Source organism: Platalea leucorodia (genome assembly GCF_965183815.1).
Source record: "Platalea leucorodia genome assembly, chromosome: 2".
Taxonomy (NCBI): Eukaryota; Metazoa; Chordata; class Aves; order Pelecaniformes; family Threskiornithidae; genus Platalea; species Platalea leucorodia.
Genome location: NC_138824.1, coordinates 1463912 through 1533455, shown reverse-complemented (window position 1 = coordinate 1533455; position 69544 = coordinate 1463912). Strand labels below are relative to the sequence as shown.

The 69544-nt window shown below is 50.1% G+C and overlaps 3 protein-coding genes across 5 annotated transcripts in view; 2 read left to right on the top strand and 1 right to left on the bottom strand.

Annotated features, from left to right (window-relative positions):
- Positions 1 to 95, top strand: part of KCNE3 (potassium voltage-gated channel subfamily E regulatory subunit 3) — a gene marked incomplete at both ends in the record, with an annotated part of 318 nt that extends 223 nt beyond the window's left edge. The window contains one exon of the mRNA XM_082304960.1: positions 1 to 95. This exon is cut by the window's left edge and continues 223 nt beyond it. Within this exon, the coding sequence (XP_082161086.1) occupies positions 1 to 95 (95 nt within the window).
- Positions 96 to 11812: 11717 nt separating this feature from the next.
- Positions 11813 to 54606, top strand: PGM2L1 (phosphoglucomutase 2 like 1). Of its 3 annotated transcripts, none has more exons than XM_082304420.1 (15): positions 11813 to 11919; positions 12017 to 12231; positions 27854 to 28021; positions 34781 to 34887; positions 37067 to 37151; positions 38128 to 38211; positions 39821 to 40014; positions 40966 to 41155; positions 41396 to 41493; positions 42326 to 42506; positions 44143 to 44236; positions 45441 to 45570; positions 46929 to 47118; positions 47664 to 47797; positions 50074 to 54605. In XM_082304420.1, the coding sequence occupies exons 2-15, from the start codon at positions 12121 to 12123 to the stop codon at positions 50174 to 50176; spliced, it is 1869 nt and encodes a 622-aa protein (XP_082160546.1). In that variant the 5' UTR covers positions 11813 to 11919; positions 12017 to 12120; the 3' UTR covers positions 50177 to 54605. The 3 variants fall into 3 exon arrangements, with proteins under 3 accessions (XP_082160546.1, XP_082160548.1, XP_082160547.1); XM_082304421.1 differs by lacking the exon at positions 11813 to 11919 and adding an exon at positions 13655 to 13900 and having other exon boundaries at positions 12149 to 12231; positions 50074 to 54606; XM_082304422.1 differs by lacking the exons at positions 46929 to 47118; positions 47664 to 47797; positions 50074 to 54605 and adding an exon at positions 45944 to 46619.
- Positions 54607 to 62711: 8105 nt separating this feature from the next.
- Positions 62712 to 63785, bottom strand: TPBGL (trophoblast glycoprotein like; the record flags this gene model as incomplete). Its single annotated transcript, XM_082330537.1, has 1 exon — positions 62712 to 63785. One exon carries the CDS (start codon positions 63783 to 63785, stop codon positions 62712 to 62714), a length of 1074 nt encoding a protein of 357 aa, XP_082186663.1.
- Positions 63786 to 69544: the final 5759 nt, after the last annotated feature.

The following is a 69544-nucleotide window of genomic DNA, read 5'->3' as shown; positions in this document are numbered from 1 at the left end:
GGAGCCTCATCCTGGGCTACACCCGCTCCCGCAAAGTGGACAAGCGCAGCGACCCGTACCACGTCTACATCAAGAACAGGGTCTCCATGATCTGAGACCGGTCCCGACGCCTTGTCCCTCGGCAGCCAGTGGGTTTGGGGCCATGTCGCTGCTGCGCATCCTGCTGTGGGTGGGATGGGGCAGCGCTGCCGGCCAGCCCGGCCCCAAAGCTGCTGGGAAACCCCCGCCGGTGCCCCCCTGGAGGTGCTCAGCCCCGGTGTGAGCAGTGCGGGGACGACCTGGCCGGGCTACAGCTCCTGTCTGGCAGGAGCTGGCAGGGTGCGGACCCGCGGGCAGGTCCCAATCCTGCAGACCCACCTCGGCTGAGCCCTGGGGGCACGAGGCTGGCAGGGGCCCTCAAGGAGGAAAACTCACCATTTCCCTGCTCAGACCGGCCAGCATTGACCTCCGTGGGCTCCCAGCAGCTTCATGACACGGGCTAGTGGGCTTTTCTGGTGCTAAAACCTTGTAGTTTTTGAGCCGGGCTGGGCCCCGCTTTTGTGGCGGGGAATTAAAGGAGGTGGCGGTTTCCAGTGGGGTCGCGTTTGCTTCTTCTCTGAGCAAAGTCGGGGTCGGAGGTGATCTGTGGGGCACCCCTCCGTGCTGCCGGAGCCCGGGGGATGCTCTAAGGGCTAAACCTGCTCCCTGTGTGCTGCCGAGGGGGCATCAAGGGCAACCCCTCGGTGGCATCGCAGCCCCCGTCCCAGGAGACGAGATGCTTTCTCCTCGCCGCCACCCGCGGAGCATCACTCGAGCCACGGGCACGCGCTGTGAGCACGGCCCGAGCCTGGCCGGAGGCATCCGGACCCGCGCGTCCCCGAAGGTCTCTCTGGGTTCTGGACGGTGATGCCGAAGTTTTTCCTGCTTCCTTCCTGCTGTCGGCTGTAGCTTTGGCCTTTTGTACCGCAGGTCCCAAAGGTGTTTTCCACGGGGCGAGGGCGCAGCGACGGACGGGAAGGGGATGTTCTCGGGTCCTGCTGGGCTCCTTGGCTCCTCCGCTATCAAGCTGGCTGGGTTTGGGACTGGCCCGTGGAGTGGCCGGTGTCCAGGACACTAAACGTCCCCGTCCTTCAAAACAGGCTGCGGCGACCCAGTCCCTCGCACGTCTTAACCTGTTAATAATGGCATAATTAATGTCTTTAATTGCAGCTAGATTAGCTGATCCATCGGGGCCTTTCCGCCTGCGTTCAACGGTTAAATGCAGCTGCAATGCCTGAGCCCAAACAGTGACGCCAAACCCTAATCCAAAAAATAATACTGGATGTGAGCGTGTTTGGGGTAGGGCTGGAAACCTTGGCACCGGAGACACCGGGATGGCCGCAGCTCAGCGACCAATTCCTGATTTCCCATGCCCTCGGCTTGGGCACAAAACCCAAGGCAGGGTGTTTTGGGGAGCCCTCGGGGGCTGCCCGCTTTGGGGCTGAGCCCGCTGAGTTCGGAGCCGGCCACGGGGTGCTGATGGGGCTTTCTGGGGACGCGGGGGCAAATGCCACCAACGTCCCCCGGCACCTCGCCCAAGAGGGAAGTAGCTCAAGAGGCTTTGCTGTGTTTGCCTTGCGGTTGCAGTGCTGGGAAAGGAAAATAAATCCTTTACCTGCAAATAAATCGGGGGAATCAGGCCAAGTGGGGACAGCAACCCTCCGCCGGGTTGGTTTGTGTAAGCACACACCGCGCTCGGGTTTTCTCCGCCCCCGCGGTGCTTGTGGAGGTGATACCGGCTCTGATACCGGCTCCTCTGGCGGGATGAGCCACGGAGCAGCCGCTCGCGCCAGGGCCAGGATGTGGGTCCCCGTGATGGGACGGGTGCTGAATGGTGAGCGTGGCACCCCAAAACCCCCCGGTTAATGTGGTCTTCTTGCCTCTCCTGATGGCCACCGGCTCTCCCAGGAGAGGGGGAGGCTGGCGTGGATCTAGTGACCCCAGAGTCCCTTCTGCTGCTATGACCAGGGTGGGACAAGTCTGTTACAGGGTGGCATGTCATAAAAAATGTTTAAAATACTGCTTTTCCCTAATCCAGAAGACCCTAAGGGGGAAAACCCCTCCTGCAAGACATAGCTCCTGCGGTGATCGTTATTCACCCGATTTCCGATCCATCGGCAGCTCCCGCCGTCCCTCCCTGCAGTTAAATTCAGAGCAGAGCCTGCAGCAGGGCTGGGGGGATGCCCTGGGTGCCCCCACCCTGGGGCCTCGGGCTGGAGTGACACCAGTGGCCACCAGGCTGGGTGACAAGGTGCCAGTGCCACCTTGTGGCAGTTGCCTCAGGGTTCCTGCGCCACGGGCACCCTGGGATCCCCAGGACCGGAGAAGCTGTGCTTGTCCCCATGGGACCCACGGCTCCGGGCTGGCCGGTGTCCCCTTGGGACCCACGGCTCCAGGATGGTTGGGTGGCCCCACGGGACCCACGGCTCTGGGCTGGTTGGGTGTCCCCACGGGACCCACGGCTCCAGGATGGTTGGGTGGCCCCACGGGACCCACGGCTCTGGGCTGGCAGGTGTCCCCATGGGACCCATGGCTCCAGGATGGTTGGTGGCCCCACGGGACCCACGGCTCCAGGATGGTTGGTGGCCCCATGGGACCCACGGCTCCAGGATGGTTGGGTGGCCCCATGGGACCCACGGCTCTGGGCTGGTTGGTGTCCCCTTGGGACCCACGGCTCCAGGATGGTTGGGTGGCCCCATGGGACCCACGGCTCGAGGCTGGCCAGTGTCCCCTTGGGACCCACGGCTCCGTGTCAGGTTGACGAGCTCATCCTCAGGAGGGCGTTGCGCTGGGCTGCTGAGGACGCTCAGAGGGGTACGGAAACAGGGGGCTACGGGGAGGACGGCTTTGGGAGCCTCCCGAAATGGGTTTGCTTCAGCTGACGGAAGGATTTTGAGACTAATTAGGTGCTCATCCCAGAGCTCAGAGATTCCTCGTCAAAGCCGATGGGGCTCTGGCCTCGCTCCCTGTGCTGCAGCCCCAGGAGCAGACGATTTCTGGGTAATGCTCACGCGGTTTGTTTTAACAGCAAGGAGACGCACTCAGGCACACAGAGAGGAGAGCTGGGGAAGCGCTGGCCTTGGCTGAATCACTAAAGCCAACTGTGCAAATTGTAGCTGACTACATTTGGGTTTTAAGCAATGCAGCTAGAAAAAAAAAATAGGGCTCATGGGAGGCTAATTTATTTAAGATTTCTTTCCTTGGCACGCAGCAATGAATCACAGGTGAGACGATGTCTGTAGCAGTTTGGTATTTGTTTCTGGTACTTGGAAAAGGACATTGAAATGTCGTGTGTACGGGAAGTTCAGGCTGACCTTGGCTTAGAGAAGCAACGGTAGGATTGTCGGAGCGACGGGAATTGCAGAGGCCTGTTCCTGGGACTGCTTTGATGCTGGGCATTTCGATAAGAAATGCGCAAGGTGAAACGGTAGCAGTGCAGGGACTGATAGCGATGGTATCGCCGAGCGATGCCAGCGGGTATCAGGGAATGTTTAGCTAACAGCGTGAGGTGCCTCCGGCAGTTTGTGGTATACTGGTTTTGGCTGGTAGATACATGCGGCACAGCGGCACTGAGGTATGGGAAGGTTTGTTCAAGGGGAGCTGCTTCTCCGAGACAGCGGTCGGCGCTCGGTGGGAATCCTGCGCTGCTGACGGGGCCAGCGTGCAGGAGAAGAGCAGACGGCTGGCATGGGAAGGGCGCACGGCTCTCCTGTCAGGCGTGCCGAGCCAGGCTTACGCGTGCAAATGCTTCTTTGCAGCTGTGGTAGACAGGGGTCACGATGGGGAAAGTTAATCTTGGGAAACATTAAAAAAAAAAGGGGGGGGGGAGGGAAAAGAAAAGCGCTCCCAGTGCACGGCAGGGTAGAGAAGTGCTGGACGAGCATCCCTGCGCTGCAGCGGACAGACGCCAGACAAGTATCTTCCACCTTGCAGCGGGGTGTTCCCCTGTATTTTCCCGGGGTAACCTCCCCAGGCCCCTCTCGCCCTCCCTGTCAGCCGTTCTTGCTGGTTATGCTCATCGTGCTGGCTGCAGCACGATTTGGCGGATAGGTTTGGTGCATAGATACCACTGGGTGATGTTTATTTGCTAATCAAATGACTGTTAGCTACTAAGGAGTCCTAACGAGCTCTATTTGTCCCATGCACAGAGCTACAACTAAACGCTACAAAGCGAGGAGTGGAAAAGCTGGGGAGGGGATTAAGGGCAGTTCGTGCATCAGCGGCAATCGCTGCCCACAAGAAATCAGACACGAAGGTGTAACGGTGTCCTGGCTGCGCAGGTGCAAAGCCGTGGGGCTCAGTGCTGCGGGTGTTGGACGAAAGCCCTGCGGCACGGCTCCCGGCGTCCTACGGAAACACGAGCGGTTTCAAGCAGTGACATCAGTTATTCATTACTGCCTGTCTTCCTCCGGCAGGAGAGCAGAGGTGATGTCCCCCTGCGAGGTAACTCAACCAGCCCTGCTCAGAGATGGGGTTGGCCATTGCCAGTGCTGCCTTAAAAGGATTTTCTGGGAGGTGACGAGGTCATTATTATGGGAACGGGGCTGCTCCTGGACACACAAGCTCTTCCTTCACATCAGAAACCCTCAGTGTCTGAAACATATCCATTTCTTCTAAATATATCAGTTCCTCCCACCAAAGACGCAGCCTGTTCCTACAGCCTGCCTTCCTGACGGTCCTGCGGTGTCACGGCTGGGGCGACACCCTTGTTCAGAGGGATGAGAGAAAGAAAAGGGACTTAAACCAAAGAATCTGACCTGTTTGGAAGCTCTGCAGGAATTGCCACGCAGGGTCGGTCGCTTGAAGTTTTCTATCATCCTGCTGCGTTGGGTGTCCGTCCATCTGTCCGAGTCGCCTCTCTCACACCAGGCTGGTACCTGATGCTTTAGATAAAGATGTGGGAAAACAAATGAATTATGTGCAGGCATGAAAAACATCTATTCTGCCCCTCTCCATTTTCTGCCTGTCCAAGCTAGCCCCCTCCAGCTCCTCTGCGAGGTCGGGTTTGCGTGCTGCTGGCAGCGTGGGATGCATCTCTGCGGCGGCAGAGGGAGCGCCGGCTCCTGACGGCTCTTCTCCAGGGGATGCTCAGCGCAAACCCCACCTCTGACATGTCCCTCTTCCCTAAAAGAACTCCGATGTTTGCTGCTGCAACGGTTTTCACTCACAGCCCTTCACCGAGCAGCGCTGGGTGCAGCTCCCGCTCTTGCCTAACCCAGATAAGTCATTGTACAAAGTTTTTTTTAAAGCACCCAATGGAAAAATGCAGCGTTCAGGAAACTTTGGCTTTCTGAGCCTCTGGGCAGAGCACCACCTCCCTTCCCCGGTGCCTGGTACCGCGGTGGCCTGCACGTGTGATGGCACGGCTGCCTGCACGCGCTCCCAAATTGGCGCTGAGAGCTGCCAGATTAATTAGCGGAGGAGGCCTCGGCAGGCAGAGTCAGGATCTGGGGCTGCATCGGACCCTCTCCCCGCGACATCTTGCACTCCCGGGTGAGACACGGCCCCGGCCCCCTTTGCACCGCGGCTGTTCCAGCAACGCAGGTCTGTCTGGCTTCCCTTTGCTCCTTTTTTTCCTTTTCCTCCCCTGTTCTCAACCAGGTGAGGGAAAAGGGAGCCCTGGGGTCAGTCGGGCTGAAGGATGATATCCACGTGCTTGTGATAAACTATAGCAATGGTATCAGAAATCTGGTCGTAAAAGTAACCGTTGGGGCTGTGCAATCACAGGGCAGTTCAGTTCAGCTTGACTGCCCTACGGGTACCGACAAAACCTGCACCATGTGGTAAGAAAAAGCAGTATTGCTTAGTAAAGATCAAGGCGTCATTTATTTTTACTGACAATTAGGAAATCCCAGACACCTGAGATCTCATGTACTCCCCTTGCAGAAAGTTTTCGGTACAAATTTCCTCAGTTCCACGCAACTTACCCCGTACTTCAGGATTAATTGAGGGGATAAATTGGGGTGGAAAGCCTGCTCCATACTTCTTTCTTCTTCTCTCACCAGAGGCAATCGGCTCATCACATCTCTTTTCTGCAGATGGATGTGGCTGGTGGACAACTGCTCAGCAGAGCACGTGCGTGGGCTATTAACACCTAGAGGGGAGGATTAAAAATAACCAGGTCTGTGTTTGGTTTCTGGTTTGTAAAGGACAGGCGTTGATATAGGAGGGGACCGGTGACCAAAGCCAGGCCCAAGCGAGTGGGAAGCACCAAAATTTCCCCCATGTAGCAGCCCTGGAAGGAGCCCGTGCCCCGAGCAAAGGGAGGACGGGGAGAGCTGGATCAGTGCCTCCCCCAGAGCGGTGCTGGGGATGGGGATGCTCACCGCGGCTTTCCCGCACCTACGCCCGGCACACTAACCCACTGCGCTACTCAGCCTCGGTAAATACCGTCGCCTTAAGCCCTAGATTAAGCGCTTAGTCACCGCAGCCTCTGAAATGGTTTTTATCAGTTAGGACAAAAGATTAGGGTGGGAAGAGGCGATGAGCCCGAGTTCCTCTCTGCTTGCCGGCTCGGGGGTGCTGCCTCCGACACGTGCCCATGGGCAGATTTGGACTTGTGGGGTGTTTTTGGCTCCAAGCCGTCCGTTAGGAAAGATTTTGCTGGCTGCGGTGGGGCCCATGAACCGGAGAGCCGAGACTGCAGCAACGGCGAGGAGAGCTGCTCCCTGCTCTCCCTTTGGGCTGAGAGCGGAGGATTTTCCAGCGGCTCCGAGCTGCACATTATATACTGCATTTAAAGCGCAGGTATTTAGGGTGTCACGCTCCTGAGGAAGCTGAGGAGTGTGCTGTCAGTGGCGGTGGGTGCAGGATCAGGCCTTCCCAGGGCTGACGTCGTGAAGCACCAAGCCAGGGACAGCTGCAGAATTTGAAAGCCATTTCCTAATCTCAGCGGTCCCTGCCGCATCCTTCCCCCCTGCCAGCCCGCTCCCTTTCTTCATGCTCTGCCTGCACAGCCCCCGCGCTTCTTCAGGACAAAGCACTTTGGCTGCTTTGACCCCAGATCAGATTAAAAACGGCATTCAGGCCCAAAAAGGCACCCACCCCTCCCCGTGCAGCACGCTATCAACCGGCAGGGACGTCATTGCCGCCTGCGTTGAGTTGCGCTGCCTTTCTGGCAATACGCTACTCAGAGAGGGAAATGAAAGGATGGGAGTTGCTGTTTTATTACCAGGTAACCCAAGAGGCACAGGAGAACAGGGTGTTCAGGATACATAAATAATAAAACAAAAGATGTGCAGCAGAGCGAGGGCATGCACAGTGCCTGCTGAGAGGCTCGGCAGCGAGCTGGAAGGATGCGCTGGGTTCATCCCGCATGACGCCGGCTCGCTGCAGAAACCGGGGGCAGAAAAACAACCTGGAATATCATGGGAGCCCTGGGCTGTTCGCAGGCAATCTGGAATAAACCGTGTGCGGTAAAATTGCCATGGAAACACTGTACCGGTTGTGTTCAGCCCCGAGGCTCTCCGGCGCAGGGCTGGGCAGAGCTACGCGATCCACAGAGCTAATCCCGTTTGTTGTGGGTGAGGATTTGGTCTGCGGTACCAGATCGCTGAGGATGCTAACGTGACCGTACAGGCGGTTTTTATTTCTGATATTTGGTGACATCGCTGTGTGCTTAGCCATTCTTCTGTGGAAAAAAAACCCCATTAAACACATTGGTAAGAACAAAATATGTGCATCATTGTTCAGGGGTATGATACTGAGATGCTGCAAACCCAACCCTGCCAGGAGGACGGACGCATTTAAGCATATAAAGGAGAATGGATGCGCCATTTTCTTATGGAAACGGCCTCAAGCTGCGCCAGGGCAGGGTTGGGTTGGGTATGGGGAAAAACTTCTTCCCCCAAAGGGCTGTCAGGGCCTGGCCCAGGCTGCCCAGGGCAGGGGCTGAGTCCCCATCCCTGGGGGGATTTAAAAGCCGGGGAGATGTGGGGCTTGGGGCCATGGTTTAGTGGTGGCCTTGGCAGTGCTGGGTTAACGGTTGGACTCGATGATCTGAAGGGTCTTTTCCAACCTAAACGAGTCTGTGATTCTGTGATTCTTTACCCCTGCATTGCATAACTGCAAACCCCGAACAGGAGCTCTGTGCTATTAATGAGTCTCTATTACCTTCCATGATTTTGTTTACATTAGAAGAAAACTCTCATTTTGAGGGCACAGACAGTTATCTGCCATTTCACAGTTGCAATTACGCTACACGTGGGAATGCAGGGTTTCCTAACAGCAGCGCGCAGAGCAGGGCCTTTCTCTGAAAGCAGGAGCAACACGCGCACACGGTCATACACATGCGTATGTGGATGCACACGCTCGTTTGGGCTGGGAAGAAGGCATTCCCCCCAGCTGAGCCCCGCCACGGTCCCCGCTGGCTCTGGCAGCTCCCCGCACACGAGCCGGCGGCTGCCGGCAGCCTGGCAGCCCTTCTCCTGCCAGCCTGGCTCACATTCATCGCTGGCAACGTGGCCTCTCCCGTGGTTTTTAGCCCCCAGACTGTTTGCTGCTGCTCAGTTTGGTCTGAGCATGCTGTGCCTCAATTAGGCGAAACGATACATGAGGATGAAAACTTAGAAATGTTGGCTTTGCTTCACTTGCAGATTAATTTCCTATTTTCTGGCTTTCTTCCACGGCCATACGGACTGGAAGTTTTGTCATTAGTAATAGATGAAAACAGAGATTTCTGCTGGCAACATGCATGGCCAGTGAGTGCGGGGAGGCTCTGCAATCACCCCAAAGCGCCCGGCAGAGCCATGGTGCCGGGCCCCCATGCAGCGCAGTCCAGAGTTGGGCCGGCTTCTTCGCTATTGCTCTCCGTCACAGCACGAAAGCAGATGGGACGCAGTTTAACTTTCCTCTAGCAACATAATCAGCTTTAAAAATTCTTCTGGTGGCTGATTAACCCTGAAATACACTGGACTTAGTTGTCATCTCCCACGAGGTCAGTCTTGTCTCCAGGCAAACACAGCAAATCTCCATAAGCGCGATCTAAGCCATATCACCTATAATCTTTTTATACGATTGCTCTGCTCTGGAGTTGCTCGGGCTGCCTGGCATCTGCTGTACGCACAGCGGTGCCTCGGAGCCAGCTAACCAAAGTCCTCTCCCAGGGAAATATTTGGAAGCCAGATCATCGCTCTCTGACTTCGGATGCATTTGCGAGATCCTGAGAAGTTTCAAACCCTCCACGCTGTGGTTATTCCTGGTAAAGAAATAACAGAGGGAGACTTTTATCTTTTATGAGGCTGTTCTATCTGTTCTTCAGGGAAATAATCATGGAGGAGCATTGACACCTGAGAGAATGATAATTCTCCCATATAGATACCTGAAGGGAAAATCCCGCTTTTAATCATGGCTACATAGCCGAGCGCTGATAACGCAGGGTGTGGGCACGGCTGCCGCTCTCCCGCGTGAAACCACTTCCTGAGGTTCAAGGTTCCATGTGCAGAAAGAGCCTGCCTGCTCTGATGGCAAAAAGTCACCATTCAGAATAATTTAAAGCTTTCATTAAGCACATGGGGAAAAAAAAGGAGGCAAGAATTGAAGCATTTAAGCATGAAGTTTCATTTTAATGACATCTCTTACCGCCTTTCCAAAGAGCTACAGAGTTTTTGTGAGAGAGGCTCCTGTTTGGCAGGCTTTGGAGAGGTATTTAACATGGCCATTGTCCTTTTTTGGGGGGGAAACAAAGGTTTTATGGGCTGAAGCTCCTGTTATGCTGGGCTCTGGCCTTCTTTCCTTAAAGACAAAACACAACGGAGGAGAAAAGAGCAGCAAAGGTATGAAAAGCAGGTGCTGCGCCGCATGCTGACCCTCCGGTGCAAACTCACTGCAGGAGCCGCCCTCATCAGCTATGCTGAGATCTGGAGAAACGTGCCAGCGTCTGGCCGTTTGGGACACGGTTTTAATCAGGCTGCTGGGCTCAGGATGGCACCAGCGCTGCTACAGATGCCACCTCTTTATGTGGAGATGCGGGAGAAAGAGAAAAAAATCACAACGGGAGAGGAAACAACATGGGGGGTGGGCGGCATCGGGGACAGAAGCCACGGGGTGAAGCCAGAGCTGGGGGGAAGCGTGGAGCTGCGTAGTCCTGCTCTCGGGTTGGGCTGGCAGGGTCACCTCTGGTCCTGCAAAGCCCAGGACATGGCAGCTCAGGTCGTAGGGCCCCTTCCTACTGCCTCGCAGGCCCGCTCCTTCTCCGAGCATCAGTACCAAAGGATGGATCCCCCAAATCCGTCCGGAGAGAGAGTATCCCACTCACTTACTGTTTGATTCATCTATTATGTCCGATTTCCTCACTCAAACTTTATCAGTGTCCAGACCCTTCTTCTCCTAGACGAGAAACAACCTTAGGAGAGTCCTTTAGTGATAACAGAAGACTTATGTCGACTTACTTCCTTCTTCTTATCTTTATCTTCTGTTGACTTCTATCAGTAATTTACTGTAATAGACCAATTTAAAGTTCATCTCCCCACACTGAGTCAGACCTCTGGACCGGAGGATTTGTTTGTGTCTGCAGCCAAGAAAAGAGGTCCCTTCAGGACACTGACTCGAGAGCTTTGAAGGGGAGGGATGTTAAACAGATTTCCGTGCTTTCATACAACGGACCATTCCCTTCTATATTTACAGTTTTCAGCAACATCCTTTGCTGTGCTGCTTGGGTATCCCAAACTGCCTGCCCATGTCTTTGTCATCCCCCATTGCATCTTCCTCTCCCTTCAGTCCCTCTTTCCACCTCACCCAGGAGCCTGTGCCGCTCACAAGCCTGGCGTTTCATACCCCCCTTCACGTCCCGCATCCCCTGGGCAGCAGTCCCACCGCCCTCCGCCCGTCTTCCCGAAGCCTGGCATCCCTCTGCAGTGGCTGCTGTCACTATGGCAACCTCCGCGAGGATGCTCTGCGGGATGAGGATGCTCTGCGGGATGAGGATGCTCTGCGGGATGAGGATGCTGCTCTGCGGGATGTGGTCACCGCCGCAGCCTTTTGCTTAGGGACAGGCAACTCAGAACTGAAGCGGCCTGGGAAGGGGAGATGGGGGTTAAAATTTTCCTCCTAATGGGAATTTAATTGCTGCTGAAGCCCATCTGGAAATGCATCTGAACAATGGGCTCATCCCCCGGGGTAGCGCCGTTCAGAGGGAACAGATAACATGCTCAGCAGCGTGAAGGCTGCCTGGGAGGCTGAAGGAGGGGCACAACCAGGCAGGTTTTTAGCTTTTCCTCCTATGTATCACGCAGGAGGCAGAGAGCACCTGTTTAGTGAGGCGGTAAAAGATATACTGTACATTTTTGTTTACCTCAAGCAAAAGGAGGGAGCCTCCACCCAGCCCTCCCTGCCTCCACCCTGACTCTGCTCAGGCCTCCGGAGGGCCAAGCGCCGTGGGACAACTGAGCGCCCACGGGGCCGGTACCACCACCCCGGGGAGCCCGGAGCGGGAGCAGGACAGAGCCGGGGCTCCCGAGGGAGAGACGCGGCTGCCGGAGACGGTATGCGGCGGGAAAGGCAGAGCCCCCCGCAGCTGGGCCGCCTGAGGGACGGCAAAGCGCCCGCAGCCCCGGCCGCTTCCCCTCACCCTGAGGCCAAGTGGGAGCGCCGCGAGGGCTGCCGGGAGTTGTAGTTTCTCCCCGCCCGCCAGCCCCGCCCCTCCGCAGCCGGCGACGGGAGCGCGGACTACATTTCCCATCACGCATCGCGACGCTCCCCCGCCCCTCCGGTGGGAGAGGGCGAGGCGGGATTGGCTGGGACCGCGGCGGGGGGGCGGGGCTTCGGTTTGTTGTCGAGCCGCGGCGGCGGGCGGTGCTTGGGCGCGCGCGGGGAGGGGCGGTTGGCGGGGGCGGGCGCGCGCCCCGACCGTTGCCGGCTGAGGCGGCGATCGCCGTTACGCGCCGTTACGAGCGTTGAGCTGAGGTAAATAGCGGCCGCCGCGGGTTGTCCCGGGCTCCCCCCGCCTCTCCCGTCCGTCGGGGCACCGTCCCGCCTCCTCTCGCTCTTCCCCCTCCCTCAGGCGATGCGCGGTGCCGCGGCGGGCGTCGCGAAGTGAAGAAGCGAAGCCGCCGCTGTCGTCGTCCCCCCCCGCGCCTTCCACCCGCGACCCCCGCAGGCGGCGACATGGGCGAGTGCGGAGCCCCCGGGGACGTCAACTCCAACGTGCTGGTCGCCCGCAGCACCGGCGACGCGCAGCTCGACAAGGCGGTGTGGCAGTGGCTGAGCTGGGACAAGGTGGGTGCGTGGCGGGGGGCGGCGGCGGCAACACGCACCCACCCCCCGCCGGGGGCTTCTCCCCCCTCCCGGGGTTGTTCTGTCATCGGTCCCATCGCGTATTCCGTCTCCTTCCCATCCTGCCCAGTGTCCTCCTCCTTCCCCGGGGTCCTCAGCCTTCCCTCGGCAGGGCCCTTTCACCCGGGATCGATGCCCTTTGAAAAATATCTATCTGGATCCAGCCAAATCCCAAAAGGCTGCCACGACTGAGAAATTCTTAACCTGTGAGAGGGGAAAGGTGAGGTATGCGGCCATCCGGGGGCTGTACCTGACGAAGGGATGGTATGATGTCATCCTACCGGCACATGGAGTACGGCACCTGCTTCGTGTTGCTACCGCTTCTTCATTAAGACAGAAACATGCGTCTTGTGAAATAGGGCTGAAGGAAGGATTGTTTAATGGCTTAAAATGCAGTTAGAGTCGGATGGCATCATTTTGTGAGCTTCTGGGATTTAACACCCTCCCCAGGAAAGAAACAGGCTCCAGAGGTCTAAGGTCTGGCATGCTCCTTTCCTTTTCGGCTCCAGCAGGGTGTCAAGAGGAGTGCAGGCTTGGTTAGTTCTGATTAAACCATCCAAAGCAAATTTGGGGCCATAATAATAATAATATGGTATTGGAGGTTATTTTGCTTAACTCGTTGTTGGAAGGGTTGCTTTTTTTTTTTCAGCTGGTTTGTCCAAACGTCATGGCCTGTGCTTTAAAAAATATCTTGGAGATGGCGGAGGGTAAACTACCAGTGCACCAGTGGTTTAGGTTCCTGTCTGTGGCTTCTTTTTTCATTCTTCTTTTTTTTTTTTTTTTTTTTTTCTTCCTTTTAATGAGAGTGATTATCAATGTGTTTATACTGTTTCCTCTTTAGTTTCATCCTGTCAGGATCAAAGCAGAAGGGCTACAAGTAAAATCTACGTGACAGCCCTTAAATGAGCTTTCTGCTACTTGGAAATATGCTCTCTTCTTTCATTTTTGCAGGAATTAACACTTGCCATCTGCACATTCTGCGCTCAGAGCTGCTGTTGTGAAAGTGTCTGGGAATCGTGGCATGGGGGGGAGGGAAGGAGTGGAAAAGGGAAATAGCATTCCTGATAATACACTTGATAACCCAGATTGAACTCTAGTAAATTTTTTTTTATATAACTTCTGGTTAGTGTATTGAAAGGTGTTTTGTTTTTTTTTAGAGGGATTAATGTATGTTTATCCTAAAAATGTATGAAGCAGGAGAACTTACACTTTTTAATGTTAAGGTTACTGGGGAAAAATATTTCAATTAAAACCAGCAATAGTGAAATATTACTGTTTCCATAGCTCCTTCTGAGGCCAAAATTAGCCAATAAAATAAAAACTGAAGAGTCAGTTTGATTGTACCTGTTTACCCTTGCTTCTCTAGGTGATAATCATGACCATTCCTACAAGGCTGCTTGAACTTATTACTTGGAGAGATTTCAAAGAGAGTTCCTGTGGATTTTGAAAATTCAAAATCGCCTGGAGAAGGAGGCCTGAGTGCTCCTGCAGGAGTGGGGGCTGCAGGGCTGGGGGCACGGGTGGTCCAGAGGCACTTGCAGTTGCTCCGTAGAGGATGTAAACAAAAGAGGTGAAGGTGTTGTGGGACAGGAAGGCGAGGAGAAACCAGCAGGTACGGCACGAGGAGGGATTATTCGTCCAACGCCCTCGTATTTCACCACAAACCTAGGAAATGAGCTCTCTGTAGGTTTGCTGCTTATCAAACGACAAGGAGCTGCCTGTCTCACCCCTTCCCCACCCCCAGTTTCCTTGGCCGTAGGGACTTTTGCTGCTTCTGATTAAGGAAAAAATCTATGCACTACATTCGCAGCTGTATTTAGCTGTGGGGAGCTTTTGTCCTCTAACTTAATTGAAAATTATTTGCTGTAATTAATTCTTAGAGCTGTGCTCTTCATCCTTTTTGATTCGGGTATACGTGCTAACCTTTTCTAAAACTGGAGCTGATTACGGGCTGGAGCGTGGGTGGGTGGAGGAAACCTGACCATATGATGATGTTTCTGCTTTCCTCCTTTCTCTCACCAGTATCGTGCATCTTCACTAATGCTTCTAGCAACTGGCTTAAAGGAAGCTCAGTAACGAAATCTCCCTCCTTTCCCATTCTCTCTCCTTAATTGCTGTGTGTTTGCTTTTGTCTTTGAGACAGGCTTGGAGGCACAAGGTACCCGCCTTTTGTTCAGTCCTCATTGGTAAATTATGTCAACAATTAGTCATTGTTCTATATTTTCTCCCTCTTCATCCACTCTCTTACTTTCCTATTGTACTTCCACATCTGCCTTGAGTCTCCGAAAGGAGTCTGGCTCGTCTAGAAAGCTGTGTCAGAGCAGTTGTCTTCAAGAAAACCACTTCTCTTTAGAGCAGACGTTAGAATTTTGGACCTTAGTTGTGGTAATTTTATGTGCTTGTAGTGTTTTATGTGCTTGTCTTAGGTGGCTTTATAGCATAAAGCTGCACACGGAGTGGCACGAAATGAGCTGAGCGCTTGTTGTACGTGGTGGCAGAGGAGGTTTCAGTGTAAGCCTGAGGGTGAGATACCGGCTCAGCAGCTGGTGGGAGAGAACACTATAATTAAGATCCTGATCTACTTAATCAAAAACCTGGTCCTATAGAAAGATTCACAGCTTTACCTACCAGTCAGAGTAGATAACGGGTGCCCTCTTGCTTTCCCCCAGTAAGTCCTCACACTGTAAAAATGACGCTTAAGCGCAAGCTGTTTGCTGGTGGTTTATTAATGAGCCCTGTAGGATCGCTGACGAGAATCCTGTTCCTCGGGCATGCTCAGTGCTTTGCCCATCTTCAGGAGAGGTAGGGAGGAGTGTTTGTACACAAACTGTTCCGGGCTGTGGTTGTGGAGTGCACCTGGGAGAAGGGGGTGGTTTGTGCTTATTACAAAGGCACTGTTCGAACATCGCATGGGGGAAAAACTGCAATTAATTCTCCAGCAGCTGCTTCTGCAGGCCCCTTTCACTGTCCTCTCGTTCTAGTGTACTAATTCATGGGCTCCTTGTCAGTGCGCAGACATGGCATGGGTAGCTTCCTCCTTGCTAACAAGGTGGCTTGGCTGGTTTGGGGGTTGTTTGGGGTTTTGGGGTGTGGGGTTTTTTGTTTTGTTTTTAATTTTTGTGACTTTTAAGACGCGTTTCAAGAGGAAACGGACTTGGTAGTTAGAGACCAATAACCTGCTTCTGCCATTCAACTTGCAATATTTTTTCTTATTAAGACTTTTAAGTGAATTTTTAAGAATAAAAATGGGAAAATAAAGTCTAGGAATTGGCCACAAACAGGAAGAGCAATTCTTCAAAATTACATGTATGCGTTGCAAGCTCTAGCATTAAAACATAGGAGATAAAATTGTGAATTATTCAAGTAGTTGGTTCTGGGTGGGCTGGGGCACAAACCCCATCCTGGCACAACCGAGACTACTGAGAGCCTGTAAACAACTCGGTGAAATGGGGGAAGCTCTGAAATAGCTCTGTTCTAAGACATTCAACTCTGTCAAGTCCATCAGGATAGTCCTGAAGCTTATACTTCATGGCATTACTGTCTGTATTGATAAATAAGCTATATTGCTGTCCGTGTTGTCGACACGGAGGTGGGAAAGGGTATTGCCGTTCTGTGCTTACAGACTCTAACTTTCAGATATCGGAAATAAGATTTGAGCATTAAGACTTGCTTTGTAGAATTTGGAACTTCCCTGCGTTCGGTACCTCTGAGTTCATAAATGTAAGTGTTCTGTGTGATGTAGGATCTTTTGTGGTTTTTTTTTTAACTGGTAGTCTACACGTATTTGGGCGGTCTAATGATTTTAAAATGTTCTGAGAAACGGATGGGTTTTATTCTGCGTTGGATGATAATGAGAGGATTGCAGAAAGGAGGTAGTCTCGCCCTTCCTCGTGGCTGTACTTCCCCTCCCTACCTGCCTGCGCTGGCACGATATCCATGCAGTTGGTCAGGGAATGGTTCCAGGGGGGCGGGGGGAAGGGAGGGGGTTTGTTATTGATCAGCCTCACTGCAGCTGCCTCAATGTCTTCCCTGACACAAGAGAGGGGCCGGCACGTTACTGGGAGCAGTCTGGGAAGGCGAGAACTGCCTCCTTCGGCAGCAGCGGGCTGTAAAGCATTACTACCATAAGTCTCAGTCCAGTTTATTTAAAAAGACATGCGGAAATGCCTGTAAAAAAGCAGTTATGTAAGGGGTTTTGTTGCTTGTTTTGTATTGGGCCAATATAAAAGAGGTGGCTTGTCTGCTGGCCTGTGCAGCTGGCTCCTGGGGTACACTTTATATGTATATTTATATATGTGTGCATATCTCATATCTATATGCACACATATATATGCATGTTTAAAGATGCAAAAATATAGGGAACAAGGACAGCAAGGAACAACCCCAAAAGGTTACCAAAAAAACACAAACTGGAAGAACCAGCCAATGGGTTCATGAATCAGATGCTTTATTTTGAGGAACTTTATGGTGGGTGGTGGGGAGGTTGCTCTGTTCGTGGCTGGGGGGATTCTCTAGCTGCCGGTACGGCGAAGGGGGGCGGTGGGGAGGTTACTGTTGTCCATGGCTGTGGGGAGCTTCCAGCTGCCTGTAGGCGCATGGTGGGGTATGGAGATGATGAATAGTGTGGAGATGCCTTTTTCCTTAGCTGTGGGGAGCTTCCAGCTGCCTGTAGGTCCGTGATGGGGTGTGGAGGTGGTGGGTGGTGACATATGGAGATGGTTGGTGGTGTGGTGCTCCCTTTTTGTCCAAGACTGATGGGCTTCCGGCTGCCTGTAGGACCATAATGGGGCGTGGAGATGGAGGGTGGTACAGAAATCCTTTTGCCCTTAGCTGTGGGGAGCTTCTAGTTGCCTGTAGGCCCATGATGGTGAGTGGTGTGGAAATACCTTTGTCTTTGCCTGTGGGGAGCTTCCAGCTGCCTGTAGGCATATGATGGGGTACGGAGAAGGCGAGTGGTGCAGAGATACCTTTGTCCATGGCTGAGGGGTGCTTCCAGCTGCCTGTAGAGCCATGACAGGGTTCAGAGATGGTGGGTGGTGCAGAGATCCCGTTGCCCTCAGCTGTGGAGAGCTTCCAGCTGCCTGTCGGTCCATGCTGCAGTACAGACTGGGGCTGCGTGTGTTTCCTTATCCTTAGGCCAATGTCCTTGTAGAAGGGTGTAGCGCGCTCTGGCTGAGTAGCAGAGGCTCTGGTCTGGTTATGTCTGGCTGCAGCTGTCAAAGAGGGGAGAGTCAACAACCAGAGCAGTTGCCTTCCATCACCTCAGACCTCCCTTCCCTCCCCGCCTCCTGCCAAGGCTGTCCATCCCATGTCTCCCTGATGGCCAGGAGACACCCCTCCTAGGCCAACTGTGCCACCCACCCCCCAGTGACATGAGCTGCCACCACTGTTCTGGCCACTGCATCACTAGTGATGGTGCCAGAAGCTCATGTGGGGCCCAGCCCACAGCTCTCCAGGGCAAAAGAATGGGGAGCTCCCTCTCCCCATGGCTGTGAGGAGCTTCCAGCTCCCTGCATGACTGTGATGGGATACAGGTGGGACACTTATCTCTGGAGGGAGAGGACAGGAGCGTGCTGTGTCTGGTCCCATCCCTCTCTGGGTGTCCGGCTGTGGTGCATAGGAGAAGCAACGAAGGAGAACAGCCACCCTGCTCCCCCCTGCCTGGCACTGCCCTCGGTGTGCCCCTCTGGGGCTGGCTGTGTCACCAGCTCCCCTGTGACATGGGCCACCACCAGTGTTCTGCCTGCTGTGACATCACCAGGGCTGGTGCATCACTGTGGCATGGACCATTCAAACAAGAAGAAACAAATATTAATAAAATAATAATAACAACTGATAATGCTGGGGAGGGAAACTAAGTAGCAATTTAAAGAACAGTAGCTCAGCAAAGGTTAAAATAGAATTAAAAGCAGCAGGTCCTATCTACTGCCCAGTTTTAAAGACTTGTGCTGCTGGGATTTGTGGGTTTGAAGGCTAAATTCTGGAAGGAAAAAACTTGTTAAGTTGACTGGAGGTAATATTTCACATGTTTGAGATTAAAGACTTGTCCAGTGCCAAACGCTGCATCCACGAGTTGCTGACGGCACTGAGGACATCTCAGTGCGAACCGCAGGACTCGCATCTTTCTCTCCCTGACATGAACCAGAGATTTTGCCAGGGACTGTCCTGTGCTACGCACTTCAGTTAGACACTGGAACAAAATACATAAATTAGCTTCTGTCTCCTTGGTTCACGGCAAAATTATTACAGCGCCTTTAACTGACAGGACCAGAAGAAACGGGCACAAACTGAAACGCGGGAGGCACCCTCTGAACACCAGGAAACACTTTTGTACTGTGAGGGTGACTGAGCGCTGGCACAGGGTGCCCAGGGAGGTGGTGGAGTCTCTGTCCTCGGAGACACTCCGTAGCTGTCTAGACAGGGTCCTGGGCAACTGGCTCTCAGTGTCCCTGCTGGAGCAGGAGGGTTGGAAAAGCTGACCTCTGAAGGGCCTGTGCTGTGAAACAAAAGTCTACTTGAACGTGTTTGTATAAACTGTACAAAATCTTCCACAAAAACAGAACTAGTGAGATGAATGCCAACAGAAAGATGTTCTCTTGTTTACTGGATGCAATCTTAGCACGACCCTCAGGAAGAGCAGAGAACCAGAGAAATCTGTGTGCTATGAACTCTTTCCAGTTGTTGAACAACGCAGTGAAGTGGCCTGCTTTGCCTGTGACTTCTTCCTGTTTTGTACGCTGAGTCACAGAATTAAATTAAAGGACTTCAAGCTGTACTTGTGTTTGCCGCTCCTCTTGCCGTTAGCGTTTGGTCTTGTGTTTGTCTGTTTTTCTGAAACGCAGCTGTGGGCCTCTAATCAGAGAATTGCTAGTTCAGAGCATTTTGCAATACTTCCTTGCAGATACAGGTTTCCAGGTTTTAGTGTTCCTGAAAAGAGAGCACGATGTCCCCGTCCCTCTCGGAGGGGCGTAGCGTGTCAGCGGTGCGGTCTGCGCATGCTTTCCGCAGTACGGTGTGGCTGTAGTCACGCTGTTTGTGGCTTTGTAACCTCCAGGGTATTAATGCTACACTATTAATGCTACACGCTGCTTGGCTGCGGCCCATCTTGTACAGTCCGTGCAGCCTCCCTGCCTCAGGATCTCATCGCTCTTGTCAGTTCAGGGTGCTGCTGGGGTGGCGGTTTTGGTAGCGTGAAGACTTGAGTCCGGCGTACACGGGTTGTGTGACGTACGGGGGAGATATAGGGCCTTTGGAAACAGTATTGGAGGGCTGGTTTTGGTGCATGGAGCAAAACTGTTCCACGGTTCACTCCAGCCGGGCAGAATGGATGTAGACTGTACCTAAAATACCCTCTCAACTTGGCTTCCCCCGCTCTTATGGGCTCCCTACCAGAAGCAGCCGACTGTTAGTTGTGGCTCATTGAGGGACCAGGATTTGGGAACAAAACAGAACAAGCCGAACACACAATGTAAATGTAGCCCCAGTGGGTTGGCAGAGACAAGGGAGGATCCGTAGGGAACCTCCTGCCTCTCAAGTACAGCACCTACAGCCGTACGTAGAGGCTGTGATTTGCTCTGCCACCACCTTTCCCTCCCGCTGCAGTAACTAGCCTGAGTAACTGCTTGCCTGCGGTTACCCAACTGATTTTCACATAAAAATGTTGGTGCAGTTGCTGACTAGAAAACAAATATTTCTTGCTTAACAAGAGGAAATGAGAACCTCCAATTTCTAAGAGAAATTGTAAATGAGAACTTGATGCAAGTGCCAGTGCTGGCCTTTAGTTGTGTGTATAAGGTGAGTAGCTATGCCACAGCCAGTGCTCCGTTTCTCTTCGTTAGGAGTTCCTACAAATAGATACTCTGGTGTTTGGATCTTAGGGACTGACCCTAATTTTATTTGAAAAAAAGCTTAAAACAATTGCTAATTAAAAACCAAAGGCTGGCTGGCAAAGCTTGATGCACTTAATTTGTGGCTGTCAAATTTGCTGAATTCTAAGCAAATTTGAGACCTTTTTTTCCTGTTCTTCCAGGCTACAGATGCAAAGAGTGTCTGCAAAACAAAAATTGATTGCTATGAGAGTTGTAAACTGCCACTTATTTTGACAGGGTATTAGCTTTGAAACCTAACTCTGGCAGTAAGCACACATGATTAGCATGATTGGGAGTGAAAGAACCAGTAAGAAATACTCAGCTAACGCCCTTGTACTTTAATTCTCCAATTGTTTCAGATTATGTATCCTGATGAGCTACAAAAAAAGTGTAATTCTGTCTCAGTAGGCAACTGTGCAGTACATGGAAGACTGAAGATGAGAAGCTAACACTGAATTCAGCAGAGAATATACTTGTTTTGTTTAATAAAACCTCAAGCCTTTCTTAAACGTGTTGATGTTGCAGAGTCTCAGCTGCTACAGGATATGACCCCACCGTTCTGCCCCACATCTGATTCTGGCAGTAAATTTTTATAAGTAGTTGTTTGAAGTATATCTCGCGTCCCCAGCAGGCTCATCCCCTTCCCTCTTCTTAAAGGCCATTATAACCACTTTAAAATTTAAATCCGCAGGACCACTAATATAGGTTATATAAAGTACCTGTGTTGTTTCTGACTTTAGTTCTCAGTCAGAAACTTGCAAAAAACCCCCCCATTTTATGGCAAAGTAGTACTAGCTTTCTAGAGATAGCATGTGTATATATATTAGTGTAATAACTTTATAGGGAAAAAATAATGCAGAACTTTTTTTTTTCTGGTGCTCATGTGAGTGCAGAACTATGTTCAGCCTCTTACCCATGCAGCAGCCTGTCTGTCTCTGTCCCAAATATTTCTTGTTTCCATTTCTTTGTGACAGCGAATCCGAAGTGCTGAAGGGGAGGTTCTGATAGTCTCATTCTCTCTCCTCCCGGCTTGTTAGTAATGCAAAACCCCGCTCTCCCTGAGAATGTGAGGACTCCCTGAAGGTGCTTGGTAGAGTCTCCTTGAAATGGGATAGGAAAACATTGCCTGACCTCTGGTTGCTCTTTGCTTCCCACGTATCAAATGGCAAGCCTCAAAGCTATTTAAAAATTTAAGAATGCTTCACAAATTTACGTCTTAAAATGGTAGATTAACATCTCTGAGGGCCCTCGCATCCCATTCGCAGGTGCTGCCAGGTTGGGAAGTAGACAGTTGAGGGCAGAGCTGCTATTCGGGGGAATGGACCGGCGAGGACATTAAGTTAAATTCAATGAGGACAGGCTGTGCTTGAGAAAAAGGAACCCCCTGCGGCAGTGCAAACTGGGGCTCCGCTCTGCTGAAAAGGCCCTGGGAGGCTCTGCAGGCAGCATGCTGAGCAGGAGCCAGCGGCCTCCCCGACAGCAGAGGAGGTCGACAGCATCCTGGGCCGTTGTGGGGAAGGAATTATATCTCTTTACTCAGCACTTGTTAGCCTGCATCTAGATACTGTGTCTGGTTTTGGGGCCCCCTGGTACAAGATGGGTATTGACAAACTGGTGCAAGTTCAGCAGAGGGGCTCCGAGATGGTTGGAGGCTGGAGCACTCGCCCTGTGAGCTGAGACTGAGGGAGCTGGTGCTGTTTCTCCTACTTATCCTTTCCCTGCTGGACCCCACTTTAGCCCCGTCACCAGCCAGAGGCACCTCTTTCCTTCCCTGTCCCTTTTCTGGCCCCAGTGCTGTACGTTCAGGTCGCATGGGCCTCTTCTTCCAGGGCCCATCCTCGCTGCTGTCACCTTATCTGCCGCCTCCTTGCACGCTGCTGGCGGTGGCCAGGACCCCTTCCTCACCCAGAGCAGGAAGAACAGCATCTGTTGCTTCTCGATTGCTGCCTTGTCCTGCCTCCGGACCTAGATATATTTTTATATATATATGTGTGTGTGTGTGTGTGTGCAGCTGCAAGGGGTGGGGCCTTACGGTGCGGTGGCTGCTTGTCAGCTGCATGAAAGCTGTTTTGGTGGCAGCAGAGGTCCCCCCATCCCTCTGTGCTCAGAGGATGTGGGTCTGCGGGTGGGTCTCACCTCCAACCCCAATGCTGCCCTCTTCCCTGCCCTCTTCCCTGCCCTCTTTGCCTTTGGGAGGTTGGTCCCTGTGGGCTTGAAGGACCCTGCTCTCTGCCAGATGCTTCTTGCACCACTAAATAATCCTCTGAAAGCCAGTAGCAACGTGGGGCGGCCTTGAAGGGTCCGTCACTCCCTTCTTTGGGGAGAGTCAGTGCTGCTTCTGCCAGGCATCCTGCCCGGTGCTGAGCTCAGGCCCATGCACATGTGTTCCTACCGCAGCAGGCAGACCCCACCAACGCCATGGTGCTGAAATGGACTCAGCCTCTTCTTTTCCCCCCTTCCCTAGCCGCTTCCTCATGTGGGATACCAACCTCAGCCTGGTTACTGGGATATTCCCCGCTCAGCATCACAGGGCAATGAGGGAGAAACCAGTACCTACCAGTCAGACCCGAACCCCTTGGGGTATCCCTGCCAGACGAGTCACCAGCACTTCTGGAGCGGCTGGGGGACCCTAGGAAAGGCCAGGAGTTGTGTTGGTGGGGTAAGGCTGCAGGCGCTGAGCTTACCACGGCACCTTTGCCCTCGTCTCCCGCCCTCTGTGCCTCCAGCAGGGATACTGCGCTTGCCGGGGGTCCCTGCCCCGGCCTGCGTTCCCTCAGCCGCTCCGCTGTCCCTGCGTGCTGCAGCTGCTCTTCCAGAAAGCCTTGTTGGCCAGCGGCGCAGAGATTTGGCACGCTTGGTGGATACTGAAAGCAGTGCTGTTTTCGTATCATTGACATGCTTGACTTTAGAAGAAGCGCTAAATTCTGTGGGCTCTTCAAATCATTAAATCCATGAGAAGAATTTGAATTGCTTTGTTAGAGCCATTGGGGACGCAAGGATATCTTACAGCATTGCTTTTATTAAGGAATGACTGTTTTTGTATGAAACAGCCTAGTTTATTTCTGCTTAAGACAGGAAGCTTTAGGCAGTCTTGGGTTGTGTGGATTTTTTTTTAAGGATACTAAAAATAATGTCCAAACACTGTAGTTAATAATCTCTAAGGAACTTCTCTTTTGCTTACGCTAGGCTTCTGCGTTGTGATTAACGGAGCTTACTGACATACTAATCCAGGCAACGGTTAAGAGCGGGCACTTCAGTTGCCCGACTTTGTGTTTCTAAGCTAATTGAGTTTGGTGCTGACTTCGTGCTGCTGCCTTGCTTGGCTTCAGAAGCTTGAGAAATTCTTTTCTAAGCAGTCATCTGTGATAGTTATTTAGGAATACATCAATGAACTACTTAAAGCTGCTAGTGAGCCTCTCATATCAGCATCGCGTAATTGCCTCCATAGGTGGGATTGATGATATTTCCTTGGAATTTAGAAATATGACGGGATGCTGCATGGCTTGACTAAGCGGATAAACCCTCCTAGTGCCTCTTGCTTCGCATGACAGGAAGGTTCGTGTTGACGGAGAGAGTGACTGTGCAGTGATTCTAAGGGCTTCAGAAAATATGCTTTGCATGAAGGCATGCTAGGCTTTTTCTTAATCCCAGTCTCTAATACGAACATCTGTTGTGTGTTTTAACATTACAGCTATTCCGCTTTGGAAAATGAACCTTCATAAGGGCTACTGAGAAACTTTCAGATGCGTTACTTTATTTCATAACTATAAAGCAAAACAGCAAAAAACCTGTTTTTTGAGAGTTTGCGGTAGGGCTACACGTCAACAGTGGAAGCTGTCATTATCTTTTAGCCCCACCCGACTGCAGTGCCTTTTGAAATTCTCAGTTTGGTATGGTAAATGGTGTTCCTACCCAAGCAGTGTGGTGCCAGAAGCTAAACTGGTCCTTAGGCTTTGGAGCTCCAACTGGGAGTAAAACTGGAAAGCAGGAAACAATGAAAATTGGTGAGGATTGTGCTGCGGGTGGCTGTGATAACAGCTGTCTCGAGATCAGTCTTCTAACGCTACTGCATGCGTAACCCAGAGGGTGAGACAGATCATTACCACATCTGAATTTATACCAAGTCTCGTAAAATTCCTTCTTTCTGTTGCCCCAGGAGTTTCAGGTCATCTGTGGAAAGCTTTGAGATTTTCTTCTTTAGCTCGTAACTTTTTTTTTTTCTCCTTTCTTCTTTTCTGATTGCAGGAAATTTTAGCTAACTGAGTGTGACCTGAGCAAATTAAAATGTTATTTGGATGCTATTTTGGCTGACTCATTTTTGTTCCCTTGGAAAATAAATAAGGTAGCTTCAATCGAAAATGCATGTTAATCTATTTGTAAAATAAATGTTTACGCTATTGCTTCAGGAAAATCTTGCCTCAGTTTTGCAGAATTCCTGACCACAAACTGTGTAATGTACTACACATCATTCTTTTCTTGCAGGCAAGCAATACAGCGTATCCTAAACAGCTATTAAAGGTGCTGTGTAATTTAATAACCTTATTTTAAAGCAAAAATGTATTGAATTATGATAGTGTGAAATGAGGTTTTCATATACTCTTGCCTCAGACTCTTTTCAGATTAGTCATTTGTTTTCTGGTTGACAGCCTATGAACAGCTCAAAGAGAAGCTTTCACTTCTGGGATTTAATATTTGTTGTGCCCCATTGTTTTTGCTTTATTTTTTAGGCCTGTTTTTAGCTGGGTGGTGAGTAACGGCTCGCTTTGGTTGCAGAGCCATCTGAAAGCCTGAACAATAATGGCTTGCCTTTTTATTTTAAGGCACAAAGAAATTAAAATTTATTTTGAATTCCCACATCTCATCCTGCTAGTGTTCAAGATCTTTTGTCAAGCAGTGGAAATAGTTTCAGCTTTTGAACAAGTTTTATTGAATATTTTTTGAATGAAATATTGAACGGAGGTTCGTGCAGCTCGTATCATGGTGCTTTTCCCAGCAGTTTTCAAATCCTGAAGAGCCGCCCTCTGTGCGGGGCCCGTGCCCCCGGGCTGCAGCGGCTGCCTTGTGGCAGCGCGGGAGCTGAAGCTGGCTGACCTCTGTTTTAAATGTCAGGGGTGCTTCACCCTTGCCTTTCAGATTCCATTTGCCTTTTTTAACCCTTCCTTACGACCCTGCTTGAAGCAACACTTTGAGAGAAGCACTCGCGCAGCCTGAGCTGAACTATTATACAGCTGGAGTCATTGTTTCTTACAGCTGTGTCTCAGTTGCCTTCTACACCCTCTGCGGCGTTGGCAAGCCTGGCTGGGCTGCGCTGTGTTTATTATAGCTGTCCAAACTGGCTGTCAGTAGGCAGGCTGCGTTTCTTCATGACCAAACGAATTTATAAAGCCTTCAAAATCCCTGTGTTATAAAATATGAGTGTTTAGACATCCGCTTCTTTCAAAACGGCATCCTAGGGGTGAATCGCTCCCTGTTAGTACATGTTGTAAAAGGACAGACATCGATATTCTTCTGTCATTGTTTTTCTTTGTCAAACTGGACTCGCCTTCTCTCGCTTCCCCCTGGGTCTCCCCAGGCATGCTCAGGATAGTGTGGTTGGTATTGCCATGACTATCTAATTCTAATCATCATAGGTAATTAATATTAAATTTTCCCTATTTTGTCGCATTGTTTTCTAGCCTCAATATTAGTTGAGGGTGCAGAATAACTACGAAGAACAAATTGTGTGTACGTGCGTTTTGTGCACTTGGAAGTTCACAGCTTTGACAGTAATGCAGGTTTGGGAAAATACTGAACGAACAGAGGGAGACTTCAATATCAGTGTCTTTTACCCGTCGTGCTACGTAACATACTGTGCGCTGCATAGGATTGACTTTAAAACGTTCATAGGATTGTAGCATTTCCTGCCTTAAGGTAAATGCTCGAATTAAGCCTTTCAGAGATGTGTATAATCACTCCCTCAGCTGAACAAGGAATGGTAGTAAATGTATCGTCTATACATGGAAATGACAAACACACACATTCTTTTGTAAATGCAATGACTGTTTAAAATGGAGTGGCTTTCCCATCAGAAGGATTGCTCCCTACTGTTCTGTTTAGCCAAACTTTGTCCTTGTCAGGTGGCCATTCGTTTTAGTCATGGGTTTTAGATGATAAAGGCACAGGATGACAACATTTTTAAAAACGTTCTGTCCTGACTTGTCTGGTGTTTGTATCCCTTTTGTTGGCACAAGGAGCCCTCCTGTGCAGGTGAGGAACTCCCTACGTGGAAAATACGGAGATCGCCCTTGCACCTTTGTCCAGATTCCTGCCGTGATTGCGCTGTCCTTGTGCCGCCTTCTGGGCATCTGCTGACAGTTGCTGTCAGGGTGCTGGACTCGCCCTTGGTCTGGCCTGGTACGGCCTCTTCCAGGTCACGGCAGAGCAGCCGACGAGCCAGTCTCCGCCGCGATACGCGCCGTACAAACATCGGCACGTAACCGCAGGGAGCTTTCAGTCGCGATAAGCTGTGCAAGTGGAGGTGAAGCGGTGTAACCATCAGCTAACAGTGATACCAGAAGGGGAGAATGGCTCTGGCTCTTCCATATGAACCAGAAGACTCTTAATATATTGATATACATCAAATTAACTGACTGACGTAATATTTTGCTTTTCAGTGTTTCCTCTGAGTAGGTTAGTGGGTGTATATTTTGCTGGTTTGGGGAGCAAATCATAAAGCAACTGTTATCTTTGTGTTCTCTAACACCCGCAATAAAGTTGTGTTTCACTGACATGGGGACTGCTTTTGGGAGCAGAGGTTTTTTCCTTCAGAAAGATGCGAACTCTTAAAGATACATCCGGTGACTTCTGTGGAGAATTCTTTGTTCAGTATCACATACTGCGTGTAAAATGCATTCTTTCTGAACTTTTAAGTAATTGTGGAAATTTGTTTTGAATTCTCTGGGTTTTACTGACAAGATTCTTGAGACCCTCCTCTAAGTACAGTTAAAAATTGAAGTTTGGAGAGCAGTAAAAGTGTCTGTTAAAACGATGCACGTGATACCTTCAGGAGTAGGAGCTGGTTTTTTTCAACCCATTCATACCAAGTGCAGATACTGAGCAGGGAAAGTGTCAAAAATGGCTGGGATTCTCTGACAGAGAGAAATACCCATCTTTATGTGAGAGTGTGTGGTAAATAGGGGCTTTCACTCTCTTGTACCCACCTCGCTAACGATTAACGTAACTCGAAAAGACAAGCTTTATTTTTGGTTTTACAATGTCAGCTTTATTTTACTGTGCCTGCTTACAGACCTTTCCTGCGGGTGGGGAGGAAGGAAGCACTGCTTTGAAGTTCGGATTTTTGTCTGTCTTCCAGCAGCACAGCTCGAGAATTAACTTGTGTTACCTGCCTTGGGAAAACCTCTTTTGAAGTCTGTGTTCCTCGCTTACAGGCTTCATGTAGCTGGAAAGTGTGTTAATGACTAGGCAAACACATCAGCGTGTCAATGGCAGCAAGAGCTCTTGAATCTTTTATAAATAAGGATGATAGAGAAAAGAATATGATAGAAATGAGAGTTACAATGAAGTTTGTGCAGACAGGCATTTTATAGGATAGGAAGAACTTGTTGCACTGCAGAACTAGGAATTCTTTAAAAACAGTAAGTATATAGTTCAGATCCTGATTTCAAGAACTAAATGAAGACCTTAATCTTCTTTTGCAGAACCAAAAAACAAAAGAACAGATTGAAAGCTTGTTACAGAATGGAAAGCATGAAGAGTTACGGGATCGTCTCTGCTGCAGGCTGACCTTTGGGACCGCCGGGCTGCGCTCGGCTATGGGAGCAGGCTTTTGCTACATTAACGATCTGACGGTGATCCAGTCAACACAGGTAAGCTGCATAGTCGCAGGGGAGACAACTGAAGGGTTTCACAGTAAACGCTTGGGTCTTTAGTGTACTGCTGAAATACAAGTTGAGGGTGAAACACAGCAGGCATTCAACAGTTGAGTGATAGCACGCAACGTTTAGTGCTGGAAGAAAATAAAGAACAGGTTTAATTGGACATCCTAGGAGGCAGAATATAATCACTGCCCCTGGAATTTGGCCAGTAGTTAAAGTCTACTATACTGCTCTGAAGTTGGAAAGCGTTAGCTGTCATAAGAACTTCCAGTATTTGTCAAAAACTATACAAAACCCAAGAAAACTCAAAAAGCAAAGCCACCCCCAAACAAGCCTTTACTTTCACTTTTAGCCAAAGTTGTGAAGAACTATACAAAAATAGCAGGTTTTACTGAGAAAATGAACAGGAAGGCAGATGAAGAAGCAAATGTAGACTGACTGTGAAGAACATCTGTATTGTAAATTAACTTCTGGGGAATCCTTCCAGTAACACTCGTGTTACCAACAACTGGATTGGATAGTTGTAGAAAATATTGTGGTTAAGCTGGCATTACTGGAGCTCCGTAGCTCTTGGCACTCTTTAAAGTAGAGATACAAGAAAGTAGTTTGAGATACGAACTTAAACTCTCAAACTGCAAATCTTTCGTTACATACTGTATCAGAGAGGTCGATGATTCATGGTTTATCTGTGATTTAATATTTGTGTGTTTGGGTTAGAGATATCATTCTAGAAGTATTTACTAAGAAAACATTGTAAACAGATGTGGATCTTTTCTAGGACTAGTTCTTTGAAGTTTGGAGTAGAGTATTTTGGGGTGGACTTCTTGATTTGGATACAGACAGGGAGATCTTGGAACTTAGACGTAGCTCTTGACTGCCATTTTGACAGTTGTATATTAGCATTACTGGAAGGGGTCTGGTGGGAGGCGTGTGCACGTGGGGTAGGGTTTTGGCCAGGGAGGCTTTAGTCCTAACTGCCTGCTCCTCTGCCAGAGACGAGGCTCTGCTTGGTGGCGGCGCTGGATGTAGCTTTAGGAGGGCACAAAAGCTGGTACGTGGAGTTGAGGCGCTGGGTAGAGGCTGCCACAGAGTCGTGAATGATACCAGTGCTGTGGTGGGGAAGACTCATGGCAGAGACTCCTCACTGCTGATGCATCTTTTCCTTGAACTGTGTTTTAGGTTCTTTTGACTAGCTGTTTAAGTTGATTAACAACCAGAAACACAACTTTCTGGACTTGTTTCTTCAATATCTTTTACCCTCCTTTTTTCCTCTGTTGATTTTGCTCTTGCATGCCAGAAGAGGGATGGAAAATGATCAGACTCTTCTCTGTTTCCCTCCAAGCAATGTTAATGAGTTGTATGTGTGTTGATTGTTCAAATAAATCAACCTGTTCATTAATATAAGGCTTAATCATCTTTGCTTTTCTTTGAAGCGCTGTTTTGTTCAAGGGCAGATGATGTATTCTTTCTCAAAGAACTTGGTCCCCTGTTGTCTCGTTTCTTTCCCCACCTTTTTGACAAACACCTTGGGAAGGAACAGTTGGTGTCGATTTAGTTTTTGATCAAAAGTGCTCCATGCTCCTTTTCTATATTGCTGTCTCATAGTGGATTTGCTCTTAAATTTGCTTATTGTACAGTACCAGGGTGCTTTTCAGCTGGTGTGTTCCTCTGTCAATTTTTACCCCAAACAAGTAGATTAAATAACTAATCTTCACAACTGAACTTCATACGAAATTAATTCAGAGTACATAGCAAATTGATCTGATATTATCCAGAATTTCAGCACCTGAAAGAAGAGTCTGAATTTGAACATTGATTTATCTAGGTTGTAGTCCTGTCAAACTATCATTCCCGACTTCAGTAGTCGTTCTTGCACGTACTTTGGATTCTTAATCTGCAAAATATAGCTTTCACCCCAGTGAAGGTAGTGGGAGGCAAGGAAAGAGAAGTGTTGAATCCTTTTGAAATTGAATAGCATGAGTCAGAAAATGGATGTTCCGTATTTCCTTTCCTTATGAACATATACAAATGGGTTTGGACTGCGCATATTAAATATACTTAAACATCTTATCTGCTCCACCTTTAGTCTTGACTATGGAAAAATATAATTGAACTGGTTTATTTGTAGCCATTCTACTTGGAACATCAATAAAAAGTTTTTGTTATGACAGACCTACTGAATCTTATCTACTTTGTCAAGTGCTCTTTTATAAATGGAGCTTCAGCCATATGATAAAAGGTGTTTTGTTAGATGATTTACGAAGGGTTGATAAAAATCGCTCATTTAATACCGTGTAGGTAAACATTTTAAAATAGTCGTCTCTTTGCAGGTTGATGCTCTGATACAAGTCCCTCAGTAGACGAGACTGAAATAATTTGTTTTCTGTTGGCTCAGGGTGAAGTGGTGTGCTTAAAACTTGGAGGAGCTGGGTATTCAGCTGTTTGACATACTGCTAATGCCTGGCTGGTACAACTGGAGCCCAAACTTTTGTGGTGCAACCAAATTCCGATGGCTGTTTATACAGGCTTTGAAAAGAACAGAAGTAACATGTTGGAGCTCATGGGCAGCGTTTGAAACCCAGCCTTATATCTGACCATTTTTTCTCTTCAGTTTCGTCTTGCGTCCAACAGAAAGTTTTCTGTGGGTTTCTAACCTCTAAACTGGACACACCTTAGAATGATGCTTCCTTTAATTCTAGCCTTACTGGTCTGAGTACGCCAAACTCATCTGCTACAAATACTGTCGCGGTACGAACAAAACTTACTGATGTGGTAGAGGTGGTCTGCGCTGATCCGGTGGGAACGAGCTGAAGCGATTAAGAAAAAAAAAAACACAGTTTAAAAACTAGTAGCTTGTTGCCAGTGATGGGATTGCTAAGAGTAGCGAAGTTGCCTTAAACAAGTCCGCTTTTCTTTGAAGCAGAGTAAACATCTTGATAATGCAGAGGAAGTTAATAATAGTCGCTCTCCTTTTTGGCCTTCGGAGTTGCTCACGCTCCCGGCGCCTGAACGTTGCATGCTGCCTTTGTGTTTCCAGTCTCGTGAAAGCGTGACTGTGCTTGGATCGGCTGACTGATACGCATTCTTGGCAGAAAGTGAAAAGTTTCATTTTGGTCAGCAGGGAATGTGTTTGCAAGTTCAGTTCCACGGGCATTACCGGTTTCTGAAAGTAACAAACTGGGTTGTATTCATTCCTCCCTCTGTAGAGCTTCTATTTTTAGTTGTTTATTAAAGCCACGTATCAAGTTAGAAAAAGCAATCCCTGGGAAGCAGATTAAAACTTGTTTCTGAAGTAAACTGCATTAGATTTAATCTCTTTGAGTACGCTTGTTTTGGAAGTTAAGGACATTAACAGTTTTGCTGAACCTAATCTGAAAATGGGCAACCCTGTCTCTCTCTTTGTCCTTACCTGCTACAGCAATAAATGGCCATTCAAAAAAAGTAGACTTCAGTGTAATTAAAATATTTCCTTCAATTAAAATAAACCTTAGTTAACTCGCGTGCTTAAGCGCATGCTGTGTCCTTCATTTGCGTGATTATATTGAGATCATGAAAAGTCGGATCCAGACAGGTACGGAATATCCAGACGTTGCCTTTGACTCGTCTGAAGACCGTAGGTCCGTAAGCTATGCGTAAAGCCTAGATTTTCCTGCTCTGTCCTGCTGAAGCGAGTGCTTTTACTGAGGGGTGAGTGACCCATCACTGGCCTCCGCCATGACAAAACCGGTCCTCTTTGCATCATTGCTGCGAGTTTCCTGTTGCTATATAAGCAAAGCTAAAGATAATAGTTGAAAGATTTAAATACTGGACTTCATAAAGCTGTTACTATCTCTCTTGATTTCATCAACCAAAAATCTTTCCACCCCGTTCTGGGTACCATCACGTGCAAGAGGATTATTTAAAACATGGCTGTAGAAGTAGACTAGATCTGCCCGTGAATTTTATATAGGGAAATCACCCGAGCTGTGCAGAGGTATAAATATTTGTAACGCTTCAGTGCACCTAAAGAGAATTTTGTTTTAGATCCACTGAGGCGGTTACACATTTGTACGCTGACACTTGCTAATAAGTTATTAATTATCGCCAAGTATGTAGTGGCAAGATATTGACGTGGATATCTTCAATTAGCTTTAATAAAGGTATTTGGATGGTAAACAAGTCCAGTAGGGCTGGACTCATTTCAGCTGTTGGATCTTTGGCTAAGCTTCAAGTATTTTGTTCTTGTATAGCGTATCGCATTGTGTCTTAATTTTAATCAAAACTTCTCCATGGCAGAACGTAAAGACAGAAAGTAAAGACATTGCTATTTTCACTCATATGAAATCTTTGATCCTTGTCGAACAGTGAAGCTGGTTCAAGAGTGTGTCCTAGGAAAAATCTCACCTCACCCTTGAGGAGAGCGTTGTTTAGATTGTAGTGGCACCCCACCCATAGCTGCCAAAATGCTCAGGCAGAAATAGCTGGCGTGAGGTGCAGGGGAGAAAGTACGGCAGATCCAGTCTACTAAAAAGATCAGTGTAGGCCCTTGCTTTGCAACAAAAATCAATCAGTTCTCCTGCGTTTGCGGAATGAGGGAATGCAAAGCTGGGAGATGTACAAGGGAGCAGGCATTAGAGCCAAAAAGGCAAAGCAGCGTGGTGGTTGTCGTTGGGAAGTAAGGGGCGAGGGGGAAATTTGATGTGCAGAATCCTGGAGGTGCCAGGAGGTTCGAGCGATGCCTCCGCTGTCGAGGGAGAGCTGCTGGGGGGTAGGTGTGAAGCAGAAATCGTATGTAACAGCTTTACATCTGTAAAGAGTGGTTTGTAATGTAATGACTTTGTGTGGACAGGAGTATTAGTTGTTCTGTCTGAACTTACCTTGATTCATGCTGCTTCTGAGAAAGTTTATATGCCCGTTTGTTTTCTGCATCTAACTAGTACCAGTTTGTCTGATATGGTCCTGCCTCTTCTGTAAATTTTGCCTTTTGTGCAGTTTGTTGATGTTTGAGGAACTAGTTCAGATAAAACTCTGCAGTGTGCTCTGACCTCAAGATACCGCTAGCCTAGACAAGGGATCTGTTGATAAGAAATCTGCTGTTCATCTCTTTAAATGTTATTCAATCTGTTCTAGTCAAACTTGAACAAGTTTTCCCCATTCCTCTCTCTTTTATCTCTTTACAACTGTGAATGAAAGTTCTTGATAAGTTGTCAGGGCGGTGTGAACATGTTTGCGTATCCACACAGTTCAGTTCGGTGTGAAGGTGACTTCAGCTGGCGATCGTGCCGTGGCACAGCTTCCAGTCCCGTCAGTGCTCCAAGCTTTTTATTTATTTTAAACTTTTTCTCTCTCTGCAAATCCCCCTATAGACACACTACATCTGCAGCTGAAATAGTTCTCCAAAGAGATGCCAGTATCCGCTTGTCCGTGCTTTGAAGCACATTCTTTGGTGGAAAGGGCAGGAACCGTTAAAAAAATTGAGCTCAACTGAATTTCATGAATAGGAGTCAAGCCAGCTTTCCAGCTGAGAGACTGCTTGTTGGCGATAGTGAGTCAGATCCAGATAAGACCATTGCAAACAATTGCAGTTAATACTGGGGGAAAAGCCTGTGTAACTCTAGTACAACACATCCCCCCCTCCTGTCAAGAGGAAACTTGGACCCTCATAAGAGGTAGCCTTTTTAGGGTCACCACTTGGCTGTGGTAAGCTCACGGTGCTGCGCTTGTGTTGGGGAAGGCTGCTTTCTGATTGCAGTGAACAGTGGCCTCTGGAAACTTCCATTAACAATAGTGCTTCCATCTTTTTGTCTAAAACCGCTGATCCATCCTGGGTTGTTTCTGTGATGGATCTCCAGAGAGATTCTAACCGGGAAATGAATGGATGTGAAGGCCCCAGGGAAGGCGAAGCTGGAACACCATGTAATGCACTATTTCCAAGAGCACCTATCCCCTGTTTTGAAAAGAAGGGGTGGCTGACTGAGGGGCTGCTTGTTGTTCTCCTGTGTATGCCTCAGCGCATGTTTCTCCTCACCCCCAAAGCGTTTTAAAAATTTACTCCCTTCATCTGCTCCCCTTTCTTCTCCCTGCACGGGGCCTTCTCTGATACCTTGCCATTGGAAATGTTCTGCCTTGATGTATAGAAGACAGCTTGTACCTGTGCTATTGTACCTGCATAGTATATAAATCGAGGACTTTAATCTGTCCACCTGGAGCAAGTCACTAATACTAAACTTCTGTTTGAAAAAGTGGGTACGGATGAAGCATCCTTTTAACACGAATTTAGAACTAACACATTGGAAGCAGTGCTGAAACAGGGTCTGACTTGTACTGTGAACACCAGGACAAAGACCAGCGCTGACTAGCACGAGCCTTACATTGCCTGAGTGCAGGGACTTTCAAAAAAAACGGATTTTTCTCAGTTGGGTCTTTTAAGAAGATGGTTTGAATACATAAAAGCACCGTATGGATTGAAAACAAGTGTTTGCTGCTTGAGGATTTTTCTGGCTCGAGCTTTCTGTTTATGCTGTTTGGTCACTTATTGTTGTAGTGGTTTTATTTCCCACAACATTTCTCGGTTTACTTTCTTTCTGTGAACACTTTGGGGAAAAAGAAATATGCTGCTTTTGTGAATATTATTATTGACTTCTCTGCTGAGCTGTATTTTGCCTACTGACATTATGCATCCTATGTGAGAGATCATTTTTAATGTTTGTGTGTGCTGCACTAGAGCTAATTCTTCCCTACTTTTTTTTTCTTCTTTTTTTTTCTTTCCAGGGGATCTACAAGTATCTTGAGAGGTGTTTTTCAGACTTTAAGCAGAGAGGCTTTGTTGTTGGATATGACACACGAGGTCAGGTGACCAGCAACTGCAGCAGTAAGAAGTATGAGTATTGATTACATTTGCAAGACTAGAAATTAATTTGTGGCTTTAAATGCATTCCGTTCTATCAGAATATTTTTGTCATGAACTGCACACGCTCTTTCCCTTCCCGTAGTCCATGTAAATAGTAATGAAGAGAGGCATGGACTAAAGCCTTTATAATACCAGTTGCCAGCAAATGAGGAATGTAAGTCTAGTCACCAAAGAATTTACGGTCTAAATGCACAAGAACATTAGGCAGACATTAAAAAGTTGGTATGCCCGGAGAGAAATTTGAAGGTAAATTCAGAATACTCACATCTAGCTTGAAAGCACTAAATGTTGATGCAGTATTGTTAACACTGTCGTTCTTTTGTATTATGCATCTGATTTAAGCTTGCTTGGGGGGGAAGAATTCTACCTGCAGCCTACTGTGACCCAGTATTTTGGTACCCTTATACTAGACTGCGATCTCAGTGTAGTTCCACATTGGGAATATTTTACCTGGAATGCTTAGAACGTAAACTTCCAGTGATGCCAAATTGTGCCCTTTGCAAGGAAAGGGAGAGAGGATCTGTCAAAGAACTGCTTTCTGAATCCTGTAAGGAATCCTAATCCCTTGTCATTCAGGGAGCAAAGCGCATGTTGTAATGGCATGCTTTACAAAAACGCCAACCCAGTAGCTAATTATTATTTAGTTAACGAGTAGTTAATTATTGTAGTTAATGTAGTTATTGTAGTTAATTGTAACTAATGTAGGGGTTTTTTCTTTTAATTTTTGTCAACATCTAATAATCTAGGGATGTAAAAGTTCTTGTTATAATAACGCACAGAATCTAGAACTTCAGAAACTTCTAAGAGTTTCTCCGTTCCCCTGAAGTCTGCCTCTCCCCGCCTTCCCTCCTGGTCTTCAGATACGTGTGGCACATGATCCACCACGCTTTTGGCATAAGGGTGTCAACTCATCTGTCGCACTGTATTTGGAAGGCTGTTACCCAAATTGTCTGGGTTACACACAGCTTAAAAATGTGGAAGTGTAAGAAAACCATTCCTTTTCAGCTGCACTGAGCTTGGAATTCAGACTTGATGGCAGCACAGTTGTCTCGTTTCACGTATCAAAGGAGCAAATCAGTTCTCAACTACATGTTTCTTTTGTCCCCTTGGGATGACACACAGTTACAGTAGGGCTAAATCAAGTTGAACCTCCCCAAAAGAGTGCGTTCAGTTGGATGAGCGTGCTTGTCCAGCACCGTGTGAGCAGGATGGCAGACCATCTGGCCGTATCCCGTAATTAAGTTGACGTAAACCATTTTGATACACAAGCAAAATTTCAGTAGCTTCGACTGCAAGCTGAGCCCTCAAACTCTTTTAAGTGGTTTCAGGTTACGTTCGATAGGTGCTATAGTGAAATTCTGAGTAACTGAAACTTAGACTACGGTATGCTCATCGTGGGAGATAAGGAGAAGTATTAATGCTTGTCTGTAAAAACGAGTGAGCAAGGCAAACGTACGCTATTTAATCTCTCATCTGTTTTGACTCCGAGACTTCCCATTAAGTGCTGAGCTGGGTGCCCCTGACTTGAAAAGAACAGTCTCATATCAAACAGTTACCTGAAAGAGAATGAGTTTCCCTGCTGCTTGAAAGGAAAAGCCTGTAAGAAAGGCGAGGTTTGAAAACATGGATGCTGTCACTGTTTCTACACTTTCTGGAAGAAGAGCGTGCTGGTTTGCAGAAGTATATTTTAGGAATAGATCTGCTTGATGGATATTGTCTGAAGCTGCTGAACAAGACTGGCAAACAAGCTTTGCTGTGGGGGATACTGAATCCTTTTCCAAACCTGCTGTTGCAGACATCTGGCACTTTAAACTTTCTGGGAGAGCGGTTCTGTCCTTGAGTGAAGGACAAGTGTCACACCAGTAGGTTCTGTAGCTTTGGGTTTGATATCACTGGTTTATTTACGTGGTTGACTGAAGTGCCTCGTGCTCTTCAAGCATCAAATAAAAGTGCTGTCTCAGATTCTACAGCCTGAAAGCTGTATTACATTGACTGGACAAACTGTCGGCTGCTACTCTTAGTGTAAGCCAAAAAGCAATAGGGGGATTTAAGACACAAGTGAAACGAAGGTTGCAGTAACACCATATGGCTGTTGGATTGTCGTGGGGAGTTGGGTTGACTGACTGTTTTCTTTTTCATGTTGGCAGACTTGCAAAGCTCACTGCAGCAGTCCTACTGGCTAAAGATGTACCTGTGTACTTCTTTTCCACCTATGTCCCTACGCCGTTTGTGGTGAGTCATCTTCTCTTTTATGGTGTTGAACCATGCAGTTAGGGGAGTATTTGAAAGTTTACTAAAAATGTGAACTAGCAATTTTCTTCTCCAATTCCATTATTGAAACAAAAATAGAGGCTGCTTGGTACACTTGGCTCTGAAGGAGGCTGTACCAGAATGTCGCTGAAGTCTTCCGCGTGCAGATAGTCAGGAGAATCACATTTCACCCCAGGCTGCTGTGCGAGGACAGTCAGTATTGCAGTCCAGGCTGTGCTCTGTTAGTTACAGGTGAAGCATTCTGCTGGTTTATTCTGTGCTTAACCACCTGGGTGTCACATGGTCAAAGATGATATTTATGTGTATGTGAATATCTACACATATATAGGGACTGTATGGTTTTGGACATAAGACTTACACTGCTTAGAGTGGAAGGAATGAAGGATTGCCTCTACTTTTAATATCTCAAAAACCAGAGCTTTCTGTTCTAGTCAGAGAGGCTTTTTCTTGCAGGGTTTTAAACCCTTCTTCTCTATTCTGCAAGCTTTTCTGGTGTGCCGTGTGTGCTGTGGATCTTGTTTTGAGGGGAGGACTGAAAGGACTGGATGCTCTTTAGCTGGAAATACCTGTGACTTGTTTTTCAACAAGCCTTTTGGTGAATTCCTTTGTTCTATTTCAACCTGTTTTCTCTTTCTCAAATACTAGAGTAATCCGAGTGTAGACTTTCTTTAGTTGGCTAGTTAACAATTGTGTTCATGTGATTGGTAAACAGAACAATGTTCCTATGCGATGGACTAGAACAAGCTTTCTCTCTATTACTGGCTACAGGAAACAGAATGAAGAGCATTCATGTATACGATTTTCAAATAAACCGGTGAAACATTAGGAGCCGCTTCTTCTGTAGCATCCTATTGCATAACTGTCCTGATAGTATAATGTTATTTGTGCCAGCTGCAGAACTCTTGGGTCAATGGACGTTTCTGGGTTTCCTTTGTAGCCCTATGCTGTTCAAGAGCTCAAAGCGGTGGCTGGTGTGATGATCACAGCGTCCCACAACCGGAAGGAGGACAACGGATACAAGGTAAGGCTTGAACGTGAAGTTCGTAGCATGTCACAGCCAGCCGCTTCCCAGCGTTACCCACGTGCCTTTGGCGTTTGGCTGCTTCTGGAGGGCGCGTGTGCGTACATCAGAGGGAGAAATGGTTCAAGTAATTCATCCTTCTATAACCTGAATTACACGCACTTTCTTCTGCAATTAGAATTTAAGATCACGCTTCTTGTGTATCTTGAGCACAAGTCTGTTGTGACACTCCATAGTCTAATTAGCAGCTGAAGAAATGCTAAAGCAATTTATTACACATTCACTTCTTAGACTTAAAAGTGAATTTCAAACTAAGCTAGAACTTAGGTGAATTAGTCCACGCAGTAGGTAACTGTGCTGAAGCCGGTGACAGTTTAAGAGTTGATTAATAAAACTTGGTAGTAGTGTGGTGTTCCCTGTAAGGTTGTTTTTCTGGGCATCGAGAGAGAGGCGGGTGGCTTCATTTTGAAAGCTTGGAGCAGTGTAACCATCCATAACAGCAAATGCTGCTTAGGCAGTATTGTAACGCGGTATTTCCTTTCTAAACTTTATAAGAACCTGAACTAACTCTAACCTTTAACTAAGCATTCTGGAAGCTTAGTAACAGGTCAGTGAGTAATGGCAAGGACAGGAAAACCAGTCTTCCTCTGCACAGAGATGACTCTGGGAGGTGATTGTACTGCACTTGTCCTCTGTGGAACAAGCTGTAAAGTGCTTCACCAGCCTTTACTTTTGCTTAGCTGTAGCAATGAATAAGAAAATAAGCCGCATCCATTTTCCAGATGCTTCGTTTGTCAAGAAGCTATTATGTTTGTGTCGTCTGATACAAAGCATTTCACTTTTGTCAGGATCTTGTTTTTTCTAGTCTTTCACAAGAATTGTTTTATCTTTCACTATTTCCCCTGTGAATTCAGTAGCTTCTGAAGGTTTTGGACCATTTTAACCAAACTTGACAAACCCATAGTTTTGAAGGTACAGAGTACCTACGGGTTTCATGAAAGCCAGCCGACAAGAAAAGAGAGACAGACTGGTCTGAGTAGAAAGTCTGCACTGTGAACTCAACGATGCTAGTGGAAACAAACTGTGGGAAAACTGGCATCTAAATAATTCTTTAACAAAGACTTTTTATAGTTCAGGGTTTGATAGTGTTTCCAGCTGAAAGATTACAGTTGTTCAGTTATGGAAAAACATGTACCTTGGCACACTGCTTATCTGTTTTGCTTCGATTTCAAAAACAAGTTGTGCTTCTTTTTCAAATGGAATGCCAGGCTATGTAGAAGGTAACATTTTTTTTTTCTGTTGCAGTTTGCACAACGCTCTCAAATGTAAGTGCCCAGTTTCGGTTTCCCACATCCTGACTATTTCAGTCATAATAGTTGAATACCAGCTTTTTTGAAAATGGGCCGTGTTGCTGAGTAGCCATCATTACATGACTGAAATCGTAAACTGTGATTCCCAATGACTTGGAGAATCAAGCCAGTCTGACGCTACCCTTTTCTGTGTGACTTCCATTAGCAGGAATTGTGCAGAATCCTATAGCTAAAAGAATTTATCAAGTTAATAATCTCTGTAAATAAACCGTGTCTTGTTTTCCTTAAACTTATACCAGGTTTATTGGGAAAATGGAGCACAGATCACCTCTCCTCACGATAAGGAAATCATAAAATGTATAGAAGAGTGCGTTGAACCATGGAATGGCTCTTGGAATGAGAATCTAGTAGACACCAGTCCCCTTAGACAGGATCCTCTGAAGAAAATCTGTGACTGTTACATGGAGGATCTGAAAAAGATCTGTTATCACAGGTATTGTATAACCCCAAATGTACTTAAATTACATTTTTAAGTGAGCTCTGGGCTACATGTGGAGACCTGACTGCTGGCAGATAGACTTCAATAATAAAGCGTGCGATGCTGCCATACATAAACATTTTTGGTTTGGGTATAGGGATTGGGCTGTCTTCCAAAATTATAATCGTTTCGGACCTGCCTGTAGTGATTTTTGTCGTCACAAATGAGTGACTTGATTTCTGCCATTACGGTTCACAGAAGCTGGGTGCTCCGCTCTGCCACAGCCCTCACTGGCTGCTCGAGGCCGTTGCTCTGTGCTCTTCATGGTGCGAATAATTTTTGGTCCTCTCCCCATTCTGTCTCACCCCATCCCTTCGCTGATGCGTCATTAAATTAGACGGTCGCCGTCATTAGGACTAAACCATACTTCTTGACAATAAAGCAGCCTGCCTTTGGACACTAGGCTACAGCAAAGCACCCTGATGTGAACCGTTTTATGCAAACGAATATGCTCAGAGTTCTGAATCAAATACAGAAATTCAGAGTAAAGGTGAGGTGTACATGCATAGAACAGAGGTGAGAAGATTAAGTTTAAAGGTTAGGTGGGGCAGAAGACAAGAATAAAAGGAGGATGAGTAAGGTAGGTGGAATAGAGCCAGAGTGAGATCTTCAGGGTGGTAGAAGAGCTCGAGTTTGATGCAGAAATCAACAGTTCGTTCTTGGGAGACTTTCAGCCGATTCAGGAGAAGATAAATATCTCATTTTCCAGGAGAAGCAGCTTTAAACCAGCAATTTCTAGTGAGTGTCCAAATGAGCACTTTTCACTCATTCCTTCTTTGAAATTAATGCAAAAATCAGTAGAATAGTACAAAGTGTAATTGCATTTTCTTTTGCTTTAACTTTCCCACATGAAAGTAGTCTTGTTAAATAACTAAAATCTTACTGAAATTCTTTTTTCCCTCTCAGGGAGCTAAACGTGCAAACAAATTTGAAGTTTGTTCATACCTCTTTTCATGGCGTTGGACACGACTACGTGCAGTTGGCTTTCAAAGCATTTGGCTTTCAGCCCCCCATTCCAGTACCTGAACAAAAAGATCCAGATCCAGACTTCTCTACTGTCAAATGCCCAAATCCTGAAGAAGGAGAATCCGTGCTGGTATTTTTGTTTCTACTTCATTAGATTTCTTAGAGCTTTCCTCTCTTTGGATATGGTACTGTGTTGAAAAACAAATCAAGGGAAGGGAACAGGGAGTCCCTGCCTTTCAGCTGTGTTGGTACAGTGGGCAATCCATAGGAGATTGTCTTTCACTGCGTGTTATATGTAAGTAGGAAGACTGTGGATTTATTTGCTCTTGTGATTTTATTTTCTTTTCCCCCTTCCCTCTTCTCCCACCAGGAGTTGTCACTGAGGCTTGCAGAGAAAGAAAACGCTAAAGTAGTAGTGGCCACTGATCCAGACGCAGATAGACTAGCAGTGGCAGAGCAGCAGGAAAAGTAAGTGATGGGACCTTTTATTGTATCTCTTTCTGCAGATGAGGTACCGAAAATTGTGAAATGTCCCCAAATGGTTGACAGGCACGCACCTTCAACCCACTCTTTCCTGTTGTGGCTTAGCTGTTTGGATATTTTTCTTGCTAGCTGCTTCTTTTGGTATAGCTCCACCTGAAGTAATGTCTTTTAAATAAAATCAGTTAATAACTCAGAAAAGATCACATTAAATACTTACCAGTGTTACAGTTAATGGCCAAATAAAACTTAGCCGAAAACTTGAGTGGTTACTAGAGACAGTAAAATCTTGTTGGCACTGTTTTTTCACTTCTGTTAGACAAACAAATTCTGCCTTGGGACAGTTAGCTGTTGTGGGCTTTTTCGGTGTTGGGTTTGGTTTGGTTTTTGGGGTTTTTTTTATTATTTGTTTGCTTTTCCCTGGCTTCTTCATATTGAATAGAAATTATTTTTCTTCCACTAACAGGCCAAAATTCTGATCATTGTGTAAGTAACTGTCTATAACGTGCAGGTACACAGGCATTGCCTGACTGCAACGTATAGACTTCTGTTTGATTAAAACAACTTCAGTCTTTTTAATTTAAGCTGACAGTAAGGATACCTAATTGGTATCTTTGCTTGCTAACAGAGTGCACTGGGCTTGTAAGTCATTGAAACGTGATAAATGTGGAGTCCTGTTAGTACGGTGGCTTTGTATAGAGCAGCTTGTCGGTAGTGCGCTCAGATTCCCGCTGTTCCAGTGCCTGCAGAAGGCGTCTCCCCCTGAGTGGGTGCTCCTGGGAAACCTGAAAGAGCTCTCACCTTTTCTGTCCTGCTGCAGCGGCCGCTGGAAGGTGTTCACTGGCAACGAGCTAGCAGCTTTGTTTGGGTGGTGGATGTTCTCTTGCTGGAAGGAAAACTGCTCCGAAGATGCTGATGTGAAGAATGTTTACATGTTAGCGACCACAGTCTCCTCGAAAATTTTGAGGGCAATTGCACTTAAAGAGGGATTTCACTTTGAAGTAAGTGTGGTTTTTATGATGTCGTCTTGGCAGAGTAAAATCTGATTGCTGTGTTCTCCATCTAGCCCCCCCCCCCCTTACGACTTCACAAAATGAAAAATAGATGACTTCCAGTCTTTTGGCTGGGAGTTTTTATGCGTTCCAGCTTGCAGAGAGCGCTGTTTTACCTAGGCAAGCCCGATTTCAGCATCTGCAGTGTTCTCAATGCACGTTACAGTGAATGCAGACTGTGAGAGCAGCTTCTGCAAAGCTGCAAGGAGGCTGACACAGATGAAAACCTAAATTACATATAGTAGAAATGCCGTCGTCTTGGTTAATTCTCCTAGAGATAAATTCTTCTGTGTGAGAGAATGAAAGTGTGCGCAACTCGGTGTATTTAGTACAAAAACTGAGTGCTTTTTGATGGATTTGTAACGAGCACCTACAGGTTACACAATGTTCCTTCAGGTGCCCAGGTCAACAGCAGGTTTTAAATTTGGTTTTACTTCAAATTGTGACAGACAGAGGAACTCTTATGTTCAGAGCTTTTAATGTAGTTTCATTAAGGATTTGCTAAAAAAGAAAATGGGGGATGCCCCCACAGCCTAGCAGTTATTATTTTAGTTCCTGCCTTCAAATAAAGTACTTGCTCTGATTTCTGAGACTGTTGGATGTTAGCTGTAAAAGATGCAAGTCCTCTAAAGCTTAGCACAAACGTACAAAGATCCAGGTCTCGTTTGATACATGTCTTGATTAAACCCATGTGCAATAGGAAAAAATATTTTGCCAAACAATGAGGAATTAAAAACTAAAATTGAATGCAACTCTGAAAACATTTTGAGTGACTGTCCAGATGTGCTTAATCAGGTTGAATATCACGGCCTTGTAGAGAATTTTGGTATGTCACTAAATACTGTTCATATTTTTTTTTTCCTTTTTCTGGGCAGGGATACATTTGACTGGAGGAAAAAAAAAACAAAGCTAGGAATTTTCAGAACCCCTTGGTCTCCTCTAAAAGCTTCCCCTCTTTGTACCTTCCTTCTCTCCAAGAACTGTTTCTAAGCTTTTGACTGCTTTTGCATGATTTGAAGAGCACAAGCAGTGCTCTTTCCTCCCATCACCCAAAATTGCTGTTTATATTTCTGTAACTTCTCCTTTTGAATAACTTTGTACTGCTGCCTCATCTGATAAGCACCACGGAAGATCTTATCTGACCTCGGAGAGAACCACAGTCTCTCAAGCACGCTTACTCCTTAATTTGATATTCATGTCCTAGTTGAGTATTCACTAGTAAAATGCTATCCAGTGACTCTTTGCCTTAGTTTCATAATCTAAACTGAAGACATGACTGTCTAATGTTTGTCTTTACTGCTGCTATTCTGTTTGTCAGTTACGTAGATTTAAATTTAGATTTAAATTCAGGGAAATTTCAAGAAAATCAGATAAATGTCCTTAAGCTTTAGTGTTTTGACTCTGCAGCAGTCTTTCCATTGACCCTAAAATTCAGAATTTATCATCTTTTTTCATTTCTTTTTTTTTTTTTTTTTTTTTTTTTGTCTGAAGCATCCTGGAAGCGAAGGGAATAATGGCTACACTTGACTTGAAACTAAATTGAAAATGTGCATTTAATGTGCGCTTTTTTTTTTTCCTGTTTCAGGAAACGCTCCCTGGTTTTAAATGGATTGGAAGTAGAGTAAAAGATCTCCTAGATAATGGAAAAGAAGTTCTCTTTGCATTTGAAGAGTCTATTGGTATGTATGTTAATATCACTCGAAAATGTTGAGAACTGGGGGGGGGGGGGAATGCAACTAAATGTGGTTATAAAGTGGTTATGAAGTTACGAAGTTATGAAACCAAACACGTGAATACTTTATTTTTGTTCTTGTAGTTACTGGTATTGGTATTTTTCTCTCATCAGATCAACTTGCCAACTATCATAATAAATGATACATGAATCTCTGATTCTGGTATTGTGCCCGTGCAGTTTCCTGATACAAACCTCTTCTGATACAGCTTGAAAGTCCTGAGATGCCAGAGGCAAACTCCTCTTGCTTTGTGGCCTTTTAGCTGAGATTAAGCGTAGGATCTGTTCTCAATCAATTTAATATCTTACAGGTCCTCTCTGTGAGGACTCGCTGTTAGTGGCTCTGTGGAGCTGGGACGTGGCTCGCTTCTGTCACGCTATCCAGTTCCTGCAGGAGCTGTACACCGTCCCCTCAGACTGCAGGGCAACGCATGAGGAATCCAGACACCTGCAGGAATCGCATGAAATACCTTATGGAAGCGTGTGACTATTCCTGCTGACCTTGCCTCGAGTGCTCTGTTTATCTGGGTAATATCGCTGACACCACTTAGCTGTAGAGAACTACGGACTGAACGTTCGGCTGTAGGAATTCTTCGCTTCTTAGGATAAGTGGCAGCTTTCTGGGACAGCATATTCACATGTAACATGGCATTTGAAACTGAAGCATGCGCTGAAGAGGGTGTGTGTCCAGGCCAGTTTCTTTAATAAAATTAAAGAAGCTTTTGACCATAAGGAGTTGATCTTGCTCATGCATCCCTTCAGAAAGAGGGCATCTCGGCAGTACTGTGCTTTGTGGGTTACCAAGGCTGTATCTGCGTGCGTTCCTTTGACTGAAACTGCTGGCGAGACTCTTCACAGTACCAGTGTGCTTGCACAAAACAAGCACATTTTTATGTTTAGCACTGCGAGATCTCCTCAGAGATCAGATGTTATCAATCTGGAGTTAATTGATTATAGCACATATCTTTGCAGCCCTATAACCCCTAAGTTAATCAGATTTCTTAGAAAAGGGGAATTCCTATGCAGTAATAAAAACAGCTGACATGTATTGGCCAACCTTCCTCTACAGGAAAAAGGTTAAAACTTGAATCAAGTAAATCAGTGTAATAGGATGTCAGGTTATTTTTCCACAATCAATTTTTTATTTCTAGGCTTCATGTGTGGCACATCAGTCTTGGATAAAGATGGCGTAAGCGCAGCTGTGGTCATAGCTGAAATGGCAACCTACCTGGAGGTCAAGAACCTAACACTAGCACAGAAACTCATCGAGATATATGAAACGTAAGTTGTATTTTTCATTAGCGTGTCCTACTCAACTATTTTGGAGCTGGGAATAATCTAGTAAATGTTTTTAATGTGTCCCTCAGATGTTTTCTCATTGTAAGTTGTTTTTTCTGATGCTATGATGGCCTACAGCCTTCAGTGTTACAGATACCACTTGAATACCATACCTCCCAAGGACTAAAGAGGCCCTTTCTGTCGTGTTTCTGCAGTAGATTGTGAAAGAGTAGAATTTTGCATGTGGATCCACCAGGGCAAACTTTTCTCTCTTCTTTGATTCATGCTGTCTTACTTCTTTTACCTTCTGACGGGTAGCTGTGTCTTAGTTGTGGTCTGTGTGCCTCTCTTTAAACACTTACTATTTTCACTTCAGCACAGTCTGGGGGTTGTTAGAAGATCACGTCCTGTTCTTGCAGAGATCTGTAATAGAAGAGAGGTTAAAGGAATGGCCCGTGTTCAGTAGCTATGGACAAAATTCACGGCAATAACGTGAGGAACGTCTTCATGTCAGAATTAAGTTGCGTACTGTGATAAGCCCAGTTCATCAGCAGAAGTTTCTATGCTTTAATGGAACTGGTGGCACAGTTACAGCAAACCATATATGCCATTCCTTTTCCTGCCGACCCAGCAGAAAGAGTCTGTGGCCCTTAGAAACTCGGAACGAGGAAGCACAAACGATGGTCAGCATTTATCGCTTTATGGCACTCAGGAGTTCGCTCTGTCATGCAAACTGTAGCAAAACCGATTCTGCACGGCTGGATTGAAAAGCTGTCAATGATAGCGATAACGGAAGGATTCATCTTGCAGTCACGCTTAATTTTTTAAGCTGCAGAGAAGGGTCTCTGTAGAACGAGGAGTGGGTGGAATATAGTGAAGAACAACTGAAAATTCAACGTGCAAAGATGGTTGCTGCACCTCATGGCTGCTTGCATTAGGTCTGATTGGGGACAGTGGTTTTAACTTGGAGGAAATAAGCCGTCACCTTCCTCGGAGGTCTTTGAAATAATCTGTGGTTGTGGCTGCTCGCGTGGCTGCAGCAGGCAAGTTTTGATGGTGTGGGAATGATACTGCATATTAATTTCCTGAGGGCTACCAAGGCTGCACTTAGCCAAATGGTTGGTTTTTATTTCTTTGGAACCGAAACCTTTGCTTGAATTTAAAAATAGCTTAAGACAATCTGAGTAATGCAGTGAAATCTGCTTCAGAGTCCAAACATTTGCCTGTAAATACCTGTTTACACAGCTGTGAGAACTGCATTCTTTTTCTGTTATTGCTTTTCCACACAGGGGCTTTCTTTAGATACCAAATGTGCAGAAACCTTCTGAATCTTGTAACTGAAAATGTTAATTTGCTTGTAGGTATGGATATCACATATCAAAGACTTCCTATTTCTTGTGCTATGATCCTCCTACCATCAAAAGGATATTTGAGAGACTTCGGAACTTCGATTCCCCTCAGTCTTATCCAAAATTTTGTGGTATTTACAATATATTACATGTACGAGATATTACCACGGGCTATGATAGCAGCCAGCCGAATAAGAAATCGGTGAGTTACAAAGTGGTTTTGCAGGAGAGGTTTTGCTTTTGAAGAGACTGAAAGTTAAATACACCGAGAGCTATGCAGAAAGATGTACTATGTCAGCTAAGATGGCAGTGTAATTACCATCATCTATTAAGACTGCTTAACAACATTTACTGGGGAGAAAACAGCTTAAATGTGAAATGGCTTGGCTATTGTGTTGACTATTTTGATAGAACAATGAATGAACTTTGATTAGTTGAAGTGAGCTTGATGCTCCTGCAACTCTTAAGCTGTCTAGCAGGCTTCCAGATGTTGGAATTCCAACGGGAGTAAGAGGCAGTCCCGTTATCCTGAAATACCGAGTCCGATCTAGGCGACAGGCCTGTCGGTTAGGCTGACATGACCTGTCCTAGCCTGTTGCGTTGGCTGGGGGATGTATGCTGCAGGGGATTTCCGCATGTTTATTTAGCTTTGTATGTACTGAATGTTGTATTTAAAAAAACCAAACCAAACCACCAACTTCTGCGTTAGTTGAGGTGTTCTGTAATAAAATGTTGTGTTTTATGTAGGTGCTGCCAGTGAGTAAAAGCAGTCAGATGATCACTTTCACCTTTCAAAATGGTTGTGTTGCCACCCTTCGGACAAGTGGGACAGAACCAAAGATCAAGTACTACGCAGAGATGTGCGCGCTGCCCGAACAGAGGTCAGTAGCAGCTCCGCGCGCACGGCGCGCGACGCCTTTGGGCTGAAAGGTCAGTACGCGGGCATGGATTCCCTGCCTGCCGGGGGATTCCTCTGCTGCCTCCTGGAGACCTGAGCCTCAGCTGGCCAGAGTGGTGCGCGTTCCTGCTCATAAGGGATCGCCTCTGAGGTGGATAAGACAAAGAATTGAATTTTCAGCATCTGCTACAGTAGGAGACTTCTTCTATTAACCCAGTTCCTCATTCACTTAGAATTAAAAAGTGACGAAGTTGTGCCGCTGCTGGCAAGGATGCTTAAACCCAGGTGGATTCCTGTTGCGTTTGGGAATCTGCTGTGTTGCTCTGTGCTACTGGATAGTAACTAGAGATCTGTCCCCTTGTGACAGCCACCTGGATTGAGCTTCTTCCGGTTTAAAAGGGGGGAAAAAATTATAGGGTGTGTTTACGCCATTGAAATCAGGAGTGCAAATGAGGAGCCTAGGTTCTCAGTCCAGCGAACGGAGAGAAGCAGGCTCTTGAACTGGATTCCTAACCTAAATTGCGTGAGTACCCTCCTTTTAGATTCGTGTCCCGACCGTTCCTGTGGAGCAGAGATTTGGAAATAACATAAAGGGGCCTCCGATTCAGTATTTATTTCTACTTTTTGGCCGGAATTCCGGGTGAGCACACTTTTATCACTGAATGTTTCGGTCAGATTTAGGCAGTCAGTGGACAGTGAGTGGTAGATTGCCTTTGCTTGTAAAACGTGCGCGTGAGGAGATGCACAGATCCATGCCTAGGCAGCTCTCCACAGGTTGCTGAAATATTCTTTACAACACGGTTTATTGCTATGTGAAGTGTATTAACGCAGGCACGGCCCATCTTTTGAATCGTGGTTTTGCATTGTTCTGAATTGTCCGTGGAATAACAGCAGGGCAGAGACGCGGTAGTTCTACACCCCGATTATCCGAATGGCAGCTCTGGCCAGGAGCGTGTATTTATTCGGTCCGAGAGCTTTCTCATTGTCTGGCGCGTGAATGCGCTGCTTTGTTACGTGGGTATGGAAATTCCCACTTTGGTTGGAACATGCTTCCGTAAACCTGGGAGTGGGCAAGGTACCACTTGGTGTAAATGCTGAAGAAAAGGTAAGATGTAGTTGAGGCAAACAGCTGTGCCAACAGGGAAGATGTAAATGCTGGAAATAACCTAATCTTGTCACAAGCAAGGGCCCGGCGAGTGTAGTGGGAAGAGAAACAAAACACCCGAGGTGCTTTGATGTGTCGTTTAGGCTTCTGCTGCTATTCATTCTGATACATGAGAAAAATACATCGGCCTTTCATTTTAGTAATACCTATGGTTACTGGCAATTATGATCTGGCACATGACATGGAAAAGCTTTGAAGCTTCCCCGGTTCAAGGCATAAAATGGCCTGTCGAGCCTCAAAAGGCACTCCTCTCCGCGACAGCTTTGCAAATATTTCTCCGAGTTGCTGTTTATTGATTATTAAAAGCTGAGCATCAGGAAAGTCAGTTTTATCGCACCATTTTTGGAGTGGTTTTTTAAAAGGAAGTGGTGAAGGGCAATGATGCATTGCCGTTTCCACAGATGAACAAAGCAAATGTAAATAAGCCTGTTTTGCCTATTTTCCTTTAAAAAGAGACTGCGTTCCTCTCCCTCCAGTGCGGCTTCTGGGGCAGGAGAGGGTTTATGCATTTTTAAAGGAGTGTTGCAATGCATTAGTGTTTGCGCATGTGGATGTTGTCTTTTTACTCGGACGAACGTCGGGGCATTTAAACAGGGGAAGGATCAGTATATTCCGGTGTCCTCTTGGAGCTGTGACACTTTGCCTGATTACTCAACCCGCCTAAATTGCACTTTAGCCAAAATGCAAGCAGATACCCTATATTCTTCTCTACACGGCATCCAGATGCCCATCTAGGGTTATCTACCTCTTCTACTAGTAGCTCGTTCTTACTTTTTAATCCATTTCCAGTCTGTGTCTGACCAGTCTTGCACTGGTTTTGCAGGCGTTAGTTCTTGTATTCTCTCTGCTAGCCTAGAGCCCTCTAGTGGCGATTTTTTCTTTAATTTAATTACCTTAATTTAAATTAATATTGCAGTAGTCTCTACCAAAAAGTAGCTTGTTGAAGCAAGCAGGTTGGAGCTCCTACACGTTGATGCTGGTAGGAAACGCAACAGCTCTAATCCATCACCATCACATCTTGCTTTTTATTTTTTTTTTTTTAATAGATGCTTGGTGTTTATCAAACCTCTGACATGGTATTGTTCTCCTTCTAGTGACAGAACCGTGCTGGAAGAAGAACTTCAGAAGCTTATCGAAGCTTTGATCGAGAATTTTCTGGAACCTGATAAGAATGGACTGATCTGGCGCTCTGCTTAGATCTCCTGTACCTGGTGTTGCACGAAGTGACCGCCTGCACTGCGTCACGTGAAACAAAGGAACCAAGAACAGAACTCTGTTTAATGCGTGTGTGTGTGTGTGTTAAACAGCTACATTTTTATTCTATAGAGAAGAAGCATTCTTTTGTCAGGCTTTTCACCAAAGTCTGGGCCAGAAAATTGGGATAAGGAGAGGAAGTGAGAGAAAAGGACGGAGTTTATTATTACCATTTTCTGTCCTTTTGACGAAAAGACTAATTAACCCGCACCAATGCAAACCAACTGCCCCGGTGGGTTTAAGACAGCTGATCTTAGCCAGTAAATCTTGTCTTAAACTAATTCCAGTTATCCAGTACCTTTTGTGCGAAAAGGTTTTAGAATCGGGTAGTTGTAGTATGTGAAGGAAGCGATCACTCCAAACTGACAAAAAAGCCTGCTTCTTCCTAGCTGTTGTGCGTGAATGTAGGTATCATTGTTACAGGTCTTAATTTCCAAAAATGTTGAAGTAGAGTTCAGTGCTTAGCGTTTCTTGTTTAGGCAAGTTGTTCAGTATGCCGTTTTTCAGCTACTTAAGTATCCTTCTGTTGTTAAAGGTGCTCTTGGTGCGTTGTATCTTTCCTGCGTCTATCTTAAACTATTTACTTGGCAGGGAAACAATAGTGGCAACACGTGCAGTTCCACCTGCAGTCTGGCTTTTGAATTATATAGCGCCTTTCCCAGGCTTCCAAAGTTCGTTTCGTGGTTAAATTGCCCATTCTAACTACTGTAGGCTCTGGAACCGTTTTTTGTCCCACATCCCTGAAGGATCCCCACATCCCTCCCCTTTTTTTTTTTTATAAAGGTTTCAGAAATTTAGTAACTTTGTATGAATATTTCAGTTAGTGACTTTTTATGTTTTGATGGCTTCATACTGTCTGTGTATAAAAAAAAACAAAAAAACAAAAAAACCAAAAAAACCCAAAAAAACCCAACAAAAAAAACCCCAAAAAAACAAAGGAAGAAAGTGAAGGTGAGATGCTGACACCCTTGATTTTTTTTTTTCTTTTTACTAAATCATGATTTTTTTTTTTTTTTTGGTCACGACTTATAAACTAATTTCTGTTAGAACAGTGGTTCGCAAATACTATTATTCTTTATCTTTTAGGGCAAATTTTTAACAACTTTGCATTATCTGTTTCTTACCTTCTCTTGAGCAGACAGTGATACTGCTAATCATTCTTTCCAAAAAATAGATGGATACAGAAACTCTCATGTAGCTATCTAGGATTTCAGAAAATAAAAGCCACGTTTTGGCACAGAAAAGCTGTGGAAGATGCTTTAACTGAAACAACACTTCAAGAAAAACCGCGTATTGATTAACCGAGAATAATACTTGTTAATGTCTGCTACTAAATTGCTAATATAAGCCTTCGGAATGGAGCCGGAGGTGCTCTGGACACCGTCCCGCTATCACTGACCGTAGTTAGGCGCAAGAGAGGGATAAAACTGACTGCTTCACCTCTGCATTGAAGGTTACACGAGAAGAACCTAAGACGCGCTTAAGTTAAAGCCGTTGTTTTGCCACTATTGTTCAATCTCTGCATTTGTCCTCCATCTTATTATACCCTTACAGCTTGATGCCGTAGGATTGCGCCGAGTGGGTTTGCATGTGTTGCCTCTAGACGGCTTTACAGAGCACCGAGGTGTCTGTGTCTGTGCGGGCGTGGGGTATTTCGTGCCGACAGAAGCTTTGCACTATAACCGTGGATAAGTATTTTGCTGTATATGAATGTCCATGTACTGCAGAAGGTCTGTGTTGCACAAATTCTTATTTGCCACCGATATTTATTTATTTTTTATTTTAAGAGAAAATATTTCCAAATTGTTCTGTAATTGAGTGAAATGTATCTAATGCCAAAAAGCTTTTCGTTTTCCTTGATTGTACATTTGACTGATGTGGAAAAAGAAAAAAAAAATGGGTGAAAGCATTTACGCTTAGAGTATACTGATGTTATTGTACAGCGCTGGGTAGGTCTTGAAGGTGCGAAGGCATTTCTGACTGCTGCTCTGTCTCCAGCTTTCCCGAAAAGGCGCAGATCTGGATCCCGCCTGCGCTGGATTTGAAGGAGGTCTTGCCGTTTGTTCCATCGGCAGCAGGTTAAAGCCTTAGGCGCTTTGGCTTTTGTTTTTCAATAGCCCACTAGTAGTTCAGAAGAGAACAGGCGGCTTAGACCAGAGTTTTGAACAAAGGTAAACAGTGTAAAAAGCGTCGTGTGGGTGATGAGGCCAGCTGCGTGGATGGTGTAGCCGTTAGCGTTAGGTCTCGTGGGTTACGTTTGTGCTCTGCAAAGAGCAGGACTCCGCGGTTTCCCGGAGAGATCTGCTCGGTATCAGCAGGCGAGCGTTAGAAACGCAGTGCGGAAGAAAATCGTGATTATGTTTTCAAATCAGCCTTCTTAGAAGTTGGTAACTGTTCATAGTCTAAATATCTTTAATGATAAACAAATACAGGGAGTTAAGTATCTGGGATTCTTCTCGTCGATACATTTGAGCCGTAAGTGACAGACGTGGTAGTGCTTTTGGAATGAGAGCAACAGGCACAATGTCTTGAATGTATTCTAAGGGTATAATAACTATTGCTGGTTTTAAACTGCTGCTACCGTTGTTTTCCTACTGTATTTGAACCGTTTGATATATTTATACTGTTCCATTTGCAGAACTCCTTCATCTCCTCCCCCTGATCTTGCTTCCCTCGCTTCTGGTACTGTGAAGGACTGCAATTCTCTTATTTCATCGCCCTGGAACTTTGTTGTACATCGCGTTCGAGTTGTTTGGGCTTGCGCACAACCTCCCTTCAGCGGCCAGCTGTCCTTTGCTGCTTTTCGGATAAGAACAAAGGCTTTTCCGACTTGAGTAGGAAGCAGATAATAGATCAAAGTACGTCGTGGATATTGTTTGCTAGGCGCTTCCAGTTAAAATATGCCTTTTCAAAGGCTGGTCTACAGCAAGGCATTGGCTTAAACTGTAATTGTACAGCCAGTGATTTGTTCTTAGCTTTTCATAACATTAGGAGGGCTTGGTTTTGTCCTTTCCCTTTTTGATGCGACAGGCTTCATCTCTGTCTCAGATGCGTGGTAAAGTTGTGTTTCTGTGGGCCTAGGGCAGGACCTCTGTAAGTACAAGAGACTTGCCAGGCAGGGCTGAACGTCTGCGATACAGAGCTCCTAGCTGCATCTTTTTATTCTAGTTGCGATACAGCGTCCAGCCTGCGGTTTAAATAGCTTCAAGCGCTCTTCGCGTCTCCTCCCGCCACGGCGCGAGTGAATCAAACCCCTGCCTGGAAGAGGAGGAGGGAGCGCGTCCCACGCGGGGCGGTTTGACGGGACGGTGCGCGCCCAGCTCCGGCCGCAGCCCAGAGCGGCGTAGCCCCTGCGTGGCGTTTGCCGCGGGCGCTGCCCCGCTCGCACCGCGAGCCGGTCCCACGGCCCTTGCGCAGCCTGGGCCCCAGCAGGACGCGGCTCGAGGGAGCCAGGTTTCCCTTGGGCTGCAGGAGAGCTGGGCTCTTGCCTGAGTAGGTCCCCTCATTTCCTTAATTTTACATACCCAGCTCTTCCTTTTACAGGGGGGAGACGCTTATTTGCGTCATCCGCAGACTAAATTAAGAATTCGAATTCTGCGCGTTCCCATTTCGGACACCGAGGTGATGTGCAGCGTGCAGTGCGCGCTGCCCGCAGCCCTTCCCTGCCTGGGGCCGTTCGCGCCCCCTCTCAGGCGGGCGCTGTGTCTCTGCCCGGAGGATACCCGCGCGTTGAAGTTTCTGGCGTGATCCCCGGATTTAGCGGGACTCAGGGAGCACTTTGTGGCCCCTCTCTGTCTGAAGTATTAGGGATTTCGGCTCCCATTTTATTAAAGGGAGCGTGTTTGTGTCAAACTGGTGCCGAGGGAGAAGCCACCAGGTGGAACGATGGCTTCTGTCACTTGGGGCAGGGTGGAACGTGTGGCCTGCTTCAGAAAGCACTTCCAAAAGCTTTAGAAAGCACTTGGATGTTCTCTTTAATTTTAAACCTATTTTTGTCATCCCTTCATTTTGTCCCCCTCCTTTTCAGCCTCTTCTCTCCCCAGGTCAGCGCGGGGGGCTCTCGGCGCGGTGACGCCTGGGTGATCAGAGTCCATCCTGCTGCCAGATCCCCGGCGCAGGGCACGTCTGCCATCCGCCCTCGCCCTTTGCCTGCGCAAGGGTGGCTTTGTACGAGGTGACTGAGGTACCTGAAGTCGCGCCGTTCTCCTTGGCTAGAACCCGGGGAGCTCTGCCTCGGTCCTCGATTACCCGGCGTCTCTTCTCCCGTGAAACTGGGGCATATTGCAAACAGAGAGTGAGAATTTGCACTTTTCTGAAGTATTTCTGTGTGTATCGCTATGTGGATTTAGCTGAATGAAGTGTTACAAGTAATAAAATATTCTCTTCGTAGTAGCAATCCTTCGTGTTTCTTCGGTTTTCTTTTAGTCCAACGCTATCGCCCCCGCAACGGAGCTGGCGGAAACCGGTCTGAGCTGGGGCAGGAGGTTGCTCTGCCGCCGCTGTGCCAGCCGGAGCGGGTGAACCAGCGGAGAGAGCGGCTGCCCAAAACGGGGGAGGCTGGGTCTGATGGGTGCCACGGGGAGGAATAATGCTTTTTTTCTTTTAAGCCAGGCAGGAATCAAAGTGCCCCGTGCCTACAGCCCCCCCTCAAGGGACGCTTCCCGGCCGTGCTTGGCATCCTATAGCTAGGGCGCCGCGGAGGCGGTCACCATCTGCACGGACGTGGGCGAGCAGGCAGAGGGATAGCGCGGCGCCCAGGGGAGCGCGCTCCAGGGAAGGCGGGAGGCCGCCACAGGCGCGCTGCGAAGCGGGTTCAGCGGGTGTCTGGGGCCGTGAGGCCGGCGGGGCGAGGCGAGGCCGCTGTTCGCGGGGAGAAGTTGCTTCGGGAGCAACCCTCTCCGGAGGGAGCGGGTGAGGGGAGCGCGGGGGTCTGTCGTGAGCCCGCGGTGGGGCAACGGGGACGGGGAGAGCAGCGGCCGCCCGCCGGAGCCCCGCCAGGAGAGCGGGCGAGGGAGAGGAACCATCCTCTGGCGGGTGCCCCGGTCCCCGGGAGATCACCCTCTGCTCAGGGCTTCCTGGCGTTCTTACGCTCGCTGTTAACTCCGAGAGCGGAGCCGATGTCGCCCCAGCTGGGCTGTGATGTTTCAGGGCTACGTTAAAGCACTGCCGAGACTGGTACGAGACGGTTCCCGGGGGCACAGCAGCGTCTCCAGGAGAGTTCCCGCGTCCCTTCGGTGACGGCGGCGGCCTTCATCCCGGGGTGGCTGCATCAAAACCGTAGGGTTTTTCGCTCCCTGCCGAGGCCGAGGAGCCCCCCGCCCCACATCGGGCTGCCCTCCAGAATGAGCTCTGTATTAATTCCCCGCGCTGGCTGGCAGCGCAAGGGATGGCGCTTTCCAGGGAGCGACTTAACCCTACCCCCAAGCCCTCGGGCTGGTGGTTAGGCGGGAAGGCGATGGAGGGGTTGGTTTGGGCCGGGGCAAGGGGAGCAGCGGCGGCACCCGCGGGCAGAGCGGGGCAGGGACCCGGCCGGGGCAGCGACGGCCGGGCCTCCCCGGCCCCCCCCGCTCTGCAGTTGCGGGCACGGGCGCTGGATGTCAGCACCGGCCCGTGCGGACGGACAGAGCCCCGCCGGCTGCGGGGACACCGGGGCAGCGGCCGGGCACCCCCGGGCTGCGGGGAGAGGAAGGACCCCGGGGCCAGGCCCTGCTGCCCTCATCCCTGCTAAACCGGGCCATCTCCTCCGGGACCGGCGCGACACGGCCTCCCCCGGGCCACGCCGGAGCGGGTCGGGGGTGCGCAGCATCGCGGGGAGGCTCTGGGCCCCATCCCCGCCGCTGGCGGAGCACCGGGACCCGGGGACGCGATGCTGGGAGCCGCCGCGGGCGCCGGAGCGAGCCCTGGCCGACGGCGTGCCTGGCTTCACGTTCACGTCTTGTCAATTTAAACGTTAATTTAGTAACTAAATTAATTACCACCGTGCCAAGCCTGGCCCGCGTGGCCTGTCCCTTGGGCTCAGCTCTCCGGGGGCTTGCGAGACGTCTCTGGAGCCGGCGTCTCGTGGGTTTGTCCTGCTGGTTGGATCCATCTCGCCGTGAGGGGACACCGGTGCCCCGGGTGCTGGTGGGGGCCGCGGGCCGGCGTCCGCGTCGGGGCAGCAAGAAGCGACGAGGGTCGCTTCCCCCCATTGCGTTACAGGGCAAAGCTAACGAGGGATTTCTGTGTGCAAGGTACGGAGCACACTACAGCACCTGAAGCCCCTTCAAAGGGCTCGGGGTCAGAGCAGGGCCAGCAGCCCCCAAAATTCAGTCCCTGGGATCCAGGGGAGGCCCTCAACTGTGCTGCTCCCTGAAAGGGAAACTGAGGCACAGAGCAAGAGAGAAACACCACCCAAAAGCCCAGCGGTCCAGCCAAATCCAGCCCGTGTCCCCCGAGCACCAGCTCTGGTCCACGGGTGATGGACCTTGCCTGTGGGTCACCGCCCAGTGGGATACGGCGTCCTCGGCAAAGGGGTGGCAGCGATGCTTCTCCCTCGGTGCCACCGCTGTGCCGGGCACGGGCAGCGCTGGCTGCTCTCGCTCCTGCCGAGCCCTGGGCGGAGAAGCCACACGCACGGTGCAAGGACAGGGCAGGAGGTGAATCCAGCGGGACCGTGGCTGCAACCGTGGGTCCCCCCAGCCTTCAGGCTGCTTACCCCGATGGCACAATGTCACCCGGTGGCTGCGGCACCGCAGGGATGTCCCCTTGTTCTGCAAGGGACACAGAGCTGGGCAGGGTGGAGCCGAGCTCCCGGGGTGCTCGTGGTCCTCAGCTCCTCTCCTCTCCCAGGCCTGAGCTTGGGAGCCTGCCCGATGGCTGCAAGTGGTGTACGGGAACCACCTCTGAGGCTGTCAGTCTGGGCCAGCGCGAGGCGAAGGACTGCCCTTCTTGTCCAGAAACCCGTCCCATGGGGATGGAAAGGGCCTGATCCTGCCCACGCAGAGCAGCAGCTCCACGGGCTGGAGGCTCAGAGGTCCCTCCTGCCCACGCAGAGGAGCACCTTCATGAGCTGGGGGCACGGGTTCTCCACTTGCACGTTCCAGAGGCGATTCTGGCTCCTCTTTGGGAAGAACCTGGCAAGTTCCCCCAGAAGGGCATCACAGAAAGCTCCCTCCCAGGGGCTTCGTTTGAAGCAGGAAGGTTTGCGCAAATTGTGCCATGATGGGGAGGGAAGGGAGCTGTGAGCAGCTGTAACCGGGCAGCATTACCGAGGCCTGGGACCGGTCACACCAGTGTAAAACCGCAGGAGGGACCAGAGGGAGGGAGGGAACTGGTTTTGTCTCCATCCGAGCTGAGGATGTGTCCTCTGAGGCTGAGGAGCCTGAACAATTAGAAGTGATGAAGATCATCTAAAAATAGGTATTTGTAAATGTCAGGCTGGCGAGCGCTTGGGAAACGTGCTGGGAGGATGGAGCGGGGTCCTCTGCGCCGGCGCATCCTTACGCAGGATGAGGGACCGATAGTGGTCTGCCCGGGGTTGATCCTGCTCGCCCTGGCTCTCTGGGAGACCCCCAAGCCCCCCGAAACCGGCTGACGTGGATCATCCTGGACATCCACGGCCAGAGGCGTTTTCTGTGCTGTTTTATCCTGACGGGAGCTGCAGAAGATCCCAGCTCCGTTTTGGATGGGAGATGGGGTGGGGAGAGCTGGGCTCCGGGACTGACACCAGTCCCTCAATGTAAATTATTTCTCAGTGGCTTTTGGTAGGAGAAAACTTCAGCGAAGACCCCCCCTGCCCGCAGCAAGCACCGTGGGATGATCCCGGCCCCGCGGGCTGGGTGAGGCGCTGCCAAAACCACCTCAAAGATGCTCCGGTCCCCACTCTCCAGGCAAATGACGGCAGCCCGGTGGCACGGGGACACCCGGCAGCCATGCTATCCCCTCCGTCGCCTCCACCCCTGCCAGCTTCTCCTCCATCCCCAGAATCCCACTTGTCCCCAGCGTGCCAAAAACTTGCTTAAAACAGCTGGGAAAGCAGGTTTATTTTGAAAAATAATCCAGATTGGGGCAGATTAGTGGAAACGCGTCCTTCCCCATCTGCCCGGGCGGTGCCGTGCCAGCTCCCTGCGGGGCTGCCCGGGGCCGGGCTGGGGCCAAAGCACAGGCCAGGGTGGACCCACCCCCGGATAAATGGGTGGGATCCGATTTAATCCCAATTTCTTTGGCAAGGTGCAGGGGTCACCTCTGAGCCGGAGGAAGGACAAACAGAGCAGGGACTGTCCCAGGCTTGGAGGCCCCAAAGCTGCAGAGTTTTAAGCGAACCCTGCCGAGGTTTGAAATCCATTTCTGTGTTTTTTTCTGCCCAAACCCTTCCCCGCTATCAGGAGCTTGGCCCTGTTGTGTTTGTGCCTCAGTTTCCCCAGTGCGTGAGGGTAAGAGCTCCCACTTGCTCTTCCTAAAGGAATAAATGAAAAGCAGAGGGGTTTTTTTCTCCCTCTCTAGGTTTGGGTTAATCCCTGCTGATGGAGGATGAGGATGAAGGAGCCTGGTGCGAAGCTTCTCAGGGGTGAAGCTGCTTGGGGAGAATTAATTGTTATTAATTCTGTGTATTTTTGGAAGGAGGAGGCAGCCGGTGGCTGATTTTCTTCCCTGCCTGAGTGCCGGGGCATCGCAGCCCCGCGCGCAGCGGGGATGAGGACGACGCTCCAGCCCAGTTGTTTCCACTTGATAAATCAGGCAGCAATCGCCACGCTGGTATTTTTGTCCTCTTCCGTGCTAAATGAGACCACGCTCGGCGTCTCTCCTACAGCTCTGGGCGTCATGGAGCAACTTCCACCAAACTGGAGCAAAAATCCTTCTCAAAACGCACCCGGGATGCCCTGGTCCAGCGACACGAGCACCTAAACCCCCCGGGGAGGTGTGCAGGGGAGGATGGATGGATGCAGGCAGGGCAGGCAGGGTTGCCTGGCCCAACCCTGGCTGCACCCACCTCCACCTCCTTGGTAAATCTCACTGCTTGCCTCTGGGCCGGATCAGCCCAAGGAACAGCTGAGCTCTTTGGAAAATAAGGAAGGAAAAGCGGATCTGAAAGACCGTGCTGGGTTGCAAAGCCCCAGCGGCTTATAAGCATCTCATGCACAGCCCATATAAATAGACATTTTTGGGTTTTTTTCCCCCTGTTTTTCGGTGACGAGCCACCGCAGAGGGCTCTGAGCATCCTTCTCTTGATTCGTATCGCAGATGCTGTTTGTATCCCGCGTTGCGTGCGGCTCGAGGAGCCATCCAGGTAACTTTCCGCCCAGGCAGCGGCTCGCTGCCGAAGGCTTGGGGTGCCGGGAGGTTTGCGTCCCCCTCGCCGAGCCCTTCGCAAAAGGGACCGCACGGAAACGTGACGGCAGCTGGCTTTCTCTAAACACGCGGCCATTTTTGGGAACCCGAAAAGCACGTTTTGATCTCGGCTCGCTGACAAGTCTTGGTTTCGCTAATCCAGAGGTTCCCTAATCCTGCTGATTTCTCATGCGCGGGGTATGCGCTGTACAGAATAATATTAACATTAACCAGCCGCAAGAATTATGCTCCGACAGCTGGTTACCTACCCAACCACCCACAGCCGAGCGCTCGCACGTCGCCTTCGCCGGGCTGACGGGGCTCTGCCCCCCCGGAGGGGCCGGCGCACGCGCCCCGGGGGCTCGGTGCACCCCGTGAGGTTGGGGAGCACGTTGCTCCAGACCTCCCGCTGCTCGGTGCCGGAAGGAGGAGCGTCCTCATCCCCAGGGACCAAAAGCCACCGCGTCCCTCCCTCCGGCCTCGGGAACAGCCGGAGCACCCAGCTGCCCGCGCCGGCCGCCCCCTTTGCCAAAGGGCTTTGGAGCCAGGAGGTGTTTGGCCGCTTTTCTCTCTCCCCGGAGGTGGTTTCCTTCCTGTTATCCATCGCCAGGCACCGGCAGCCGGTGCTGGGTGGGTGCTGTGTTCCCTGGTCCAACAACCACCCGTCTGCCCGCAAAGCCCTCCGGCTACTTCTCCTCCTCGCTGTGAGATGTTCAATCTCGCCAGGACTTCCCAGCACCGTCCCCAGGAGCTGATGCTGCTCCGGTGGAATCGCAGCCCGGGACGACCCGTGATGCTCAGCAGCGTTCGCTCCCGGCACGGCGTGCTCTGCCAGATGTGGCTGCCAGATGTGAAAGCCACCCCTTGCTCTTGCTCTGAGGCTGCGTTTTGGCTGCACGGGGACGGGAAACCAAGGGAGAAGGTGGGAAAGCAGATGAGGATGAGGGGCAGGCTGAGATTTCTCCCCCACAAACCTGCCCCATAACTCAGTGCATGGGGTGGTGAGGCGGTGCCGAAGCCCACGAGCTCCTAGGATGGGGAGAAAACGTCAGGAAAAGGTCCCTGAAATGCAACAAGTTTCTGCCGGAGCAACTCATCTCCGCTGAGCTGAGCCGTGGGGGTCTCTGGGGTCTCCAGGTCAGAGCCAGGACCCAGCTCCGGTGGGGAACCACCTCCCTGCTCAGCAGGACCAGCCCAGAGCACCCAGGAAACTCATTTTGACTCCCGGTGCCGTATCCCTGCCTGAACACAGCTCAGGTGCACGGCTCTGCACACATCCCGGCCCCCGTTCCCTGCCGGCTTGCCCACCTCGACCCCGGCCTTGCAAGGGGAGGAGATGTCAAGGGGTAAAATGCAATGGGGGAAAAAGCAAAAGGGTAAAATGCAAAGGACCCTGCACCAGGTCGCATCCTTCCCGGGGCCTCCGGGCCCGCCTGGGACAGAAATAGTTGTGCTTTCCCCCAGCAGAGCTTTCCACCCGACAGCTGAGTATCACACGCAGGCTCAGGGACCGTAAATCCCAAACCCCTCTCATTTACAAACCCGATACACCAGGTGCCTGCTGCTCCCCACGTCAAGGATCCCAAAGCACCGGGCAAACACCGGCGCTGGTCCCAGCACGGCTGCGGGGCGGCGAGGATGCAGCCCCCGTCCGCACCCCTGCCCGGCTCGCCCGTATCAGCCTCCCGGTACGGAGAAAGGCAAACACAGATGCAGCAAAATGCAACACTTAAGTTTTCAGCCCGGCAATGAAATTCGGCAGTTTAAGATGCCACGCTGCAAAAGCTACACCCTCATTTCGGGAAATGCTGTGAGTTGCAGCCCCGCGCTGCCTCTCCCCGTGTCTGTAGATGCTCGGCACTCCGGTGTCTCATGAATTAGGTACCAACACACCCAGGAGATAAAAACTGCTTTAAAAACCTATTGCCTGGGTAATTTTCCCAAGCCCCTGCCCCGCTGCCAGGGAAGGATGAGGACCGGCAGAGCCTGAGCTCTGTGCACGAGCCGTGCGAAACCTCTCTGCATCCCTGGCCCCCAAACCAGCCCAGGAAAAGAAGCTTCTAAGCACCAGCAAAACTACAGAGGAGCCCACGGCTGCCTTCCTCCGGCAAACCAACCGCACCAACATCGCCTCGGTGCCTTAAACCACAACAGGGATACTGGGAAATCGTTGCAAGAAGCTTTATAGAAAATAGACGATAGAGTGGATGCAGCTTTCAATATATTTGCTCTAGGATATAGTAACAGGCACGGTTCTAAAGCAAACACGGGTGGGTGAACTAGGTCGAGAGCTTTCGCTTCGCTCGTTTTAAATTACAAAGTGCTGAGACAGCCTAGTCTAGGATATATTTGAGAGTCAGAAAAGGGCTGCCCCCGCGTGCCCTGGGGAACATGCACGCAGCCGGCGGAGGCGTTTCCTTCACAGCTGCGTCGCTTTGTGCCTGGAAAGAGCTGGAAATGTCATCGAACAAAACCAAACGGATAAACGGGCTGGGAAAAGCACGTCGCTGCTCAGGGAGAGCGGCTGGATGGTGTGCTTTCCCCTGTGTTTGGAGCAAAAAAAAAAAAAAAAGGAATAAAGAAATCAAGTTAAGTTTTGCACCTGTCAAATAGAAATCTAATAGGAAAGAGAGCTGTACATGGTCAAAGTCAAGTCCAGGCTCCGGGAACACCCAGGAGGACAGTTTCAGGTAGTGCCCGCTGCTTCCCGGGATGTGCCAAGCAAACACTCACGTGCGCGCGGTGCCGAGCCCCGCCGGCCGCGTGGCATCCCGCAGTCCGCCGGAGAAACCTGCCGCTGGAGCGGCGGCGCGGGAAGCAGCTTGTAATCCTCCCGGGAGCACCGGGGCCGCGCGTGCCGGCATCCCGCGGGGCCGATCCGGATGCGCTTCCCCCTGCCCGTGGGTGCTGGGATGGGGGGAACGGATCCAGCCCGGTCCCCTGCGGGAATCAGCGCTATGGGATCGATTAGGGCACGGGCAGAGCCGGTCCGGAGCCCTCCGGGGAGGGTGCTCCCCGCTCCGACGCACCCCAGCACCCATCCCCGAGGCCGGCGCATCCTCAGAAGCTGATATTCGGTGGTGCCATGGCAAGGGGATGGGGATGGGGCGAGGCGGATGCCGGGAGCGGAGGCGTCGAGGGGCGGCATGGCGGGCAGATGCTGGGGATGCCGTCAGAGGCCGGGGGTGCCGATGGCGCTGGTACGGCGGGGATCGGCGTCCTGCTCGTAGCGGTAGTGGTAGCCCTCCATCTGGTCGCGGCAAGCCTCGCGCAGGTTGTGCAGCCAACGCTTGATGCCGCGGCGGTTCAGGTAGAGCACCATGAGGAAGACAATGCCGATGAGGGCCAGCACGATGCCAAAGAAGACGTAAGAGGCCGTCTCCAGCTGACCAGGCTCACCGCCCTCGGCGGCCGTGCACGCCAGCCCCTCGGGCCGCAGGCGCAGCAGGGCGGCCCCGCGTAGCGGCAGCGGTCCGGCGCAGCGCAGGCTGCGGGCATCGGGCACGCGGGCGGCGGCGGCACGCAGCCAGGTGAGGAACGGGCGCAGGGCGCAGTCGCAACTCAGCGGGTTGGCCCCCAGTGTGAGCCGCAGCCCCTGCCACCCCGGCGCTTCCAGGCTCCGCAGCTCCGCGGCCGTCAGCCGCTGCAGCGAGTTGTTCCGCAGGTCCAGCTCCTCCAGGCCGGCGGGCAGCAGGGCGGCCGGCAGCGCCCGCAGCGAGTTGCCCGCCAACTCCAAACGCCGCAGGCTGATGTTGCGCAGGGCCAAGGCGAGCTGCTCCTCCAACGGGGCGGCCAGCAGCGCTTGGTTCAGCTGCAGCGTATGCAGCAGCGGCACGCCGGCGAAAGCGCCGGCGGCCACCGAGAGCAGCGGGTTGTGGCTCAGGTCGAGGGTACGTAGGGCGGGCAACCCTTGGAGAGCCATGTCCTCGATGATTTGGATGTTATCGTGGCGCAAGCGGAGCAGGCGGAGGTCTGGCAGCGGGCGGGCGGCGAAGGCGGCGCGATGCAGCACGCTCAGGTTGCTGCCGGCGATGCTGAGGTTGTGCACGGTGCTCGGCAGCTCCTTCGGCGGCTCCTCCAGCCTCTCGTACCGGCACTGCACCAGCTCCGGGGTGGCCACGCAGTAACAGGCGGACGGGCAGCCCCCGGGGGCGGCGGCGGGGGGCACGGCCAGCGGCAACAAGGCGAGCCCCAGCCAGGGCAACCAGCCCCCGCTGCCCGTTGCCCGCTGCTGCCTGCGGGCCATGCTCGCTGCCCGGGCATGCGGGGGGGGGTGGGGGGCCGGGGGGAGAGGGAGGGTGCGGATTTGGGGGGGGGGGGGTGATGGAGGACGGGGGCTGGGGGGGGACACACGGACCTGCCTCCCTTCAGCCCCCCCGGGGCTGAGCTGCCTCCGGCGCGGCTCCCGCACACGGCGGCTCTGCTGGGAGCGCCGGCCGCGCCGCTGCCCAAATCGGGCCGGGGGGGGGGGGGGGGGAGGGGGAGGAGGAGGCGGAGGAGAAGGAGGAGGAGGAGGAGGAGAAGGAGGAAGGGGACGGGTTGGGGCTGCCCGGCGCTGCGGGCTGGGCGGAGGAGCGCCGCGGGCAGCTGCCGTCGGGGGGGGCTCGGCTCGGCTCGGCTCGGCTCAGCTCGGCTCGGCTCGGCTTGGCTCAGCTCGGCTTGGCTCAGCTCGGCTTGGACCCCTGCGGGGCGCTGGGGGAGGCTGACGGGGTCCCCTTCCAGCCCGGGGAGGGGTTAGGGGATGTCGCGGTCCCCATCAAGCCCGGGGAGGATTTGGGGGGGGGGGGTCCCCCGGTCCTTTTCCAGCCCGGAGAGAGGCCGGAGAATGTCCCGGTCTCTTTTCAGCCTGGGGAGGATTTGGGGGCTGTCCTGGTCCCCTTTCAAGCCGGAGGGGGATTAGGGGCTGTCCCGGTCCCTTTCCAGCCCCGGAGCTGGTCGGGAGCTGTACCGGTCCCCTTGCAGCCCGCGGAGGGGCTGGGGGCTGTCCCGGTCACCCGCCAGCCCCGGAGAGGGTTTGGGGGGTGGCCCGGTCCCTTTCCAGCCCCTGAGAGCCTTTCGTGGCTGTCCCGGTCCCCTGCAAGCCCGGGAGGATTTGGGGGCTGTCCCGCTCCTTTCCCAGCGCGGGGGGAACTGGGGGCTGCTGCCGTCCTCCCCACCCCAGCCCCGGGGAGGGACGGGGGCTGTCACGGTCCCTCCCCAGCCCAGGGAGGATTTGGGGGCTCTCCTGCTCCCCTTCCAGCCCCGATCCCCATTCCCCGCCCTGCCCCACAAACTGGAGACCCCACAGCATCCCTGAGCGTCGCAGCCCGGAGGGGCGCAGGCGGGGTTGTCGCCGCTTGCCTCCAAGTCATCGCTGCTTTTGCTTTTTGGGACTCGGTCACATCACCCCTCGTGGGTCCCCGTCCCCTCCCCAGCTTCGCGGGGAGCCTTGGGGTCCAGCCGCCGGGGTGGCCGGCGCTCCCGGGAGAGGCGATGCTGGCGGACGGAGAGGTCATCGCTTTTATTAGACCGGCTTGGAAAAAACCTGACCGGTGCCGGGCACGCAGCGCTGGCCCCTTGCGCGCTCCTGGCTTTATTTTCTCTTTATTGTACCCGCCGGGCTAATAAAAGATATTACCTCTGCTGCAAAGCCTGCCTTCGTCTCACCGCCATCGTCGGGGGCTGCTGGCGGCGTCGGGGTGGGCACGGGATTTTCGGACGCTGGAGCGATGGCCAGCAGCGCGCTCAGCAGCAGGATTTGGGTGCCGGACCCTCCCTGGGTGCCTCTGCGGACCTGAACTGGGGCTTGCATTAAATAAAATCCATCCTCAGCACGTTTTCTCTCAGATCTTGATTTTTCTCCTCTTCCCTGCCCTTGTGTCTCATCCTGCCCTTTTTCCCCCTTTGCCATTCCCCCTCCCTGAAGCTCTCCTGAATTTTGCAGGGACCGGGTAAATTTTGGATGCTGGTGTGACTGGGGGGCTTTAGCTGCTCCCGGCCACCCTTAACTGTGCTCCCCGAAATGGGGCAAACCCTATATTTAAAGTGACAGCGTCTAACAGCAGCCAGAGAAAGCGAAGAAGCTTGTGGGAGGTGCAGGGGGAGAAGAAAAGACTTGGGAACGTGTCAAATAATTGTGTGCCATCAAATATTTCAGCGTGGGGCAGCATCCACTCTCGCACTGAAGGAGGGAAGAGCCAGACGCGCACAGCGGGTCGCGCTGAGCCAGCGCTGCCGCGCTCACGGACAGAGCCTCCTCTCCCCCAAAATAGCACTTTGGGGCCCATTTATCGCGTTTAATTGCTATATTTAACAAATCAATAGAGCTCTGGAAAACAAGGCAATCGGTGGGCCAGGTCCGCCGCTTTGCGTGGAGGTCCTGGCAAGCTCTCATCCGCCGAGCTGCAAAAATGCCAGCACCTTTTACGAGCAGGTTGAGGAGTATCGGGGAGCGCGATAATAGGTACGAGGCTCTGCAAGTGGAACCGAAGAATGAGGAGGACGATGGTTCATCTAGCTCGGAGGTGTCGCCGAGGTCAAGTCGGCCTACGCCCTGCATCAAAACCGCTTCCATAAAGAGAAAATAAGATGGGTCATTCTCATAGGAGACTCCCTTCCGAAGGGAAGAGAAGGCCCGAGGTGCAGACTGGACCCAATTCTTAGCGAAATCCGCTGCCTCTCTGGGGCCTGGGTTAAAGACATGAAGAGAAAGCTTCCTACCCGTACGGCCCTCAGATTGCTATCCAGTATTGATTTTTCAGGCAGGCAGCGATGAAGTTGCAAGTAGAAGCCCAAGGGCAATCAAGAAAGACTTCAGAGCCTTGGGACAACTGGTTAAGGGATCAGAGGCACGAGTAGTGTTCTCCTCTGTCCGTCCAGTTGCAGGGAATGGTGAGGGAAGACACGGGAAGAGCCTGCAGATCGATGCCTGCCTCCGAGCCTGGTGTCACCGGCAGAATTTTGGGGTTTTTTTGATCATGGGTCGGTCTACACAACCCCAGGCCTGCTGGCGACAGACGGGGTGCGCCTCTCTCAAAGGGGGAAGAGGATCTTTGCACAGGAGCTGGCAGGGCTCACTGAAAGAGCTTTAAATTAGATTTGAAGGGGCAAAGGGATAAAACCAGGCTCACATTTCTGCGAACCATTTCTGCTCCTCCTTTCCACCTTGTAGCATCTTTGCTACGCCCTGGTCCAGCCCCAAACCGGCTTGGCACCTCTGTCCTTTCAGATGCAGGTGTGGAGGACAGATTTTTTCCCTCTTTCTCTTCACAGCCACTGTTTTCTGGCCTCTCTCCAGTTGGGTCATAGCTTTCCTGAAGTGCAGAGCCCTAAACTGAGAGTCCAGGCACCTCCTGGAGCAGAAGGACACCCCTGTCTTCCTCCATCCCCAAAAGGATGGTCACTTCTGGATTTATGGTCTCCTCTTGCCATCCATCCTGTTGGTCCTGCGTGTCCGTCTCCTCTCTAGCAACATCCCCGTGTCCTTGCTGGATGGTCCCGGATCGGTTTTCCACCCCTTTTACCAGACTACAGTCTCAGTCCTGGTATCTTGACGTTGACCACCAGGTTGATGCTCTTCATTCCCAGTTGTTAATGGTCACACTGGATCCTGGAGCCCCTCAAACACACGCTCTCCTTCAAGCCCCCCTGTTGGACTTGGATCTGTTTTGGGTCCTCCTACGCCATCTCCCCCAGACCATAATTCTGCATTTGAAGCAGCATCGAAGGCTTCTTGCGATTAAAGGCAAGGAGATCTGCATCGCCCCGGTGCCAGGAGTCCGTCACCATGTCGCAGGACGAGATTAGGTTGGGCTGATGCGATTTGTTCCTACAAATCAATACAGACTGTTACTCATCGCCTCGTTATCTTCTGAAGGCTTCCAAAGAGAATTGATTACTTGCGCCGTGTCTTCAGTAACCGGTGTAAAGCCACCTGCTCCGCGATAGTGCTTCTCCTCCCCCATCTTCAACGACGGCCCATGTTATTTTTGGGTTTGCAGCCTGGAGACACGCAAGCAGGGCTCTGCTTCAGAGTTGAAGCCCTTTGGGCTTCCCAGCTCCCCTCCCACCACGTCCCACCCTGGGTTCTTTGCCGCTGGTGCTGCTCTTGTTGGCCGATTGCAGATGGCTTTTTAGCGAAGGCTGGAACGGCCAGCTCCTTCTCACGGTAAGGGCATCGTTCCTTCCCCCTCCATTCCTCCTCGCTTCTCGCTGCTGCGAAATGAGGCCGAAGGCTCTCCTCCTCCTCCCCACACCGCCCTGGAGTCTTGGGCTGTGTAATCGTCCACGTATTTTTGCTTGCATTTTACTTGCAGTTTGTGGACAGCATGAAAGCCGCAGCTTTGGGTGTAAGGCATCTCGTGGTCCCAGCGTTTCCCTGCCTGTACTTCCACGATGGTTAGAAGGGAAGATCTGAAGATATAATAGATGATTTAAAAAAAAGAATTCATTTTCTGGCCTCTGCGCTTCTCCCGGGCACATTTTCAAGTCTTGCTCTGCAAGCGCCAAGGCTGAATTGCTTTTGCAGGGGGATGCTCTTGCACAGCCTCACGCCGCCTCGGGCATCGGCGATGGGGAAGAGCTGATGTGCCGGCTGCGATATCATCGTGAGATGTGTCAGGACAGAGGGGGAAGGAGCAGAGTGGAGCTCGCCTTGTGCGGCGGCTCTCTGCCTCCTCTGCCCTCTTGGATGGGGCATTTCCACTTCTTCTGGCTCCCTTTTTTTTTTTTTTTTTTTTCTGTTTCTGATGGTCCCTTTCAGTTGGTGGTTTTCTGCCCTGGCCACGTGCTTTGGGGCAGATTGATGCTCCCTGGCCAGTGTAAGAGCAGCCCTTTCACCCCTAAGAAATCCTATAAGCCGTAAATTGCAGCATTTGAACCCAGCTATTAACCTTTGCTCAGCAAAGGCTGGCAGCAGCTGAGTGCAGAATCCCTTTAAAATTCACGCCTGTGACACTGGAATTGCTCATTTCTCTGTCGGAGGATCCTTGGAAAAAAGCTGGAAAATGAGGAATACTGTCTTCCGATGTTTTCCATGTGAAGCCATTGGAAACCACGCTTCTTTCACTTCGAAAAATCCTCCCACATCTGTTTGCAAGGGGTTTGGCACTGAAGTGAGAGGTCCCGTTCCAGGCTTTGCTTCATCCCAGGTGATTTCTCTCCCTCCCTTCCTTGCACCCTCTTGGGATTGCAAAAAGATTTTCTAAAAAATCTGCCTTTAGCCCGATGTGGGACAGTCCCCAGGATGCAGGAGAATGAGAGAATAAGTCCCAGATGTTGTGTCTTGCTCCAGGGATGGTGCAAAGACGTGATGGGTGCTGGGGCTGGGGTCAGGCTGGACTCCCTGGTCCCATGGCCCAGCTGTTTCCCCATGACCCCCAGAAACCGCCTTCCCCCGTCTTGTTTGCTCAGCATGAGCAGATAAGAAGTGGGAAATAAAAGGCAGGACAGGACGGACAGACAAAACAAGGAGGGGACGGCACGTCCCTGCGGGCTGTGGCTGCCGTGGTTATCGCTGCAGGCACGAGCTCATCCCCGGCATCGGTGGTCACCAGCAGAGACCCACCGCCAGCTGCGTGCTTCACGCCAACTCCTTTTCTTCCTCCACAGCTCCCGTGTCCGTCTGTCCTGGCTGGTAGCACCCAGAGCCCATGTGCCACTTGGTTAGAGGACGGTGAGGGTCACTTTGTAGCGCAGCCACCATCCGTCCCACAGGGTGCCAGCCCACTGCGCTTCTGCTAATTGATTCATCAGCATCCAGAGAGCTGGGTGGAATTGGACCTGCTGAGCTAATTGGTGCATATTTTAAGATAGTATCAAAGATTTTGCATTTAAACATCAGGGACTTGCAAATGGAGCTGCGGGTGGGCAGGTCTGCCGGGGCTGGTCGCGGTCAGCGTGGTATTTGTTGGGTTGCGGAGATGGTTCCTGATGAGCTGCGGAGGGAGAGGCGGGGAACAAGTGCAGGCAGGGAATCGGGACCCCTGGGCATGGGACCTGGGGTCATCAGGGTGGTTTTTCACCCCA

What these genes read in the sequence shown, in the direction of transcription:
- PGM2L1 (XM_082304420.1), top strand. Translation starts at nt 12,121, where the DNA reads ATGGGCGAGTGCGGAGCCCCCGGGGACGTCAACTCCAACGTGCTGGTC. An exon ending in AGGAGGACAACGGATACAAG is followed by an intron (nt 38,212 to 39,820) that starts GTAAGGCTTGAA and finishes AACTTATACCAG; the next exon opens with GTTTATTGGGAAAATGGAGC. An exon ending in CTCATCGAGATATATGAAAC is followed by an intron (nt 45,571 to 46,928) that starts GTAAGTTGTATT and finishes ATTTGCTTGTAG; the next exon opens with GTATGGATATCACATATCAA.